Source organism: Pristiophorus japonicus, unplaced genomic scaffold (genome assembly GCF_044704955.1).
Source record: "Pristiophorus japonicus isolate sPriJap1 unplaced genomic scaffold, sPriJap1.hap1 HAP1_SCAFFOLD_472, whole genome shotgun sequence".
In the NCBI taxonomy this organism is placed as follows: Eukaryota; Metazoa; Chordata; class Chondrichthyes; family Pristiophoridae; genus Pristiophorus; species Pristiophorus japonicus.
The window spans coordinates 376,431-448,519 of record NW_027254377.1 but is presented as its reverse complement, the minus strand read 5'-3'; the positions used below and the strand labels follow the sequence as shown (position 1 = coordinate 448,519).

Below are 72,089 nucleotides of genomic sequence, written 5' to 3'. Positions count from 1 at the left end.
GCATCAGAAGCAGTGCCCACCTGTCACTCACCCTCTCACGCCCGCTTTCATCACCTGCTGCCTGCGGACTGCAGCAAATCCAGTTCATCATCATCATAGGCAGTCCCTCGAAGCGAGGATGACTTGCTTCCACGCCAAAAAAGGATGAGTTCACAGGTGTTTCAATGATGGACCTAATATTCCAGGTCCCGAACTGCATGTTGAAGGGTGGAAGATACCTGTGCGTGGATTTTTTTAACGTGTGGTGGCCGTTGCACCCCAGCCATCACACGGGCTTGACAGAGCGAGGTCTTGGTCCAGTGGCAAGGGTTATCCAAGACGACTGGAGACCAGCTCTGCTGCACGGACCCAGTGCCCCCACATATCGCAGTGTGGGCTGGCCCGTGCTGCCCCTGGGCCCCTGGCCCTGAACTCACGCCGCCCCTGGGCCCCGATCACATCCCTCCACAGTCTCTCGCTGCTCCTGCTGTACCTGCCCACGCTCCAATCACCGACCTGGACTTTGATGACATCACACTTCGCTGCCGTCGCCCTCCTGCACCAGCTCGCGCTGTACCTTGCCGTGGTACACCACCACGCTGCTCCCAGGCCACCGCTCACCGCTCCTTTTATGGCCCCGACCTGCCGCTGGTGTTCTCACGCAGGTCGGGGCCTCCACGCTGCTCCCAGCAAATCCAGTTACACCCCGTGTCACCACACAATTCTCAGCTGTGATTGTAAGCTGACTATATTTAAAGCTATCGCAGAGGCTGCAAGCAGTGTTCCCTGGTAGTCTAGTGGTTAGGATTTGGTGCTCTCACTGCCGTGGTCTGGGTTTGATTCCTGGTCAGGGAAAGCATTTTTACAGAGCAAATTGACAAAAATAATTCAAGTCTGTGAGATAATGAATAATTGTTTCAATCATCATTAATCCACCCACATGTGTTGCACACTGAAGGAAATACAAATATGTTTGCTGAGCGACGGCCGAATTTTAATAACTTTTTATACAACCATCGAATCAGCAGAAAAACAGGTTATTCGGCCCATAGTACCTAATATATAGCCCATAGTACAAGAGTAAGGAAATCTTGCTACAATTGTACAGGGCCCTGGTGAGACCACACCTGGAGTACTGCGCACAGTTTGGTCTCCTTATCTGAGGAAGGATATACTTGCCTTGGAGGTGGTACAACGGAGTTTCACCAGATTGATTCCTGGGATGAGAGGACTGTCCTATGGTGAGAGATTGTGTAGAATATGCCGATACTGTCTGGAGTTTAGAAGAATGAGAGGTGATCTCATTGAAACGGACAATATTCTGAAGGGGATTGATAGGGTAGATGTTCAGAAGCCTGGCTAGCTAAGTCGGTAGAGCATGAGATTCATGATCTCAGGGTCATGGGTTCCAGTTGGGCCAATTATTTTCCTTAAACTTTATGTTGCTTTCACGGGAAAACATCTTTAATGAACCCATGATCTTCTTTGCACAATAAAAGGAATGCGAACTGAGGGAGAGTTGATAATTTAATCATTTGTTCTGTGATCTGCATAACAACACAAGAACCAGGAGCAGGAGTCTGCCATTTGGCCCTTCGAGCCTGCCTTCTTTTGCAACAAAACAAATTATAACCGTGTTTTTAAATTAGCAGTGCGAGATATTTAGAGGGCACCTTTCAATGCTTCACAAAACTATTCCTTTCACCTGGGATCGATTCCTGGTTTGTGAAGTAAATTTGATATCACCGTTTGCAATTAAAATGGAGTAATTTTATTAAGTTAGATGGATGTCCCAAAGCACTTCAGAGTGGTGTCAAAACAAATGAGTGTAATTAAACACAATAAACGTTAGGAGTGGGATTCAAACCCATGCCGCCAGAGAAGACTGTGACCTGAACACAGCGCCTTAGATCGCTCGGCCATCCTGACTGTTGGATGTATTTGTTACAAGTTTTTACTCTGGATAGTTTCAGACCGGGCACTTGTTCAGTGTTGCTGGAAGTCCCAGTGACCGGGATATCCTCTTCCCTGCGGTTTTCCTCAGCCTGTGCTCAGTGTACAGGGAGCTTTGGCCCAGGCCTGAGGTAGTTTGCCTCATGAGTCAATGTACCCTGGAATGCTTTTGTTCAATTTTATTGCAGACATGTTTTTGTTTCAACAACAATGTTTCTGTCCGTGATCGAGCTGCGGACTTTTCACATGTGAGGCGAACGTGATCACCACTGAACTTCGCAAGCTGCTGCTTAGCTCAGTGCCCAGAGAGAAGTGTTCAGCAACAAGCTGAAATGCTCAATCCCTCTCTCTGCAAAAAGTTCCTTTCACAAACATTTCTCTGACCGGAGCTGCACCAAACAACAATGTTCTCCTTTCAAATTCATTGAACTCCCGAATTTCCACGTCTGCAATTTTCTGGACAAGGACAAGGACTGAAAGCGCTTTGTGATCAGAAAATTGCTGGAACCCCTGTGGTTAATGACAGGGCATTTGATGATTGATTTCCGTACACACCTTGGAATTCAGGAGAACCGAGTTCGTGGTTTGAAGTTCGAGGTAAACCCACGGGGCGGAGCCAACAGTCGCCTGGCAGCAATCAGCGACAGGAACATTCAACTTAAGCAGGCCCGGCTATCAACGGCATTATCATCACCGAATCCCCCACCATCAACATCCTGGGGGTCACCATTGACCAGAAACTTAACCGGACCAGCCACATAAATACTGTGGCAACAAGAGCAGGTCAGAGGCTGGGTATTCTGCGGTGAGTGTCTCATCTCCTGACTCCCCAAAGCCTTTCCACCATCTACAAGGCACAAGTCAGGAGTCTGATGGAATACTCTCCACTTGCCTGGATGAGTGCGGTTCCAACACTCGAGAAGCTCGACACCATCCAGGAAAAAGCAGCCCACTTATTGGGCGCCCCATCCACCACCTCCAACATTCACTCCCTCCACCACCGGCGCACCGTGGCTGCAGTGTGTACAATCTACAAGATGCACTGCAGCAACTCACCAAGGCTTCTTCGGCAGCTACTCCCAAATCCGCGACCTCTACCGCCTAGAAGGACAAGTGCAGCAGGCGCATGGGAACACCATCTCCTCCATTCTCGGGGCAGTGGGTGAACAGCCAGAGGTCGTGGTCCATATCAGGACCAATGACATGGGTAGCAAGAGAGATGAGGTCCTGCAGGCAGAGTTTAGGGAGCTAGGAGAGAGATTAAAAAGCAGGACCTCAAAGGTAGTAATCTCCGGATTACTCCCGGTGCCACGAGCGAGTGAGTACAGAAATAGGAGGATAGAGCAGGTGAATACGTGGCTGGAGAGATGGTGCAGGCAGGAGGGCTTTAGTTTCCTGAGGCATCGGGACCACTTCTGGGCGAGGTGGGACCTGTACAAGCCGGACAGTTTGCACCGAAACAGAGCCGGGACCAATATCCTCGCGGGGTGGTTTGCTCGTGCTGTTGGGGAGGGTTTAAACTAGCTTGGCAGCGGGATGGGAACCTGAGAATAGATTCAGTAGGGAAGGAAGTAATGCTGGAATTAGAAAGCAAAAATAAAGAAAGTGAGTTTGAAAGAGAGAGGAAACAAGCAGGTAAAAAGGGTAAATAAACAAATTGAAAGACACTGTTGTAGGAAGGCAAAGGCACCTGCTGAATATATAAATGTATGTATGTTTAAAATGTTAGCCAAATATAAAATGGCTGCCAGGGGGCTTCGGGGACTCGGTAAGCCAAGTTAGCTAAAACTGCTGACTGAGCGCTGACCCTGCAGAGCCTGGTACCAGGAATGTCTTGAATCAATAACTTGAGGCAAGATAGTATACAGAACACTGCGGTACCTAGTACGGAATGTCGTCAAGTCAGTGACCCCCCAGATGGGGTGCCTAGCAACCACGGAGATAAGGAGCTAGGCCCCGGTGGAACCCATGATTAACGAAGATAAGGGAGGTCTGGAAAACATCACACGGATGTGAATCAGCCCTCAACTGTCATGAACTGATCATGCAGCCCCCTGATGTACCGGGGTTAATTCTATTGGCCCATTTAAACCTATATGTAATCTATAATCATTATGATTGGATTGTGTCCAGCCGAAGTGGGCTGAGTAACTGTAATGAACTATTGTAAAACATATAAATATCAATGAATTTCTTTGTTCGGCGGAGTAGAGTGCCTGGAGTTGGACCAGAGGCTCTCTCCCCGCCGGCGTAATAAAGGCCGTTTTGACGTTGGAACCGACCCCGAGTGTCGAGTGATTCTTCCACGAAAACATTTGCGCTAACAGTGGCGTCACGAACAGGATTTCCCGGAGTCGCTGGACGTCCTTGGAAAAACCCGGGTGAGTATAAAATAATTTTAATTATAAAGGGTGCGGAAGGTGGAGGCCGGTTGATCGACATGACGAGACGGTCTAATATCTCAAGTGCCTAGCCTGAGCCTGAATTAAGAGGACTTTTGTCCCACGTGACGGCCAGGAACTAAGTAGGCGTAGGGAACACACTTAGACCGTGGGATCGTGATACCGAGCGGCATCTCCCGGACCCAGTCGTGTGATTTGAAAATATACCCCGGAGACCAGGCGGTGCACAGCGACCAAAGGAAACCAAACCTGTGAACAGGGTCGGACCGACAGACAAAACGGTGGTAGGTAGTCGTTAAGGAGGCGTGGGGCACTGCGGGAATTGCTTAAACGCATTTTAAGAATTGTATAAGTTTGTGTAATAGCAGAACTTGTGACCTGACAGTAGCCAGGAGACGGTCTGCTACAAGTTACACTAGGGAGAAAGTGGACCTCTGAGAGTCGATTCCTAACGGTTCTAGTCCTACCCAGGAATGGCCAATAAATCAAATAATCTCGAGTGGGGACTAGAAGGGTCCCTTACCCGCCACCTGGCGGAAAAACAAAAGAAACTAATTGAGAAGATGATTAAGTCAGGATGGAACGCCCAGGACCCGCCAGCAAATCAACGGGAATGGTGGGAGAAGGAAAGGAAAGATAAAGATGAGAAAGCCGTGGTCTTGATTCTTCAAACCCACATAAAATTAACAGAGGAAGTTAATCAATATGTAAGAAATAAAAAAAAACCTGATAGTGATTATCTTAAGTGAAGTATGGATCCAAGAATAGAGCCAGCCAACTAATAAACTTTGTTGAATGAAAAGAGACTTTTGTGAATGTCTGTCCAGGAATGAGATAAAGAATGGAGAAGGGAAGCTGTAATGCCTTTAAAAAAAAGCCTGTGTTTCTGGAGGCTGCAGGCTGGGGAAGTACGCTCCCATTTTTCCTTTGTGTAAAACCTTGACGCGAAAGCTTTTAGCTCAGGAAAGAGATTTTTAAATTACAGATTGGCAGTACAATATTTGAATTGGGATTTTGAGATATTTCAGGTGATTCTCATTGATAAACATTTTGGTTGTATAGGAAAATCTTGGGTTTGGAAGCCTTTTTCATAAAAGTGCACATAGTGCGTCAGGAACTGAAGCTTAAAAAAGATGTAATTTATGATATATAGTACCACAAACTTGAAGTTACAGAGCAAAAGATTAGAGTTTTTGATCAGCTTCTAAAATGAAAGTTAGGCAAAAAAATCCAGAAATACCATATTTGACATTTTGTAATTCAACAATAAATACAAATTCTACAAAAGGGGAGCAGAAATTAGGATGGGAGCAGTGAAGAGTTAATTTTGTTGTGAAGGTTTCAAGTACCACTGGTAAAGAAAAGGCACAACAAAATGCGATACATTTAAAACAAAAAGTTAAATCTGATCTCTTTTAAAAAATAAAACTAAAAGGTTTGGAAAAAATGACGTAAGGTACTAAATAAGTGCTGAAAAAAAAGTGTTTGCGATGGAAAAAGACATAACTTACTAAAAACTAGTTGATATTGGCTGTGAAAAAGATATTGGTTTAATTTGGGAAAAGGAAAAAAAAATTGGAGGAGGGAAAAGACACTCTCCATTGATAATGATTTTAAATTACGAGAAAGCTTGAAAAGATTTCCAGAATAGACGTTGTTAATCAAGAAAAGTCCCGAACAGTCAAAACAAGCAGGAGGGTTTTGAAAAAAACGAGGAGAAAAGATCTAAGAGAGAAATAAAACACAAGATTTGCCCATTGAACGGGACCGTTAAAAAAAAACGAAATGTTGGCATGTACACAGCTTGTGTGAAAATTGGATTTCAGTGAACAAAATAGCTATTAAAAATGTGTGCTCTCATTTAAAAAAAATCTTTGGCAAGTACTTGAATTAGATGTTAAGGAAAAAATTGGAGTTTAATCTAAAATGCTGTCTTTCCCGATGAGAAGATTTTTATTGTGACCACTTTACTAATGATTTCTGCTGTTTTAATGGATTCCTAATTTCTTAGCAAGTTTTGAAGGCACAAAGATTTGGATGATTACGCGAAGTCACGTAATGACATCAGGCCTTCTTACAAACCTGTAAAGGAGTTAACCCTTTCCATTGACAGCTGTTTTACACTGGACCTTACTAATTTGAATTTCTTACTAAAATAAAGAAGACTCACCTGGCAGACTGTGGAAATGGTGGGATAGTCAGAATAAAAATAAAACAGAACTAGCTGGTCAAGAGTTAAAAGCTAAGATAAATAAGCTGGAAGAGATTTTAAACAACAGGCCCAGACGGATAGTGCAGTGTGCAGCCAAAGCACCATCACCTGTGGCAATCGAGCCAATGTATCCCACGGTGGGTCGGTGTAGTCCACAAACCCAACCTAACAGTAAAGCACACTGCGATGTTTGGAGGAATAGTGGTGGCATTGGTGTTTATTAGAGTTTGGATAATATTTAGATGGGTCACCGTGCAGGCTCGAGCACAGCAGGCTCAAATACAAAACCGACGGCAGCCCAGACAGGGACATGAAGTGATCGAGGTGGTACGACTATAAAGAATATGGATAACCAAACCCTTACCTCCGATTCCACAGAGTGACCGCGACACAAGTAGACCAGAACCTAACACCTGGTGACGACCAGGCTATCTGTTTAAAATTTGCAGATAAAACCATCACCGAGATGGGACCACAGTGGTGACTTCGACTCTGGGGACTCATGATACTGGGAACCTTGAGGCCCACACAAGCACTGGATAATACAGACCGACGACGAGAGATACAGCACACGCAAGAAAGACACAACTGCATCAACTATAGGGTTTTGTTTACTTTGACTGACGGAATATGCATTCCAGCAGCCAAGGACTGGAGCAAGGACAGAAGTTATTTTAACGCGTGGCTGCAAATGAATCCGGATAAGAATAGAGTATGTGTGCAATGCTCCACGGGTACAAGAAGCAGTTGCATTAGACGAAGGGAGGCCGGGGGTGCCCGATGAATGTACCTTTGGAATAATTTGCGCGCCTCCTGCCCAGCCACAACCGTTAGTCACCCACAAAAAGGGGGTGGGGCTGTGTGGATACTATGAGGAGGTAGAGGGTGCCGCAATATCATTGTATGTATGCTTCTCACCCCCTCCGACACCACGCCCCATAAGAACCACCACACTGCCCATGGAATTGTCATGTCCAACAATTACAAGGGGACCAGAAAATGGGATTGTGCTGTCAAACGAGGGTGAACTATTGTATGATAATGTCAAGCATGAAATTGTGCCTGTCCTGATCAATATCTCAGGTATACAGATGCCGGAATATTGTACAGAACAGGCAAGAAATATGTATAATGTATTAAGTAAAGTTGTAATGCAGCAGGCTGCCGATGCCATGGGCGCCAATAGATTCCGAGGACAGGAGCCAGTTCATAGGACTAAGAGGGAAATAGTTAATGATGTTGCGACCGGTTTTAATGCCGGAACCTCCATAGTAAACTCACTGGACATACAAAGGTTAAATGAAAGGGTGGAGCAGCTTAAAGGGGTGATGAAGGGATTATTAGAACGGGCAGAGCAGACTCAGGAAGGTCAATCCGAACTTGGAAGAGAGGGTGCCGAAATCCAATTGGATGGCCTCTCGGTCCTGGAAGCTCAGGCAAAAACAATCAATCACCTTATCGACAGAGAGAGAGAGAAGATACCGCAAAACTGAGACAGGGACAACTCTGTCACGCTTATGGCCTATGGATGGTGGGACAGATACGGCACAACCTCGATCATATCCAAAGGGGGGAGTTGCCAGACTGGATAGACAGCCCACATCTGGCTCAGTTGGCCAAACTGAAGGGGACACTGGGTAATTGCACTCTGAAGGGACTAACCAGAGTATGCCCAGTGATCCCAAACTGCCGAATGAGCAAAGCTGTCGGAGTGGGAATAGCCCTGATGATACTTATAGTCACACAAGACTCAGGACCGTTTCCCCTTTATCAACTGTAGAATATCGGGATCATACGGGAAAACACCTCCCTCCATTACTATCTGACCGCAGCCCCTGCTGTCCGCAGAGACAACACACTCGATGGGATCTCCCTGACGGGATGCAAGCAGACGGGTGACATTACGGTGTGCCCTCACCCGGTGGGACAGGGAGAACTAGTCGAATGTGGATTTAATCCAACCGATGGATGTGTATTGGAAATAGTACCTGCCCCCACACATTTTGCCAGAACAGGTTACGGGGGCAAAGGGAAATACTGTGTCTCTACCACGGCACAATCATATCGGTACAATGGCTTACAATGCCAGATCTCGCAAACAAACTTTTGCTTCACAGCCCTACGACCTCACAATAGGACAAGCCCGCATTATCCAGGTTAGACACCGAGGCCCAAAATCATTAACGCCATCGATCAGCTCCACGATCACCTGCAGGATTATGACGAGCCAGAGCAGGCCCCTATCCCACATTTAGTTGCAGTATTAAGGGAACTAAGACTCAGAGTAGGCCAGTGTGTCAGACTCTACCACCAACTACAGACAAAGATTGAAATACTGGAGAAGGATACTGACCAAGAGTTCCAAAACCAGAGTTGGTGGAGGAGGGTCTGGGACTGGGGCATGAACGTAAACATCCACCCCTGGATTGGAATAATATCACACATACTGGTAGGGATACAGCTGGTCTTAGCACTAACATGGAGAGTCATGGCCTGTCGATCCTGCAGGCATTATGCACGACAAAGGAGTATCAGAACAAGGGCTCAAGTAAATAAAGTGACTTGTCCAGCAGAGGGACAGGGGAATCTGAACTATATCAATTTGATCTAAGCAACTAGGACTTCTGACACCACGTGACTGGCCAGCACGTTGAGGCAGGAAGTACCGGGTGGTACATAAAAATATAAGTCGAGTAACAAATAATGTTGTCGGTTAAAGGAGACTAGGATTAGTCCATTACCGAAAGGGGGGATTGTTGTAGGGCGAAGGCAAAGGCACCTGCTGAATATATGTCTGCATATATGTATGTGTAAAATGGTAGCCAGATACAAAATGGCTGCCAGGGATTCTGCAAAGCACTAGGGGAATTCAGCTAACAGTTAGCTTGAATACATTTTTGGGTAGCTGATGACACTGCAGTTCCATGTACAGGAACACTGGAAAGAGCGAGCTCAGCAGAACGTCCTTAATCAACAAACCACAGACAAGATGTCCCAGCAGAATACTGAACAAAGAAATTCCTGTGACTGTGTAAGGATAAGGAGGTTAGGTGCAGACAGAACCCAAGGACAGTAGAGATAAGGGGATCTGGAGAATCTCACGAGGCCATGAATAAGCCTCAGCTAAAACATGAGGTGATCACACAGTCCCCTGGTGCCTGGGGGCCAATTCCATTGGCCCAGTGGAATCGATTTGTAATTTATAGTCCTTATGATTGGATTGTGTCCAGCCAACATGGGCTAAGTAATTATAATGAACTGTTGTAAAACATATAAATATCGATGAATTTCTTTGTTCGGTGGAGTGGAATGCCTGGAGTTGGACCAGAGGCTCTCTCCCCGCCGGTGTAATATAGGCCATTTTGGGATTGGAACCGACCCCGAGTGTCGAGTGATTCTTCCAGAAAAAGATTTGTGCTAACATAACCAGTGCTGTACCAGCCCTGGGAGAGATTGATGGGAAAGTGTAGAGGGAGCTTTACTCTGTAGCTAACCCCGTGCTGTACCTGCCCTGGGAGAGATTGATGGGACAGCGTAGAGGGAGCTTTACTCTGTATCTAACCCCGTGCTGTACCTGCCCTGACGGGTTTGATGGGACAGTATAGTGGGAGCTTTGCTCTGTATCTATCTTGTGCTGTGCCTGCCCTGGGAGGGTTTGATGGGACAGACTAGAGGAAGCTTTACTGTATATCTTAGATGGGCTGTATCTGCTCTGTGAGTCTTTGATGGGACAATATAGGGGGAGCTTTAATCTGTATATAACACATACTGTACCTGCCCTGGGAGGGTTTGATGTGACAGTGTCGAGGAAGCTTTAGTCTGTACCTGCCCTCTGAGTCTTTGATGAGACAATGTAGAGGGGGCTTTAATCTGTATCTAATCCGTACTGTACCTGCCCTGACGGGTTTGATGGGACAGTATAGTGGGAGCTTTGCTCTGTATCTATCCTGTGCTGTGCCTGCCCTAGGAGGGTTTGATGGGACAGTGTAGAGGGAGATTTAAACACGTGCTGCACTGTAATGTATATATGCCCGGGTTTACCTGCCACCAGGGGGACCGACCGTCGAAGGTCATTGGGCCACAGGCACACACATGCAACTCTTGTATATAAAGGAAGGCTCCATGTTTAATCCTTTGTTCGAGAGCTAGAAAAGTAGGGTCAGGATGCACCTGATTGAGTTCACGGTAGTAAGCCTGCTGAGTTATTGCATATGCAACATGCACCTGCCCCTGGAAGAGTTTGATGGGACTGTGTCGCGGGAGATTTATGTTGTAACTAATTTGTGCTGTACATGCCCTGAGAGTTTGAAGGGACAATGTAGAGGGAGCTTTCCTCTGTATCTAACCGCGTGGTGCATCTGCCCTAGGAGCGTTTGATGGGACAGTTTAGAAGAATCTTTACTCTGTATTTAACGCATGCTGTACCTCCCCTTGGAGAGTTTCATGGGACAGTGTTGAGGGAGCTTTACTGTGTATCTAACCCGTTCTGTACCAGCCCTGGGAGTGTTGATGGGTCAGTGTAGAGGGAGCATTACTCTGTATCTAACACATACTGTACCTGCCCTGGGTGAGCTTGATGGGACAGTGTAGAGGGAGTTTTACTCTGTATCTAACACGGGCTGTATCTGTCCTGAGAGGGTTTGATGGGATAGTGTAGAGGGAGCATTACTCTGTATCTAACACGTGCTGTACCTGTCCTGGGAGAGTTTGATGGGACAATGTAGAGGAAGCTTTACGCTGTGTCTAACGCGTACTGTACCTGCCCTGGGAGGCTTTGATGTGACTGTGTAGTGGTAGCTTTACTCTTTATTTAACATTATTGTCCTTTTTAATCCACTTGTTTCACACCGAAACAAATCGTAACCGTGATGTGAATTTAACGCCACGTGATTCTTTGAAATCATCTTTAAATGATTGGGGAAAACCACTTCTTATGCCACCGAAAAACAGCTTTGATTCCAGGTCTTGGCGATAAATTTTGTAACACCATTTTTAAATTCAAAACCTAATAAAATTAACGACATGCAGCCAACGTGCAAAAGTAAGAATTCTTTTAATCACCGTTAATTAGCCGATAACCTTCTTCAGAATGAAATAAATAATAATATAATTACTGAGGAACAGTGGTATCTTCAATCATTCATTTTCTCTTTACATGTGATGAAGTTTTATCCCTATCTCATTTACATGCTGTATGAGAATGGTTTAAAATTGTAAGTGTTTATGACTCAGTTGTAAAACCATTGATTGTGTGTGTGCCGATTCTTGATAGGAGGAGCACTTGAGACCAGAGTTCCAGTTCTATATATGTATCAATCGAATCAATTTCCACCAGTTTCTTTAAACCCAATAACATAATTTATTTCGAGTGGGCTGGATGGAGGAACATGATCCATGTAAAAAATTGTTATCGTTTTACTTGAACTGAATGCTCAAAAAATATTGGAGTGGGAACTAATTGGACAATAGCACAGCTGGCAACATTTGCAGAATAGATTCGTGCAGCCAAAACGCACAATGACAACCTGGGACTGTGCGGCACCGAATACTCGGGGAAAAACAGTTAAAGGCTTCGTCCCTGGGTGGGCGCGAACCACCAACCTTTCGGTTAACAGCCGAACGCGCTAACCCATTGCGCCACAGAGACTGATGGAAGTATAAGGTTCAAGGCATCCCAAACCAGGGTGTCAGACAGTTAAAGCTTCAGATTGCTCCGACCGGGATGGAACTTGTCCACTCTCAGTGGTACTTTTCACAAATAAATGGAGGGACATTCATTGTGGATGTGTGGAAACAGTCTGGTCCCGCACACTGCAGACACTTCCATGTCACCGCCAACCAGCTCTCCCACAACCGGTGTGATCTACCTTCCAGCCTTCCAGTGCCTTGTCTGTGACAAAGTATTCTGATTGTCCCGAAGCCGGTATTAGGTTTGAATTCCTTTTCAGCTCCTGACTGCGGATATTCCTGTGATTAAACAGGAACTAAATGCTAACAGGGACAGTTGGATTCACCGTTTCTTTGCTTGGTGAAATTTCAAAGATTGAAAGCGACACACATCAACCCCAAACCTCCCGTGAGATGGAAGCCCAGTTGCTGTTTCAAGCTTGAATGCGGGAACAAGCAGAACTTATTCAAAGAAAGTCCAAGTCCCTGAGATGCCTGATTATTTGCACCAAACTCCTTTGCAAAGATTTGAGGTTCATGTTTGGTGATCTGGGCACATCTTTTGCCAAACGACAACACTTCAAACATAACTCAACGGCCTTAAAGCGCTTTGGGGTGACATGAGTTCCTGAAAGGCACTGCAGAAATGGAAGTCCTTCTTTGCAAAAGTTCGATACAATTTAAAAATTTGCGAGCAATATCAGGGCTCCTCTGGGACCCCTCGTAAATTTCAATGAACAACTCCAAAGGGAGAATCATAGGCCGAGACCAACGAGCCAACTGTTTGACAAACGTGAAGATAAGGTGTAACCATGATCAAAGCATTTTTGTGTGTGTCGCTATTCAGAACATAAGAACTTAAGAACTAGGAGCAGGAGTAGGCCATATGGCCCCTCGAGCCTGCTCCGCCATTTAATATGATCATGGCTGATCCGATCATGGACTCAAGTCCACATCCCTGCCCGTTCCCCATAAGCCTTATTCCCTTATCAGTTAAGAAGCTATCTCTGTCTTAAATTTATTCAATGTCATGGCTTTCTCAGCTCTCTGAGGCAGTGAGTTCGGCAGATTTACAACCCTCTGAGAGAAGAAATTTCTCCTCATCACAGATTTAAATGGGCGGCCCTTTATTCTGAGATTATGCCCCCTAGTTCTAGTCTCCCCTATCAGTGGAACCATCCTCTCTGCATCCACCTTATCAAGCTCCCTCATTACCTTATACGTTTCGATAAGATCACCTCTCATTCTTCTGAATTCCAATGAGTAGAGGCCCAACCTGCTCAACATTTTCTCATAAGTCAACCACTCATCTCCGGAGTCAACCCAGTGAACCTTCTCTGAACTGCCTCCAAAGCAAGTATATCCTTTCATAAATATTGTAAGTGTTTGTGATCCACGCTCAATTGCCAGACGGACGGTTTGAATCGCCTCCACCTTACGAAAGTTCTAGATCTGGGAATTATTATTCAGAGTGTAAATTAAATGAGTCATGGAAAGGGATGCTTCAGTGATAAATCGTAGTATATTTATTTGGTGTAACATACACTGGCTAAAACATGCACTGCTAAACGAAATGTCTCTGTGGAGAATAAAATCCCGGTTACAAACAACATACATACAGTACAGAAATGAACCTAGTAACACGCAGTAATTCCCTGGTGGATTCTAACCCCACCCCTACCAATGAATTACCCTCCCCAGAATAGCCCTGAAAAGCTTCACTTCTGAGAAAACCCTGAGCCCTTACCCAGCTGGCCTGGGATATCTGGTTACTGGCTTGGGACACTCGCGACCATGTTCACCACCACACGCAGCCCGTTTCCTTGCTCAGCTCAGCTGTGGGAAGTCACTGCCTGGTCTTCAGTCTTGGTGGCTTCTTCTGCAGTACTGCGGCCCCTTCCTCTGGTACATCGATCGGTGGAGTGAGAGCAAGAGGGAGAGGGGGCTCTCTCTAGACACAAGTTGCAAGCTGCAAGCTCCAAGCTTCACACCAAGCTCCAAGCTAAAAATAAAGTGGAAAGGACCCTGTCTTTCTGGGAGTCTTGCTACCCCTATCTTTCCCACCAATCTTTAAAACCCCTTTGTTTCTAAGCACGGGTACTTAGTCAGTGATGGGCCATCCCACCCATGCATTGGGCTGATGGCCCTTAGTCTGGGCATCTCTCTGAGCCTTTGTGTTGGGAAAGACCCAGCTCCTCCTTGGCTGGCCAGGCTGGTGGGTTCATTGTTCTGTGTCTCCTTCTGAGATGGAGGTGAGAAGTGCTTTTACAAATTAGAGTGGCTTTGTCAGTGGCCCCCCTTCCTGGCCGACAGCTCTTTTGTCAATGGATGACTGACAGGTCTTTTGTCCCAGCTCACTGCCATGCGGTCTCTGGAGTTTTAACAAAACCAGCTTTTTCACATATCTGCGCAGGGCGACCCCAGCACAGGGAAAATAGTCTCAGAAAAATAAAATCCACAAAATATTCTCGACTGAGTCCATTCTTCAAACAGAAACTTTGCGATCTCTTCATTCTGCTCTGCTAATTATCGATCTTGCCATGTAAAAAGTGCGTTGGCATTGCAATGCATTAATGTAAAATTAATGAAAAGAAAATGCAACGTTTTGTCGAGTGCAAAACATGCAGTGCCTGCATTTCAAAAAGCATTGCTTTTATTCATCCTGCGGAATGCATATTGCACAGATAATCTCAGCACACATTGTGCAGGCAAAGGCAGCATTAGACGACAAAGTATTTGTTCTCCGCTGATTTGTAGCAGATAACTGATGGTTGAGCACACAATTTGACAACTAGACTTGTCGATCAAGCATCAATGAAAAAGTCAACAAAACTGCCCACCAGCACCAGGTGTCTTTCACTTGTTTGTCCCAAATTTTCAGCAGCTGGGACAACAAGAATTTAGGTTTTACTGAGATTTGAACTCAGATCACGAGATTTAAAATCAAGAGGGCTCACCATTACACCATGGAACCAACTATGCCAAAACTTTTGAAACATACTTCGTCACAGACAAGGTACTGGAAGGCTGGAAAGTAGATCACACCGGTTGTGGGAGAGCTGGTTGGTGGTGACATGGAAGTGTTTGCAGTGTGCGGGACCAGACTGCTTCCACACATCCACAATGAATGTCCCACCCTTTACTTGGGAAAAGTACAACTGAGAGTGGATAAGTTCCATCCCGGTCGGAGCAATCTGAAGCTCTGACTGACACCCTGGTTTTGCATGTCTTGCAGTGTGTATCTGTGGTGCAATGGTTTAGCGCATTCGGCTGGTAACTGAAAGGTGGGTAATCCAAACCCATCTCCGGGCGAAGCCTTTTAATGTTTTTCCCCGAGGATTCGGTGCCGCACAGTTCCGGATTGTCATTGTGCATTTTGGCTGCACGAATATATTCCGCAAACATTGCAAGCTTTGCTGTTATCCAGTGAGTTCCCACTCCAATACTTTTATGAGCATTCAGCACAAGTAAAATGATAACAATTTTTTTACATGGATCATGTTCCTCCATCCAGTCCAATCAAAATAAATTATGTTATTGAGTTTAAAGGAACTGGTGAAAATTGATTCTATTGATACATATATCGAACTGGAACTTCGGTCTCAAGTGCTCCTCCTATCAAGAATAGACACACACACAATCAATGGTTTTACAACTGAGTCATAAACACTTACAATTTCTCATACAGCATGTAAATGAGATAGGGATAAAAATTCATCACATGTAAAGAGAAAATGAATGATTAAAGATACTACTGTCCCTCAGTAAGTATATTATTATTTATTTCATCCTGAAAAAGGTTATCGGTTATTTAACGGTGATTAAATGAATTCTTATTTTTTGAATTGAAAAAAGCTGTTACAAAAGTTACCGCCCTGACCTGGAATCGAAGCTGTTTTTCGGTGGTATAAGGGGTGGTTTTACCCAATCATTTAAAGGTGATTTCAAAGAATCACGTGGCGTTAAATTCAGATCAAGGTTACAATGTGTTTCGGTGTGAAACAAGTGGATTGAAAAGGACAATAATGACACCAGGCATTACGATGCAGCGATGCAGCAATGCAGCGTTCCCTGGTGGTCCAGTGATTAGGATTCGGCGCTCTCACCACCGCGGCCCTGGGTCGATTTCCGGCCAGGGAAATTGCACTTCCATCAAAATTAAAACCTTATAAGAAAGAGTTGCATGCATCTAATGCGGTAAAAAAGATTCATTGATTTAAACATCATTAATTAATCCATTGTAAAACTTCAATCATTTATTTTGCCCTGAGTACGTGAGGAACTTTTATCCCGACCTCATTGTATTTTAGGAGCATGGTCCAGCCCCGGTATCTCCACCTGTGAAAGTAGGAAACTGCTGGAAATACACAACAGGACGGGTAGCCTTTGACAAACAATTAAACCCAGGTTACAGACTCTCTTCCTTCCCCTGCCCTTTGCGGGACACTTGTTCCCCTTTAATTTTACAGACTGACTGAGTTCACTAACCGCGGGGAGAGAGTAGGTGTCTCCGCGGCCCCACTGTGCTAACATGGAAGATAACACGATGGGGATGTGGGGTGGTGGGTGGGGATCAGTGACATGTTTGTGTAAAGGGCAGCGGAGGAGAAGGATTGATAGCTGTCAGTGAGGGACAGAAGTTGTTTAAGGTGAGCCAACACATTCCCGATCAGCACAGAAGGCATTCACTGGTCAGCTGCCCTCTGCTGTACTTCTGGTCAGAGCGGTTTCCACAGTGGAGCCGTTATCACATTTGCTTTCCACGCAAAATGATCCCATGCAGGAAGATTATGTTTAAACTTGCTGTGGATGAACAGCCATAGGCGAGTTTATTCTCCTGTCAAAAGGGCGACAGTGGCTTCTCCCTTATTCTTTAATTGCTCTTTATTTCACTTCACTAAATAGATATATTTGAGTGAGAGAAATTGTTCCAGAGTGTCGCACACTTCATCTTTTCTTCCCCATTAAACACGTAAAATGAGGCCGGGGAATAAATACAGAAAACAAAGCAGAGGGAGACAGACAAGAGGAAGAGAGAAGGGGAAATACTGTCCCCACCCAGAACTAATGCAGAAACCCCTCTGCTGCGCTCGGGGTGGCCACCCACAGCCTGGATACACTAACGTCCCAACAGCTCATTGACTGTCGGAGTGGGACTGTGCGGCGCTTCAGAAGACAGGACGAAAAAGCAAAGTCACTGATTCAGTCCCATGTGCTTCTCTGACTGACACCGGGGAAACGGTGAGACAGATTTTGGAGCATCGGTCTGGTTATTGTGAAACAGCAAAGAAAATATTACGTCTGGAATTAAATTATTTAATGCGTATCCTGCTCGTTTAGTGGTTAGGCATTCACAGAGGGAGCCCGAGTTCGGAAAGTAACTTTTTAATTCAAACTTTTTTCAAATAATTACATGCAATTAATTAAACTCTGTGGGAGGCGGGGTGATTAAAACATCACCGATCGGAAAGGAATTGTCCGCGGGAAGCCAATATTCCCACCCGGATTGTTTTGCAGACTTACAGTCAATACTTCAATAACTGAACTGTAATAATTTCAGGAGCTTTCATCATAGATGATATTTTACACCCTATCTGACTTAACACACTCTGAATTTTTGAAATTGGTTTAAAATGTTCATTGCTCAGAAGACAAGGAACCTGGGGTACTTTTTTCAATTTATTTCACAGCAATTATATTCTAAAATAATGTTTTTATCCCGGCTCGAACCTGGGACCTTCCGTGTCTGAGACAAACGCAATGACCGCTACAGTACAGAAACCACTGCTAAACTTAGTGCCCAGAGAGAAGTGTTAAGCCAGAAGGTGTAATTCTGAGTCCCTTTCTGTGAAAAAATCTTTTCACAAACATTTCTCTGACCGAAGCTGCACAAGTCAAAAATGTTCTTTTCAAAGTCGTCAAACTCCCAAATTAACGCACCCCCCAAATCTTCTGGATCAGAAAGCTCCAGTTGTGCCGACTCAATCCATAAATCTGACTTTACTCACCCTGTATTTTAGGAGATTGGTTTAAAATGTTCATTGCTCGTAAGACACGGAACCTGGGGCTACTTTTGTTCAATGTATTTCACAGCAAACATATTCTAAAATAAAGCACGCGCCCAGGCTCAAACCAGGGACATTTCATGTGGGAGGTGAACATGATAACGGCTACACTACGTAAACCTTTCCTTAACCCAGCCCCCGGTTCGTCATTTGTACCACAATTAAACCCAATGAGATCGGAATAAAAGTTCCTCACATGCTCATGGCAAAATAAATGGTAAAAGATTTACAAAATAATTTATGTATTAATTAATGATGTTCAAGTCAATGATTCTTATTTTTTATACATGATTTGCATATAGATCTGTAAAATAAATGAACTCTTTTTTTTTTATAAGGTTTTGAACTAAAAGTACAACTTCCGAGGGTGGGAATTGAACCCAGGACACAACGTTGAGAGCATGGACTCCTGACCACTCGACAACCAGGGACCGAAATACTGTTTTATTGCTGCATCGTTATAGTTCATGACATTATTGTCATTTTCAGTTCACTTGATTCACACCGAAACAGATTGTAACTGTTGTGTATGCATGCCTGTTTACTGTGTGATGTCTGTAACACTGCTATGCAACACTGAATGTACTCTTACACTGTACACACCTTACCTTCACCAGAGGATGCTGCTGCTTGAGAACGAAAGGTTACCTGCAACCCAGTATATAAAGGAGCTCACAGCTTGGTGTCCTCACTCGAGGAGCTTCAAATAAAGGACTACAGGTCTACACAGTTTAAGTATCATACCCTGCCTGGTGGAGCCATTATTAAAGGTGCCGACAGTAAACGTGATCTGAAATTCACGCCACTTGAGATCACATTCAAATGATTCACTGAATCCACCCCTTGTACCACCGCAACACAGGTTCGATTCTTGGTCAGGGAGATAATATTTACAACACAGTTTTCAAACTAATAGCCCTATATAAATGTCAACATGCAGCAAATGTGAAAAAATGAATTCATTTAATCATGTTCAATTAACCGATAACTTTCTTTTGCAGAATTAAAGAAATGATAATATGGTTACTGAGGGATAGTGGTACATAAGAACATAAGAACATAAGAATTAGGAACAGGAGTCGGCCATCTAGCCCCTCGAACCTGCTCCGCCATTCAACAAGATCATGGCTGGTCTGGCCGTGGACTCAGCTCCACTTATCCGCCCGCTCCCCATAACCCTTAATTCCCTTATTGGTTAAAAATCTATCTATCTGTGACTTGAATACATTCAATGCGCTAGCCTCAACTGCTTCCTTGGGCAGAGAATTCCACAGATTCACAACCCTCTGGGAGAACGAATTCTTTCTCAACTCGGTTTTAAATTGGCTCCCCCGTATTTTGAGTCTGTGCCCCCTAGTTCTAGTCTCCCCGGCCAGTGGAAACAATCTCTCTGCATCTATCTTGTTATCCCTTTCAATATTTTAAATGTTTCTACAAGATCCTTCTGAACTCCAACGAGTAAAGACCCAGTCTACTCAATCTATCATCATAAGGTAACCCCCTCATCTCCGGAATCAGTCTAGTGAATCGTCTCTGTAACCCCTCCAAAGGCAGTATATCCTTCCTTAAGTAAGGTGACCAAAACTGCATGCAGTACACCAGGTGCGGCCTCATCAATACCCTATACAGTTGCAGCAGGACCTCCCTGCTTTTGTACTCCATGCCTCTTGCAATGAAGGCCAACATTCCATTCGCCTTCCTGATTACCTGTTGCACCTCCAAACAAACTTTTTGGGATTCATGCACAAGGACCGCCAGGTCCCTCTGTACCGCAGCATGTTGCGATTTCTCCCCATTCAAATAATATTCCCTTTTACTGTTTTTTTTCCCAAGGTGGATGACCTCACACTTTCCGACATTGTATTCCATCTGCCAAATCTTAGCCCATTCATTTAACCTATCTAAATCTCTTTGCAGCCTCTCTGTGTCCTCTACACAACCTGCTTTCCCACTAATCTTTGTGTCATCTGCAAATTTTGTTGCACTGCACTCTGTCCCCTCTTCCAGGTCATCTATGTATATTGTAAACAGTTGTGGTCCCAGCACCGATCCCTGTGGCACACCACTAACCACTGATTTCCAACCTGAAAAGGGCCCATTTATCCCATCTCTCTGCTTTCTGTTAGCCAGCCAATTCTCTATCTATGCTAATATATTTCCACTGACTCCGCGTACCTTTATCTTCTGCAGTAACCTTTTGTGTGGTACCTTATCGAATGCCTTTTGAAAATCTAAATACACCACATCCATCGGTACACCTCTATCCACCATGCTCGTTATATCCTCAAAGAATTCCAGTAAATTAGTTAAACATGATTTCCCCTTCATGAATCCATGCTGCGTCTGCATGATTGCACTATTCCTATCTTGATGTCCCGCTATTTCTTCCTTCATGATAGTTTCAAGCATTTTCCCTACTACAGATGTTAAACTAACCAGCCTATCGTTACCTGCCTTTTGTCTGCCGCCTTTTTTAAACAGAGGCGTTACATTAGCTGCTTTCCAATCCGCTGGTACCTCCCCAGAGTCCAGAGAATTTTGGTGGATTATAACGAATGCATCTGCTATAACTTCTGCCATCTCTTTTACTACCCTGGCATTTCATCAGGACCAGGGGACTTGTCTACCTTGAGTCCCATTAGCCTGTCCAGCACTACCCCCCTCGTGATAGTGATTGTTTCAAGGTCCTTTCTTCCCACATTCCTGTGACCAGCAATTTCTGGCATGGTTTCTGTGTCTTCCATTGTGAGGACCGAAGCAAAATAATTGTTTAAGGTCTCAGCCATTTCCACATTTCCCATTATTAAATCCCCCTTCTCATCTTCTAAGGGACCAACATTTACTTTAGTCACTCTTTTCCGTTTTATATATCAGTAAAAGCTTTAACTATTGCTTTTTATGCTTTGCACAAGTTTACCTTCGTAATCTATCTTTCCTTTCTTTATTGCTTGCTTTGTCATTCTTTGCTGTCGTTTAAAATTTTCCCATTCTTCTATTTTCCCACTAACCTTGGCCACCTTATACGCATTGGTTTTTAATTTGATACTCTCCTTTATTTCCTTGGTTATCCACGGCTGGTTATCCCTTCTCTTACCGCCCTTCTTTTTCACTTGAATATATTTTTGTTGAGCACTGTGAAAGAGCTCCTTAAAAGTCCTCCACTGTTCCTCAATTGTGCCACCGTTTAGTCTGTGTTTCCAGTCTACTTCAGCCAACTCTGCCCTCATCCCACTGTAGTCCCCTTTGTTTAAGCATAGTATGCTCGTTTGAGACACTACTTCCTCACCCTCAATCTGTATTACAAATTCAAGCATATTGTGATCACTCATTCCGAGAGGATCTTTTACGAGCTTCAATCATTCATTTTCTCTTTTATCCCTATCTCGTTTACACACTGTATTTTAGGAGAATGCTTCAAAATTTTAAGTGCTTATTGTCATGTATTCAACCAACATTGTAACCCATATATAATCTGACCTCAGTTGTACACTGTGAGAAAAATGACCACTAGGAGGTGAACTTGTGGGAGATACTCCTAACCTGGACCTTCAGGTATAAAAGGGGAAGCTCCACCCACTTTCATCACTTGAGTGCAAAGGAACAAAGGACAGGCCACAGACTGACCTTCTATCAAGCATGGGCCTCGTGTGCATTTATACTGTAGAGTACGGATGTATCAATGACGACAAGAAACTGGGATTTAAACCACGTGAGCATGGCCGCTAGCAGAATAGACGAGAGATACTGTGTTAAGGAATGGTTGGGACAGAGAATCAACATTGTTGAAGCAGAACACAGTTCTCCAGGCAGACAAGGGCAATCGGGCATGCCCCAACATGTAGTCGAACCCAGAGGGGGAGTTCGACAGAGATAATGGCAAGCTGAATGGCGATTCACGCCATTGCAAGGGACAATGTGGCCAGTAATGGGGCCATCAACACTTGTTAATGGCACACTCAAGGACAGTCACAGGGGTTGTTAGGGACGATTGACTAGCAAGGGATCTTTTGTTTCCAACAACAGCTCATGTTGGAGGCATGGAGGCACAAACTCAGCCGGAGTTTGCAGAGATGAGCAAAATGCCTACAGAAATTGCAGAAATGAACGCTGGGGGAAATCGCTGGAAGCTGAAGTTCAGTGAGTTCACGTGGAGCACGTATACAGTTCATACACCAGGACGCCACCGATAATGATGAAAGTGCTCCTCAGTGGCATCCCAGTATCAATGGAGCAAGACACGGGGGCTAGCCAGTCCCTGATGGGTATCAAATAGTTTGAAAAGTTGTGGGCGTCCAAGGCCAGTAGGGCCAAAATTATCACCGATTGACGCACAACTATGGACATACACCAAGGAGATCATTCCGGTGCTTGGCAGCACCACGGTAATCGTGACCCACAAAGATTCGGAGAACAGGTTGCCACTCTGGGTTGTCCCGGGGGATGGTCCCGCACTACTGGGGAGGAGTTGGCTTGCTGTCATGAACTGGAAATGGGGCAATGCCAATGCTATTTCCTCTGTGGAGCGAGTATCATGCTCACAGATCCTGCACAAATTTGACTCATTATTTCAACCCGGCATTGGCACTTTCATGGGGGCCAAGGTAGTGATTCACATAAACCCGGAAGCCAGGCCAGGACACCACAAGGCCAGAGCGGTGCCATACGTGATGTGGGAAAAGATAGAAGGTGAATTGAACCGCCTGCTGAGGGAAGGTATCATTTTGCCAGTCGAATTCAGTGACTGGGCGAGCCCGATTGTACAGGTGTTCAAGGCGGATGGGTCGGTCAGGATATATGGTGATTACAAGGCCACCATCAATCGGGTGTCACTCCAAGACCAGTACCCGCTACCGAGAGTGGAGGACCTCTTTGCGATGCTATCCGGTGGCAAATTTTTTTCAAAATTGGACGTGACCTCAGCTTACATGACCCAGGAGCTGGCGAGAGAGTTGAAGAAGCTGACCACCATCACGACACACAAGGGGTTGTTTGAGTACAACAGATGTCCGTTCGGGATTCGCTCGGCCGCCGCGATCTTCCAACGAAATATGGAAAGCCTCCTCAAGTCGATTCCAGGGACGGTGGTTTTTCAGGACGACATCCTCATCCCGGGTTACGATACTGAAGAACACCTCCACAACCTGGAGGAGGTGCTACGCAGACTGGACCGGGTAGGGCTGCGACTGAAAAAGGCGAAGTGCATCTTCCTTGCTCCAGAGGTAGAATTCCTGGGGATGAGGGTAGGAGTAGACGGGATGAGCCCTACTGCGTCCAAGACGGAAGCGATCCAGAGAGCACCCAGACCCCGTAACACGACGGAGCTGCGTTTGTTCCTGGGGCTCCCGAACTATTTGGTAACTTTCTTCCCAAATTGAGCACGCTGCTAGAGCCGCTACACGTGCTCCTACACAAAGGTCGCGAATGGGTCTGCGGGGACAGCCAGGAAAGGGCTTTTAATAGAGCACACAATTTGTTATGTTCCAACAATCTGTTAACGCGATATGACCCATGTAAGAAACTTGTGTTAACGTGCGATGCGTCGTCCTATGGTGTCGGGTGTGTGTTGCAGCATGTCAATGCAAAGGGTCAGTTACAGCCGGTAGCTTTTGCCTCCAGAAGTCTGTCCCAGGCAGAAAGGGGCTACGGGATGATAGAAAAGGAGGCGCTCGCATATGTATATTCGGTAAAGAAAATGCACCAATACCTGTTTGGCAGGAAATTTGAGCTGGAGACAGATCACAAACCCCTAATGTCACTTTTGGCCGACAACAAGGCCATAAATGCAAACGCATCGGTCCGCATACAGAGGTGGGCACTCACGTTAGCCACCTATGACTATACAATTCGGCACAGACCGGGCACTGAAAACTGCGTCGATGCACTCAGCAGGCTCCCACTAGCCACCACTGAGGGGGCTACCGAGCATGCTGCTGAGATGGTCATGGCTGTTGAAGCTTTCGGAAGCGAAGGCTCACCTGTGACAGCCCGTCAGATTAAAGTCTGGACAAATAGAGACCCGCTATTGTCTCTAGTCAAGAAATGTGTCCTGAATGGGGACTGGGCAGCCACGTACAGGGCATGCCCCGAGGAATTTAAACCATTTCACAGGGGCAGGGATGACTCTCAATTCAGGCTGATTGCCTACTGTGGGGAAACCACGTAGTCATGCCCCTGATGGGCAGAGGGATGTTCATCAGAGAACTCCACAATGAGCATCCGGGCATTGTCATGATGAAGGCAATTGCCAGGTCACATGTTTGGTGGCCAGGGATAGACACAGATCTGGAACTTGGTTTTCGCAACACGTGTGCCCAGCTGGAAGCCCCCATTAGCCCCTGGCCATGGCCCGCCAAGCCTTGGTCACGCATCCATGATGACTACGCAGGTCCTTTCATCGGAAAAATGTTTTTGGTTGTAGTAGACGCCCACTCCAGATGGATTGAGTGTGATATTTTAAATTCAAGCACATCCTCTGCCACGGTAGAAAGTCTACGGGCAATGTTCGCCGCCCACGGTCTACCAGACATCTTGGTCAGCGACAATGGTCCAGGACTTCATGGCAGGCAATGGAATTAACCATGTCAGAAAGGCACCGTTCAAGCCAGCCTCAAACGGCCAGGCAGAACGAAAAGTGCAGATAATCAAACAGGGGATGCTCAGAATCCAAGGGGGTTCCCTACAAAGCCAATTATCACGCCTCCTGTTGGCCAATAGATCCCGACCACACTCGCTCACAGGGGTTCCACCCGTAGGGCTGCTAATGATAAGGACGCTCAAAACCCGTTATCCCTTATACACCCCACCATGAAAGAAATTGTTGAGAGCAGGCGCCAATCACAATATAACTACCATGACAGGAATGTGAGGGCACGATATATTGGTGTAAACGACCCTGTTGTTGTCCACAACTACACTGCAGGGCCTAAATGGCTCGCAGGCACTGTGATTGCCAAAGAGGGCAATAGGATTCTGGTAGTTAAACTTACCAATGGACAAATCTGCCGCAAACACGTGGATCAAAAAAAAAGGAGGTTCAGCAACCCCATAGAAGAAGCAGAGGAAGAACACGATATAGAGTTCACTCCAGCACAGGTGACCGAACACCGGAACCGAAGGGAGGAGAGCCCAGTCACTGTGGGCAGTCCGGATAGGCCTGAGGCACTGCAAACAGCAGACACACAGGCCAGCGCCCAACAACCGGAGCCCCAACTTAGGCGCTCTACAAGAGAGCGTAAACCACCAGAAAGACTCAACTTGTGATCCCAAAAAGACTTTGGGGTAGGAGGTGATGTCATGTATTCAACCAGCATTGTAACCCATGTATAAACTGACAAGTTGTACATTGTGAGAACAATGACCACTAGGTGGTGAACTTGTTGGAGGCACTGCTAACCTGGACCTTCAGGTATAAAAGGGGAAGCTCCACCCACTTTCATCACTTGAATGCAAAGGAATAAAGGACAGGTCACAGACTGACCTTCTCTCAAGCATGGGCCTCGTGTGCATTTATACTGTACAGTAAGGGCGTATCACTTATGACTTCAGGAACCCGGTGCAACTTTTGTTAAAATTAACAGGACCGGCTATTTCACAGAAAAAATCTTCTCTGAAATCATGTTTTTAGATCATGCACTGGTCGATCATTCTTCGGTGCAAAGTGGATGAACTGACCCTTCCCCACATTGAACCCCAGTAATCACAGTTAAGGGGAAATTTAATAGAGGTTTTTAGAATTATGGGGAAACTGTTTCCATGGGCAGGAGTGTTGGTAACCGGAGGACACAGACATAAGATAATTGGTAAAAGGAAAAATCCGGGGCAGGGGATGTGGGGTGAGGAGATGTATTTTTACCTGCTCCTTATCCTGACATGTTTATGATCTTATGACCTTCCACAGGAGAACAAACTCGTCCCTGAGCATGTATGAGGAGAAAGCTCCAGAAAATATTCAATATACCCACCACTTTCGCGTGTTAACCGCGACACTGCGGAAACATCTCCACTTTCAGCACCAGGTCAGACGGAAATGTTAAGCGAGCAGGTGAACTGCTGAATCCCACTTTTAAGGAGTTGGTCGTGGTGCCAAGCAAATGGGTTTTGCTTAATGACGATAATGAAGAAGTGGGATTTGAACCCACACTTCCAGAAAAAACTGCAAACTGAACACAGCACCTGAGACCGCTCGGCCATCCTGACTATTTAATGCTGTATGTGGCCATCTGCAGGTTGATTTTGAACTTGTGTGTCCTGTCACATGAAATAAATGAGGGCAGCAGGCGTATCTCTGCCTGACACCGGGGAAACAGTGAGACAGACCTTGGAGCAAGAGTCTGGTTATTGTAAAACAGCAAAGAAAATATTAATTCTGGAATTATCCAAAAGCAATGTGACCCCGACGTGAAATAATCAGGGGCTCAGTTTTGCCGGTATTTTCACAACTTAATGTTGCAATGTGAAACAATGCAGGAAATCAGTGGTGAAGATAAAATCCCACGTTGCTCATTTTCAAATTCAACACAGTACGATTTGAAATAAAGTGAAAGAATTTTACAGTGAAAAGATTTAGAAGTGTTACTTGTATTTGTGTCTTTAATTAAACTTTGTGGCGTCTGATTCCCGTTCATGCCTCTGCTGAATAAGAAAGGAGGGTTTGACATTGACCAGACTGCACTGCCCCTGATATTTGTGAGCTCATCCTTTATATTCAGTGGTCTCTCGCCCTTTGATGGGCTGCAGTGTAGCGGATATCACGTTGGCCTCACACGCGAAAGGTCCCCGGTGGATCCGTTTTCTCTCACTGAAAGTTATCTATTTATTGAAGTGAAATACAGAGCAATTAAGGAATAAGGGAGCCCTTTTGCCAGGAGAATAAATAGCAAATAAAAACAGCAAATGCTGGAAATCTCAGCAGGTCAGGCAGCATTTGCCAGGAGACTAAACTTGCCTCCGATTCTTCATCCACAGTAAGTTTAGGGAAATTCCAACGTCCTGGGCCCATACAAAGTTTCTACGGATTGCGGGATTTACGCATATCTTGCCCAGCAAATATCCTCAAAATCCTTGCAGCTGAAAAAGCAAGCGCATAGCGTAATTTTACAGGCGCAAGTGTTTAAAAACACTCATAACCACAATAAAATAAAATAAAATAAACACAATGTATTGTGAAAAACTCTGCCAACTAAGGTAAGTTTATTTTTAACCCAAATTACAAAGCTTAAAAAAAATTGGAACTGCCTTGTTTTTTTCTAATGCGTTTATTAACTTTAATTTCAATTAATTTTAATTATGTGAGGTCTGTTTTTTATTATTTCTCAGTGTGTGTGTGTTTTTTGTTCTCATGAATAGCACTGAGAACTCGTAGGTACGCGAGTCTCATTGCTATTAATGGGAAAGCTGTGGAATACGTACCTGATTGGCTGAGCAGTCACACGTGGGATCCCTCCGGACGGGAGTGTGCTTCGCAGCGCGGGAAGAGAAGGCCACCCCAGTGGAATCCACGGTGCCTCCTAGACCACCAGGTAGGTTCGTAAAACATCTCCGGTCGGAAGGGAATTGCCCGTGGGAAGCCTCCAACCGGAATTTTTGGGCCAATATTCCCACCCGGATTGTTTTGTAGACTTACAGTCGATATTTCAAAAACTGAACTGTAATAATTTCAGGAGCTTTAATCATCGATGACATTTTACACCCTATCTGACTTAACACACTCTGTATTTTATCAGATTGGTTTAAAATGTTCATTGCTCATAAGACAAGGAACCTGGGGTATTTATGTTCAACTTATTTCACAGCAAATATATTCTAAAATGATATTTCTGCCTGGGCTTGAACTGGGGACCTTTTGTGTGTGAAAGACTAACATGATAACTGCTACACTATGGAAACCATTGCTTAACTTCCTGCCCAGAGAGAAGTGTTAAACCAGAAGGTGTAATTCTGAATCCCTTTCTGTGAAAAAATCATTACACAAACATTTCTCTGACCGAAGCTGCACAAGTCAAAAATGTTCCTTTCAAAGTCGTTAAACTCCCAAATTTCCGTGCCCCCCGAATCTTCTGAATCAGAAAGCTCTAGATGTACCGACTCAATCCATAAATAAAAAATAAAAACAGAATTGCTGGAAACCTCAGCTGGTCAGACAGCATCAGCGTTTTTACCAGGAGACTAAGCTCGCCTCCGATTGTTCATCCACAGCAAGTTTAAACATAATATGGAATCATGGAACGGTTACAGCACGGAAGTAGTCCGTTCGGCCTGTCGAGCCCGTGCCGACTCTCAGCTAGTCCCACTCCTCCGGCCTTTACCCGTACCCCTGAGATATTGTTCCTTCAGATACTTATCCAAATCCATTTTGAAAGATAAGATTAATTCGGCCTCTGCCACCCTTTCAGGCAGCGCATTCCGGATCCGAACCACTCGCTGCCAAATGGCCTCCTCCTGTTCCAATGTTGCTGTGTATAAAGTCTGGGAAACACGAGATCAATTCCTGCCACTCTCACAGCCTTCCTAAATATAGCACCGTCATTCTATTCTCGTAAAACCAGCTCCTGAAGTATCGGCCAGCTGTGTTGTTCAGAGCTCTGGTTATGTTCCTTAGACAACATCTACCACCGTGTGTCTGTAGTGTCGTGGTTATCATGTTCCCCAAACACACCAAAGGTCCCCGCGTGGAATCATTTTGAAAACTTTAAAATGGACCGAATGGCCGACTCCTGTTCCTAATTCTTACGTTCTTATGATCTTATGTCCTTTCACTGGAGAACAATCTCTCCCCTGAACATGCATGAGGAGAAAGTTCCAACAAAATATTTCCACCCGGTGAGCTTTCCCGCGTGTGAGGCGAACGTGTTAAACGCTACACTGCGGACACATCTCCACTTGCAGCACCAGGTCAGACGGAAATGTAAAGCGAGCAGCTGAACTGCTGAATCCCACTTTTAAGGACTTTGTCGTGGTGTCAGAACAAATTCTGGGTGAGCCTCCATTTGCCGGCGAAGTTTGAACTTGCGGTTAGAACTTTTGCAAAGAATGACTGCATTTTGCATTTTTACGTGGCCTTTCAACAACTCAGAGTGTCCCCAAGTGATTTAAAGTCAATGAAGTACCGATGGAGCCTTGTAATGTGGGGAAAGATGTGCCCCAATCATCCCACATGCATCTCAACTCTTTCAGAAGCAGGAGAGTGTGTAACCTGGGTCTATAACATAAAGTAATGGGCTCATTAACGATTAAAGCCCATTATTAATCCTCTCACACGCCTCAGTTATGTTTATGCAATGCATCGATGGAAACTTCAACAACTGAACTTTACTGCGTTAAGGAACTTTAATCATTGATGAAGTTTTATCCCCTATCTGATTTTACACACACTGTATTTTAAGAGAGTGAGTTAAAATGCCCATCGCTCATGATACAAGGAACCTGGGGCGACTTTTTAAAATATATCCCACAGAAAAATATTCGCTTAAATAATGTTTCTGTCCGTGCTCAAACCGAGGATATTTCACATGTGCGGCGAAGGTGATAACCGTTACACGACGGAAACCTCTGCTTACACCTCGAAAAAAAGCATCCTGCAGCGCTGCCTCACTTCCCAGCAACAGATCAAAGCCGCAAACAAACCCATCGATTATTCCCACTTCCCCACCTCCACAGATACTGCCCGACCTGCTGAGTGTTTCCAGCATTTTCTGTTTTTACTGAATACACAAACACGGGTATTTATTCAAAATCAAACTGGAGGTGGCCACACACAGATTGAACAGAGCCAGAGAGACAGACAGGATCGGGAAACACCCGGAAATGGGGCGAAACCAACAGACGCCTCACCGACAGGGAACGTGATTTACATAATCCTTGCTAGCTCAGTAGATACAGCATGAGGCTCTTATTCCCAGGGTTGTGGGTTTGAGCCCCAGGTTGGGTGAATCATTATTGTTAAATTTTATGTCGCTTTCTCGGGCAAACTTCATTAATTAACCGATCAGCTTCTTTTGCACAGTGAAAGTAATGCTAACTGAGGGAAAGTCGATAATTGAATAATTGGTTCTGTGTTTTGCATGTTAACTGTTGAACCATATCCCATTTTACACACTGTACTTCAGGCATCTGATTCAGAATGTTTATTGTAACATGAACGTGCCCCTGGGGAAACAGTGAGACAGGTTTTAGAGCAAGGGTCTGGTTATTGTGAAACAGCAAACACAATATCAATTCCGGAAGAACAACAGCTAAATTAACTGATTTGAACACGCAGCCTCCTGATCGGGAGTTAGACCCGTAACTGTTGCACTACGATGTCCAGATTCTGCAACAGTCCCAGCGGATCGGAAGGTAGAAAATGTAACATCGCTATTCAAGAAAGGAGGGAGAGAGAAAACCGGGAACTACAGGACAGTTAGTCTGACATCAATCATCGGGAAAATGCTGTCATCCATTGTTAAGGAAGTGGTGTCAGGGCACTTTGAAAATTAAAACATGATTTGACAGAGTCAACATGGTTTTATGAAAATGTCATGGGCAGGTACAGAAAATAAGACTAATGTTAAGCTGGCCTTCATATCTCACGAACTCGATCACCAGCAAGTGATCAGGAAGGCCAATGGAATCTTGGCCTTTATTGCAAAGGGGATTGAGTATAAAAGCAGGGAAATCTTGCTACAGTTATACAGGGTATTGGTGAGGCAACACCTGGAATACTGCGTGCAGTTTTGTTTTCCATATTTACGAAAGGATATACTTGCTCTGGAGGCAGTTCAGAGAAGGTTCACTGGTCGATTCCAGAGTTGAGGGGGTTGACTTCTGAGGAAAGGTTGTTTAGATTGGGCCTCTACTCATTGGAATTCAGAAGAATGGGTCGTAATCTTATCCAAATGTATAAGATTATGAGGGGGCTCGACAAGGTGGATGCAGAGAGGATGTTTCCACTGGTGGGGGAGACTAGAACCAGATCTTAGAATAAGGGGCCGCCCATTTAAAACTGAGATGGGGAGAAATTTCTTCCCTCAGAGGGTTGTAAATCTACGGAATTCGCTGCCACAGAGAGCTGTGGAAGCTGGGACATTGAATATATTCAAGACAGAAATCGATAATTTCTTAAATGATAAGGGGATAAGGGGTTATGGGGAGCGGGCGGGGAAGTGGAGCTGAGTCAATGATCAGATCAGCCATGATCTTATTAAATGGTGGAGCAGGCTCGAGGGGCGGTGTGGCCTACTCCTGCTCCTATTTCTTATGTTCGTATAACTGGAACACAAGGGGACAGATGTTGTGTGCAGCTATACAAAGCCCTGGTTAGACCTCACTTGGGGGACTGTGTTCAGTTCTGGTACCGCACAGGCAGCATCTGCTTTTTTGCCAAGAGACTAAACTCACCTCCGATTGTTCATCCACAGAAAGTTTAAACATAATGTTCCCGCCCTGGATAGAACCAGGAACTTTTCACATGTAAAGCAAACGTGATAACCGCTACACTACAGAAAGCTCTGTTACAAGAAGCACAACAGAGGGGAGCTGAACAGTGAGCTCCCTCGGTGCTGATCGGGACCGATGCTGATGTGGAAGCAAGTCATCCTCGACTCCGGGGGATTGCCTCAGAAGAAGAGAGGAGGATCAGGAATGTGTTGGCTCACCTTAAACAACTTCTGTCCCTCACTGAAAGCTCTCAATCCTTCTCCTCCGCTGCCCTTTACAGAAATGTCACGTAATTACCACCCACCATGTTCACTTCCACATCCTCACAGTGGGCCACAGAGACTCCTGCCGTCTCCCCGCAATCAGCGAACTCACCCAGTTTGTAAAGTTACACCCGGAACAAGTGTCCTGGAAAGGGCAGGAGAAGCCAGAGAGTCTGTAAACTCAGTGTGTAACAGGAAGTAACGGGGTTATTAACGGTGATTACAGCAATTCATCATCATCATAGGCAGTCCCTCGAAATCGAGGAAGACTTGCTTCCACTCTAAAAGTGAGTTCTCAGGTGACTGAACCATCCAATACAGGAATTACTGTCTCTGTCACAGGTGGGACAGACCGTGGTTGAAGGAAAGGGTGGGTGGGACTGGTTTGCCACACGCTCCTTCCGCTGCCTGTGCATGTGTTCTGCATGCTCTCGACGATGAGACTCGAGGTGCTCAGCGCCTTCCAGATGCTCTTCCTCCACTGAGGGCGGTCTTTATCCAGGGACTCCCAGATGTTGTTGGGGATGTTGCATTTTATGAAGTGGCTTTAAGGGTCCTTAAAACGTTTCCTCTGCTCACCTGGGGCTCGCTTGCCGTGCAGGATTTCAGAGTAGAGCGCTTGCTTTTGGAGTCTTGTGTCAGGCATGCGAACAATGTGGCCCGTCCAATGGAGCTGGTCGAGTGTGGTCAGTGCTTCGATGCTGGGGATGTTGTCCTGATTGAGGACGCTAACGTTGGTGCATCTGTCCTCCGAGTGGATTTGCAAGATTTTGCAGAAACATCATTGGTGGTATTTCTCCAGTGACTTGAGGTGTCCACTGTATTAGGTCCATGTCTCTGAGCCATACAGGAGGACGGGTATCACTACAGCCCTGTAGACCATGAGCTTAGTGGCAGATTTGAGGGCCTGGTCTTCGAACACTCTCTTCCTCAGGCGGCCGAAGGCTGCACTGGCGCACTGGAGGCAGTGTTGAACCTCGTCGTCGATGCCTGCCCTCGCTGATAATAGGCTCCCGAGGTATGCAATTATTCATCCTCTCACAGACCTCAATTATTTTCATGTGATAAACTGATTGAGAATAGAAAGAGGGTTAGTGCTCGGGATCTTAACCACTCGACCACCAAGGAAAAATTACGATAATGGTATATATGTTATATATATATATATCTAGATTAATAGAATCATAGAATCAGAAAGTTTCAGCACAGAGTGAGGCCATTTCAGCCCATCGTGTCCGCACCGGCCGACCAAGAGCTATCCAGCCTAATCCCACTTTCCAGCTCTCGGTCCAGAGCTCTGTAGGTTGCGGCACTTTAAGTGCACATCCACGTATCTTTTAAATGTGGTGAGGGTCCCTCCCTCTATCACCCTTTCAGGCATTGAGTTCCAGACCCCCACCACCCTCTGGGTGATGAAATGTCCCCTCATATCCCCTCTAACCCTCCCCCAATTATTTTAAATCTATGCCCCCTGGTTGTTGACCCCTCTGTCAAGGGAAACAGGACCCTCCTATTCATTCTATCTGGGCCCCTCAATTTTATACACCTCAATCAGGTCTCCGCTCAGACGTCTCTGTTGCAAAGAAAACAGATTCAGCATCTCCAAACTATCCTCATAGCCAAAATTCTCCAGACCAGGCAACATTCCAGTAAATCTCCTCTGCACCCTTTCCAGTGAAATCACATCTTCCCTGTAATGTGGTGACCAGAACTGCACGCAGTACTCCAGCTGTGGTGTAGCCAGTGTTTTGTACAGTTCAAGCATAACCTCCTTGCTCTTGTATTCCATGCCTTGACTAATATAGGCAAGTATTCCATATGCCTTCTTAACCACATTAACTACCTGGCCTGCTACCTTCAGGGATCTGCGGACCTGCACTCCAAGGTCCCTTTATTCCTCGACACTTTTCAGTGTCGTACCATTTAATGTGTATTCCCTTGCCTTGTTAAACCTCCCCAAATGCATTACCTCACACTTATCCGGATTGAATTCCATTTGCCACAGTTCTGCCCAACTGACCAGTACATTGATCATCATCATCATAGGCGGTCCCTCGATGAGTTCACAGGTGTTTCGATGAAGGACCCGATGTTCCAGTCCTGAATCCAATTGAGGGGGTGGAAGATGCCTTTGTGTGGATTTTTTTAACGTGGGGTGACCGTTGCACATCAGCCACCACACGGGCTTGACAGAGCGAGGTCTTGGTCCAGTGGCAAGGGTTAACCAAGACGACAGGAGACCAGCTCTGCTGCATGGACCCAGTGCACACATATCGCAGTGTGGGCTGGGCCCGTGCTGCCCCTGGGCCCTCGGCTCTTCTGGGCCCCGTCCCCTCATCTGTCGCACCTCCTCCACAATCTGTCACCGCTCTTCCACCATAAACATTCACCGCATCTCGCCACAAACACTCGCCGCTCATCTGCCCCGACCTTCCCACTCCTCTGTACCTGGGCCCTGCCGATGTTCTTGCTCACGCTCCAAAATGACGACCAGGGTTAACATAAAACTGTTAACATATATGGAATAAAACTTGAAGCACCTCCCGGAATTCCTTCTAAGATGGGATTATGGTTTGTTGATCCAGATTCCAGAATCCATGGAGAGATGTTACCCGTGGTATAAGGTGGTGTGGCTGGATTCCGATGGACTGCATGGATAGCTTACCAACTTCGCTTGTTGTTTTAGTATCATCGCGCTGGTCCCTCGGAGAACAGTGTGAAGTGGTGGGAGGATCAATGTGGCCAGGATTCGTGTCCTGGTCAATATTTACTCCTCAATCAACATCACAGAGACAGATGATCTGGTTATCATCACACTGCTGCCTATAGGAGCCTGCCGTGTGCAAATTGGCGGCTGTGTCTCCCACACTACAAGAGTGACCGCACTTCAAAAAGTACTTCATTGGCTGCAAAGCACCTTGAGACGTCCATTGATATCTTCCTGCAGTCCGCCACTTTCTTCTTCATTATCAACCACTCAGCCTGTTTTAGTGTCATCTGCAAACTTCTTACTCATACCCTCAACATTTCAGTCCAAGTCATTGATGTATACCACAAAAAGCAAGGGACCCAGCACTGAGCCCTGCGGAACCCCACTGGATCACAAAATCACCCATCAACCATTACGCTTTGATTCCTGCCTCTGAACAAATTTTGGACCCAACTTGCCACTTTGCCCTTGAATCCCATGGGCTTTTACATTCGTAAGCAGTCTGCCAAGTGCGACCTTATCAAAAGCTTTGCTAAAGTGCATATACATTACATCATACCACTGCCCTCATCAACCCTCCTGGTTACCTCCTCGAAAAATGCAATCAACTTAGTCAGACCTTCCCTTGACAAATTCATGTTGACTATCCTTGATTAATCCGTGTCTTTCCAAATGAAGATTTATCCTGTCCCTCAGGATTTTTACAAATAATTGTAAAAGGTCTTCGGCTGGCCAGCCTGTATTTACTCAATCCCTTTCTCCATTTTTAAACAAAGGTACAACATTAGCAGTGCTCCAATCCTCTGGCCCCGCACCTGTAGCCAGTGAGGATTGGACAATGGTGGTCAGAGCCTCTGCTATTTCCTCTTTTGCTGCTCTTATCAGCCTGGGATACATTTCATTCTGGCCTGGGGATTTATCCACTTTCAAAGCTGCTAGACCACCAATACTTCCTCTCTCACCATGTTTATTTCATCTAATATTTCACATTTCTCCACCCTCATTGCAAAGTCCACATCGCCTCTCACTTTTGTGAAAACAGATGCAAAGTATTCATAAAGAATCCTACCCAAGTCTTCCGCCTCCGCGTACAGATTCCCTTTATGGACTCGAATAGGCCCCACTCTTTATCTTGTTATCAACGTGCTTTTAATGTATTTATAAAACATCTTTGGGTTTTCCCAGATTTAATTGCCAACATTCTCTCATGCTCTCTCTTTGCTTTCCTGATATATTTTTTAATTGCACCTCTGCACCTCGAGAGTTTCTGCAGTATTGAGTTATCGGTATCTGTCATAAGCTTCCCTTTTTTTCGTTAACTTTCCCTGTATGTCCCCTGACATCCTGGGAGCTCTCGATTTGTTAGTCCCACCTTTGTTTTAAGGGAACATACTTGCTCTGTACCCTCAGGATCTCCTCCTTGAATGCCTCCCACTGCTCTGACACTGATTTACCAGCAAGTAGCCATTCTCAGTCCACTTTGGCGAAATTCCATCTCAGCTCAGCAACATTGGCTTTACCCCAATTGAGAACTTTTATTCCTGGTCCCCTTTGTCCTTTTCCATAACTACCCTAAACCTTACTGAGTATGATCACTCGCACCAAAATGCTCTCCCACTGATACCCCTTCTACCTGCCCCTCTTCGATCACAAGACCCAGTCCAGAACCGCCCCTCCCTTGATGGGCTTGTGACATACTGGATAAAGAAGTTCTCCTGAATGCATTTTAGGAATTCTCCACCATCTGTACCATTCACACTCTCATTTTCCCAGTTAATATTCGGGTAGTTAAAATCCTCCACTTTTACAGCTCTATAGGTTTTGCACTTCTCAACATTCTGCCCATATATTTGTTCTTCTATTTCCCTCTAACTGCCTGGGAGTCTAGTGCACTCCCAGTAGTGTGATCGCCCCTTTTTTGTTCTTTAATTCAACCCACATGGCCTCGTTTGATGACCCCTCGAACACATCTTTCCTTTTCTCAGCTGCAGGATGCGTCAATAATCTCTCACAACTCAATTAAAAGCAGCTGGAATGTACAGCTTTGAGAGGGGCTTTCTGCACCGTCAGGGCTGGAAACTGTAGAGTTTGAATGTGTTCCGAATTGTACAGAGTATTCAACAAATATAGCAGGGCTGGGAGACATTGTGCTTTGTTAATACTGAACCAGAAATGCACATTATTCAATGCTTCTCATATTTAATTGAGCACGTTATCAGCTGGTTTTAAACGGGAACCTTTTGCGTGTTAAGCGAATGTGATGACCACTACACTACGGAACCCACGCTTTCAAAGCAGACTGCAACCTGAATGCAGCAACTTAGACCGCTCAGCCATCCTGACTGCTCAATATTATGTGTGGCCACCTGCAGTTTGATTTTGAACTTTTGTGTCCTGTCACAAGAAGTAAATGAGGACAGCAGGCGTATCTCTGCCTGACACCGGGGAAACAGTGAGACAGACCTTGGAGCAAGGGTCTGGTTATTGCCAAACAGCAAAGAAAATATTAATTTTGAAAGAACAGTGACCCAGACGTGATTGGGCGAACACATTATTCTGCTGCGAATTTTGAAATTACATAGAACTTTTGCAAAGAAGGACTTGCATTTCTGCAACACCTTTCAGGAACTCATGATGCCCCAAAGCGCTTTACAGTTCTTGAGTTATGTTTGAAGTGTTGTAGTGTGGGGAAAGATGTGCCCAAATCACCCCACACGAACCTCAACTCTTTGCGAAGGAGTTCGGTGCAAATAATCAGGTGCCTCAGGGACTTGGACTTTCTTTGAATGAGTTCTGCTTGTTCCTGCATTCAAGCTTGAAACAGCAACTGGGCTTCCATCTCACGGGAGCAGCGTGTCGCGGTTAACGAGTAGGTGACGAGGTTTGGGGTTGATGTGCGTCACTTTCAATCTTTGAAATTTCACCAAGCAAAGAAATGATGAATCCAACTGTCCCTGTAATCCTTTTGTTCAGGTTTAATCACAGGAATATCTGCAGTCAGGAGCTGAAAAGTAATTAAAACCAACGACTGGCTTCGGGACAATCAGAATACTTTGTCACAGACAAGGCACCGGAAGGCTGGAAGGTAGATCACACCGGTTGTGGGAGAGCTGGTTGGCGGTGACATGGAAGTGTCTGCAGTGTGCGGGACCAGACTGCTTCCACACATCCACAATGAATGTCCCACCCTTTATTTGGGAAAATTACAACTGAGAGTGGACAAGTTCCATCCCGGTAGGAGCAATCTGAAGCTTTAACTGACTGACACCCTGGTTTGGGATGTCTTACAATTTACATTTAAGTTAGTCTCTGTGGCGCAATGGGTTAGCGCATTCGGCTGTTAACTGAAAAGTTGGTGGTTCGAGCCCACCCAGGGACGAAGCCTTTCACTGTTTTTTTCCCGAGGATTCGGTGCCGCACAGTTCCAGGTTGTCATTGTGCGTTTTGGCTGCACCAATATATTCCGTTAACATTACCAGCTGTGCTGTTATCCAGTGAGTTCCCACTCCAATACTTTTATGAACATTTAGTTCATGGAAAACGATAACAATTTTTTACATGGACCATGGTCCTCCATCCAGTCCACGAGAAATAAATTACGTTATTGTGTTTAAAGGAACTGGTGGAAATTGTCTGACCGATCGTTATGTGTTTTCTCAGATTCTGAGAGTCAACAGTTTGCGAAGAATTATCTTATGGCCAATGCCAAGCACGAAAATGTCTCTCAGCATTTGTTCTAGGAATCCCTCAAATTCGCAATGTCCTGCGAGGCGCCTTAATTCGACGACATAGCTCGCCACTTCCTGGCCCTCCGACCGTTGGTACGTGTAGAACCGATACCTCGCCATCAGATCGCTTTCTTTAGGATTTAGATGCTCGCAGACCAGCGTACACATTCTTCATAGGATTTAGTTGTTGGTGTCACCAGAGCTAGAAGATTCTTCATGAGGCCATAGATTGTTGCCCCACAGACGGTAAGGAGGATCGCCCTTCATTTGGCAGCGTTCTCGTCCCCTTCCAGCTCGTTGGCCACGAAGTATTGGTCGAGTCTCTCCACAAAGGCTTCACAATCGTCCACTTCTGAGAACTTCTCCAGGATACCAACTGTTCCTTGCATTTTTGCGTGGTTGTTCATTGTCTCGTCGCCAATTGATACGCTCATAATAAAGGATGAAACTTAGTATTGTGAATAATGAGTAAGTGTGACCTTAGCTCCTTTAATAAGACTCCAGAGTTCAGGTACCTCATGGGTGGCCTGCTTACATACCGTGCTCCCAAGGGATACTGGGATCCCTTGGGACTCCGACAGGTAGGCCCTCTGGTGGTGGTGTGTACAGGTTGTCATGGGTTAAATACATAACACAAGATGTGTACAGAAATCAACCATCAAAAGCCCTGTCATTAGCCACAGGGGTTTCCTGCAATTTTCTGATCGCAAAGCGCTTTCAGTCCTTGTCCTTAAAATTGCAGACGCAGAAATTGGGGAGTTTAATGACTTTAAAAGGAGGACATTGTTGTTTGGTGCCGTTCTGGTCAGAGAAATGTTTGTGAAAGGAACTTTTTGCAGAGAGAGGGATTGAGCATTTCAGCTTGTTCCTGAACACTTCTCTCTGGGCACTGAGCTGAGCAGCAATTTCTGTCGTGTGGAGGCGATCACATTTCCCTCACACGTGAAAAGTTCCCGGTTCAAGCCTGCGCAGAAACATTATTTCTCAAACAAAAACTTGTCTGCAATAAAATTAAATAAAAGCTGTTTTGGATACATTGTTGCATGAGCAATGCACATTTAAAACCAGTCTTCTCAAATACAGATTGTGTAAAATCAGATCGGGGATAAAACTTCATCAAGGATTAAAGTTTCATGAATTATTAAAGTTCACTTATTGAAGTTTTGACTGTCCCTGTCAGCATTTCTTTCATTCTGTGAAACAACACGATCGGTTTACACCAGCAGATCTAAGCTGCATTTGAAACCACAAACAACTCATTAATTATTCGCTTTTCCCCAGTTCCAGAGCTCAGAGGGTTATTGTCCATCCCTGGGATGCAAGCTACCTCAGACCTGGGCCAAAGCTCCCCGTGCACCGAGCACAGGCTCAGGAAAACACCGGGGGAGAGGTTATCCCGGTCACTGGGCCTTCCAGCAGCCCTGAACAAGCGCCCGGTCTGAAACTTTCCAGAGTAATAACTTGTAACTGGAGCATCTAACAGTAAGGACGGCCGAGCGGTCTGAGGCGCTGCTTTCAATATTTGATTAAATTATCAACTCTCCCTCAGTTCGCATTTTTATCATTGTGCAAAAGAAGATCATGGGTTCATTAATGATATTGACCCGCGAAAGCAACATAAAAGTTTAATGAAAAGTAATCGCCCAACGTGGGGCTCGAACCCACGACCCTGAGATTAAGAGTCTCATGCTCTACCGACTGAGCTAGCCGGGCTTCTCATCAGCTACCCTGTCAATCCCCGTCAGAATATTGTCCGTTTCAATGAGATCACCTCTCATTCTTCGAAACTCCAGCAAGGATCAGCATATTCTACACAATCTCTCACCACAGGACAGTCCTCTCATCCCAGGAATCAATCTGGTGAACCTCTGTTGTACCACCTCCCAGGCAAGTATATCCTTCCTCAGATAAGGAGACCAAAACTGTGCGCAGTACTCTAGGTGTGGTCTCACCAGGGCCCTGCACAATTGGAGCAAGACTTCCTTACTCTTGCACTATGGGCCGAATATCCTGTTTTTCTGCTGATTCTACGGTTGTATAAAAAGTTATAAAAATTCAACAGTCACTCAGCAAACATATTTGTATTTCCTTCAGTGTGCAACACATGTGGGTGGATTAATGATGATTGAAACAATTATTCAGTATCTCACAGACTTGAATTATTTTTGTCAACTTGCTCTGTAAAAATGCTTTCCCTGACCAGGAAACAAACCCAGGTCACGGCAGTGAGAGCACCAGACCCTAACCACTAGACTACCAGGGAACACTGCTTGCAGCCTCTGCGATAGCTTTAAATATAGTCAGCTTACAATCACAGCTGAGAATTGTGCGGTGACACGGGGTGTAACTGGATTTGCTGGGAGCAGCGTGGAGGCCCCGACCTGCGTGAGAACACCAGCGGCAGGTCGGGGCCATAAAAGGAGCGGTGAGCGGCGGCCTGGGAGCAGCGTGGTGGTGTACCACGGCAAGGTACAGCGCGAGCTGGTGCAGGAGGGCGACGGCAGCGAAGAGTGATGTCATCAAAGTCCAGGTCGGTGATTGGAGCGTGGGCAGGTACAGCAGGAGCAGCGAGAGACTGTGGAGGGATGTGATCGGGGCCCAGGGGCGGCGTGAGTTCAGGACCAGGGGCCCAGGGACAGCACGGGCCAGCCCACACTGCGATATGTGGGGGCACTGGGTCCGTGCAGCAGAGCTGGTCTCCAGTCGTCTTGGATAACCCTTGCCACTGGACCAAGACCTCGCTCTGTCAAGCCCGTGTGATGGCTGGGGTGCAACGGCCATCGCACGTTAAAAAAATCCACGCACAGGTATCTTCCACCCTTCAACATGCAGTTCGGGACCTGGAATATTAGGTCCATCATTGAAACATCTGTGAACTCATCCTTTTTTGGCGTGGAAGCAAGTCATCCTCGCTTCGAGGGACTGCCTATGATGATGATGAACTGGATTTGCTGCAGTCCGCAGGCAGCAGGTGATGAAAGCGGGCGTGAGAGGGTGAGTGACAGGTGGGCACTGCTTCTGATGCTGTCTGACCCACGGTGGGAGTGGCCGGGGATTTTAAAGCCCTTTCATTGCACCAATGCAGGGTAAATGAAACTGTGTTTCAGGAACCTTCATGTATACAAACATGGGCACTCTGCGCTGTAGACCTCATGGTGCAACGGTAGTGTGTCTGACTCCAGATCAGAAGGCTGCGTGTTTATATCACGTCGGGGTCACTGTACTTTTCCATATTGTTCTTCCGGAATTGAGATTTTCTTTGTTGTAACACAATTTACTTTCCCACCCATCTTTGTATCATCAGCAAACTTGGCTCCATTACACTGGGTCCCTATATCCCTGGGATAGGGGAGGGAAGACACACCGGAGAAGTGTGAGCTTGTGGACCGGAGAAGTTGCAGCTGCTGGAGCTGTGCGTTTTATCGGGGAGGGACGGGGGGAGAGCCCGCCGAGCGACCGGAGAAGCTGAGAAGCTGCTGTGCTTTTCATCGGGTTTGACACTGTTTAAAAATGGCAGAGTGCCAAGTCTTCTCTCCCTACTGCCCATGTGCGAAGGTGCCGGCAGTGTTTTCGGCGCAGGCATTTGGCTCCGCCCCCCACTTCACCATCGACACCACGCCAGGACTCCGGGGACTGTACACAGCGGCCAGGATGGGGCGAGTTTTTCCCCGCGCCGTTTCCAGTGCGCAAAGTCAGTGCGCTTGAGGTCAGTGCGCCGACAAAACTGCTTGGGGAAAATCTAGCCCTTGAAGAGTAAGGAGTACACTGAAGGAAATACAAATATGTTTGCCGAGAAACTGTCAAATTTTAATAACTTTTTATACAACCATCGAATCAGCAAAAAAACAGGGCACTCGGCCCATAGTACCTAATATATAGCCCATAGTACAAGAGTAAGGAAGTCTTGCTACAATTGTACAGGGCCCTGGTGAGGCTACACCTGGAGTACTGCGCACGGTTTTGGTCTCCTTATTTAAGGAAGGAAATATTTGCCTGGGAGGTGGTACAACAGAGGTTCACTAGATTGATTCCTAGGGTGAGAGGACTGTCTTAAGTTGAGAGATTGTGCAGAATGGGCCGATACTCTCCGGTAGTTTAGAAGAATGAGAGGTGATCTCATTGAAACACACAATATTCTGAAGGGGATTGACAGGGTAGATGCTGGGAGGTTGTTTCCCCCGGGCTGGAGTGTCTAGAACCAGGGACACAGTCTCAGGTTAAGGGGTCGGCCATTTAAGACAGAGATGAGGAGGAATTTCTTCACTCAGAGAGTTATGAATCTGTGGAATTCTCTGCCCCACAGGCCTGTGGATGCTGAGTCTCTGAATATATTCAAGGCTGCGTAAGATAGATTTTTGGAGTCTCGGGGAATCAAGGGATCGGGAGATCGAGCGGGGAACGTGGAGTTGAGATCAACGATCAGTCATGATCTTATTGAATGGTGGAGCAGGCTTGAGGGGCCGTATGGCCTACTACTACTCTGATTTCTTATGTTGTTATCTGTGCTGTCTCTGTGAAAGAAATTTCCAATTAGTCCCATTCCTCAGCACCCTGCAAATGTTTCTTTTTCAACGATATTTCCCTTTGGAAAGTTAATGTTAAATCTGCTTCCAAAACCCTGTCAGGCAGAAAAATATTCACATTTATTTTATACAGTTCCATTTTAAACAGGCTTTGCATGTCATGAATTATTATCCCTTCCCATTTTACATACAGCATTTTAAGACCTTGCTTTAAAATATTTGGTGCATGTGACACCAGCCATTGTTAGATTTAGTCACACACCATCCTGACTTGGAAATATATCGGTCGTTCCTTCATCGTCACTGGGTTAAAAGCCTCGAACTCCCTCCCTAACAGCTCTCTGGGAGCATCTTCACCACACGGACTGCAGCGGTTCAAGATGGTGCTCACCACTATTGTGTTCCTCACACAGATGAGGCTGCACACAGAGAGATTAAAGTAACAGTGACCTCAGTCTTTAATAAGACATTCCAGTGTGAGGAACAGGCCTCAGGGGCCAGCTTATATATAGTGCTCCCAAGGGATCCCTTGGGACTTCAGGAGATGAGCTCCCTGGTGGCGGAACATGGGAGTGCATGCTTTACAGATACACAACATCACTCCCTGCAAAGTCAAAGTGAAAAGTATTTACAAGGTGAGGCGGTCGGGAGCCTTTCTTTCCCTGGTGGACTGCCTCGGTACAAATGTCTGTTCTGGTGTGCTGGCTGTGCCCTCGCTGGGCTGGCGTGTTGTTAGCCCTGCAGGGCTGCTGGGTGAGCCTGGCCTTCCTGCGTCATGTAAACCGAAGTCAGGTCGAGCTTGGTGAACGTCTTGCCTACTGCCAGCGTCGCAATTAGGTCGTCTGCCTTAGGTAGCGGGTATTGGTTCTGTAGCGAGAAACGATTAATAGTTACTTTATAATCGCCGCAAATCCTGACTGTGCCATCACTTTTGAGTACTGGAACAATCGGGCTGGCCCACTCGCTGAATTCCACTGGGGAGATGATGCCCTCGAGTTGCAGCCTGTCCAGCTCCATTTCCACTCTCTTCCTCATCATGTGAGGTACTGCTCGCGCCTTGTGGTGAATGGGTCGTGCCTCTGGGACCAAGTGGATCCGCAACTTCGCCCCGGAAAAGTTTCGAAATCCTGGCTCAAAAAGGGAAGGAAATGTTTTAAGAACCTGGATACATGAGGCCTCATCGACATGTGATAGCGCTCGGATGTCATCCCAGTTCCAGCGGATTTTGCCCAGCCAGCTCCTTCCAAGCACTGTGGGGTCATCGCCCGGGACAATCCAGAGTGCCAGTTCATGCACCATGCCCTCGTAGGTGACCTTGACCATGGCGCTGCCCAGGACAGTGATAAGCTCTTTGGTGTATGTTCTCAGTTTCGTGTGGATGTGGCTCAGGGCTGAGCTGAATGGCTTGTTGCATCACAGTCTCTCAAACATCTTTTTACTCATGATGGATTGGCTGACGCCAGTGTCCAGTTCCATGGCTACGGCTAAGCCATTCAATTTTACGTGCAGCATAATAGGTGGACATTTCGTCGAAAATGTGTGCACCCCGTGTACTTCAGCATCTGCCTCCTCTCTTGAAGGCTCTAAATTGCTTTGATCCACCATGGACCAATCTTCCTCCGCCACGTGGTGGTTAGCAGGTTTTGCAGAGCTTGTAGCTCGTTTGCAAGCTCATTGGAGGTGCTCCATTGTTCTACAGCACTTGCAAACATACCTTTTGAAGCGTCATGAAAAGGCTGAATGGATGCCTCCACAACGCCAATAAGCTGTGAATTGCCTTGCATTTATTCTTTGTTGGGGACTCTGAGTCATCTGGATCACCTGAGCCCTGCTGGAAGTTACAAACTCGTGGCTTCTGCCCTGTACATTTCTGCTCGCAAACACAGTTCCAGTTAATTTATGAACATTGCTAGCACTTGTGTGCTGAGAGATTTGTTGGGTGTTATCACTGGTGGACATAAACGCCTGTACTGTTGCAATGGCCTTATTGAGGGTCGGTGTCTCTACAGTCAAAATTTTTCGCAGGATGGTCTCTTGGCCAATGCCCAGTACAAAAAAGTCTCTGAGCATTTGCTCCGGGCAGCCATCAAACTCACATTGTCCTGCAAGTTGCATTAGCTCGGCGACGTAGCTCGCCACTTCCTGACCGTCAGATCACTGGCACGTGTAGAACCGATACCTCTCCATCAGCACGCTCTCCCTCGGGTTAAGATGCTCCCGAACCACTGTACACAGCTCCTCATATGACTTATCTGTGGGTTCCACCGGAGCCAGAAGATTCTTCATGAGGCTGTAGGTCGGTGCCCCACAGACTGTGAGGAGGACCGCTCTCCTTTTTGCAGCGCTTCCTTCTCCATCCAGCTCGTTGGCTACAAAGTACTGGTCTAGCCGTTCGACATAAGCTTCCTCCGAGCTTGCTACCTCCGAGAACTTCTCCAGGATGCCCACAGTTTGCTGCATCTTTGCGTTGGATTCGTATTCTCGTCGTCAGTTATTGTGTTCCTAACACAGATGAGGCTGCACACAGGGAGGTTAAAATAACAGTGACCTCAGTCTTTAATAAGACACTCCAGAGTGAGGAATAGGCCTTGGGGGCCGGCTTATATACAGTACTCCAAAGGGATGCTGAGATCCCTTGGGACTTCAAGGGATGAGCTCCCTAGTGGTGGAACATGGGAGTGCATGCTTTACAGATACACAACAACCACCAGCTTCTCAAGGGCAATTAAGGTTGGGCAATAAATTCTGGCCTTGCCAGTGACACCCAGATCCTGTGAACTCATATAAAAAAAACACTATTTTAGGAGTCTGGTTCAAAATATTCATTGCTGACGACACCAGGAATCTGGGGCAACTTTTGTCAAATTGGGCTCAAAACTGGAGCGGTAATTCCTACCGTGCACAGATAATAGAATCAGTATTGAAGGTAAAATCACATGGTGCTCATTTTCAGAATCAACGCAGTAAGATTTGAAATAAAGTGAAGGAATTTTATGGTGAAAGGATTTGGAAATTAAATGTGACTTGTACTTCGGTCTTTAATTAAACTTTGTGGCGTCTGTCTGCCATTCATGTCTCTGTTGAATAAGGAAGAAGGGGTTTAACATTGACCAGACTGCACTGCTCCTGATATTTGTGAGCTCATCGGTTATAATGAGATGTCTTTACCCATTGGTCAGTGCCAACTTTAGCTCAGCTGTTACTCCGTGACACCAACTTTGTGAAAAGTTTGAATTGGTCTTAATGCAGTCACTGCCTGGTGTTTTTGTTGTCATTGCAATCCCCTTCTTTCACACTGGAACAAATCGTAACCGTGTTTTTAAATTAGCAGTGTGAGATTTTTAGAGAGCATCTTCAAATGCTTCACAAAACCATTCCAATCCCTTCAGCTTCCCTGGTTCGATTCCCAGTTAGGGAAATCATTTTGCGACCACCGTTTTTAATTAAAGTGAAGTAATTTAACTAAATTACAGAGATGACCCAAAGCACTTCAGAGTGGTGTCAAAATAAATGAGTTAGTAATTAGAAATAAGGAATGTCAGAAGTTGGACTTGAGTTTCTGGGATGGAGTATAAATAATCCTCTGTGCACTGGAACTGGGAAGGGTGAATAATGAATGAGTTGTTTCCGGGTTTGAAATGCAGCTTAGATCTGCTGGTATTAACCGATAGCATTGTTGAGCAGAATGAAAGAAATGCGAACATGATCACTGAGGGACAGTCGAAACTTCAACAACTTCATTTTAATAATTTGTGAAACTTTAATCATTGAGGAAGTTTTATTCCCTCTCTGATTTTACACACTCTGTATTTTAGGAGACTGGTTTTAAATGTTCTTCATGGAATCAGAGAAGTTTACAGCACAGAAGGAGGCCATTGTCACATGAGCAATGAACATTTAAAACCAGTTTTTGTTTCAAAAATAATGTTACCGCCCGGGCTTGAACCAGGGACCTTTCGCGTGTGAGGCAAACGTGATAACCGCTACACTACGGAAACTGCTGCCTAGTGCAGTGCCCAGAGAGAAGTGTTCAGCGACAAGCTGAAATGCTGAATCCCTTTTTCTGAAAAAATTCCTTTCACAAACATTTCTCTGACCGAAACGGCACAAAACAAAAATGTTCCTTTCAAATGTGCCAATTATTTTCGTTAAACTTTTATTTTGCTTTCATAGGATAACATAATTAATGATTCGATAATTTTCTTTTGCACAATGAAAGAAATACTAACTGAGGGAAAGTCACTACATCAATAATTTGTTCTGTGCTCTGCATGTTTGTAATGTCGCCAAGTTTGCTGATGATACAAAGATAGGTGGGAAAGCAAGTTGTGAGGAGGACGCAAACAATCTGCAAAGCGATATTGATAGGGTCAGTGGGTGGGCAGAAATTTGTCAGATGGAGTATAATGTGGGAAATATGAGGTTATCCACTGTGGTAGCAATAATAAAAAAGCAAATAATTATTTAAATGGGGAGAGATTACGAAATGCTGCGGTGCAGAGGGGCCTGGGGGTCCTTGTACATGAAACACAAAAGGTTAGTATGCAGAAACATCCTCTCTGCATCCACCTTGTCAAGCCCCCTCATAATCTTACACGTTTCCATAAGATCACCTCTCAATCTTCTGAATTCCAATGAGTAGAGGCACAACCTACTCAACCTTTTCTCATAAGTTAGCCCCCTCATCTCTGGAATCAACCTAGTGAACCTTCTCTGAACTGCCTCCAAAGCATCTATATCCTTTCTTAAATATGGAAACCAAAACTGCACGCAGTGTTCCAGGTCTGGCCTCACCAATACCCTGTATAACTGCAGCAAGACTTCTTTGTTTTATACTCCATCCCCTTTGCAATAAAGGCCAAGATTCCATTGGCCTTCCTGATCACTTGCTGTACCTGCATACTAACCTTTTGTGTTTCATGCACAAGTACGCGCAGCTCCCGCTGTACTGCAGCACTGTGCAATTTTTCTCCTTTTAACTAATAACTTGTTCTTTGATTGTTTTCTGCCAAAATGCATAATCTTGCACTTTCCAACATTATACACCATCTGCCAAATTTTTCCCCACTCACTTAACCTGGCAATGTCTTTTTGCAGATTTTTTGTGTCCTCCTCACACATTGCTTTTCCTTCCATCTTTGTATCATCAGCAAACTTGGCTACATTTCACTCAGTCCCTTCATCCAAGTCGTTAATATAGATTGTAAACAGTTGGGGTCCCAGCACTGATCCCTGCAGCACCCCATTAGTTACTGATTGCCAACCAGAGAATGAACCATTTATTCCGACTCTCTGTTTTCTGTTCGTTAGCCAATCTTCTCTCCATGCTAATATATTACCCCCAACCCCGGGAACTTTTATCTTGTGCAGTAATCTTTTATGTGGTACCTTGTCAAAATGCCTTCTGGAAGTCCAAGTACACCACATCCACTGGTTCCCCTTTATCCACCCTGTTCATTACACCCTCAAAGAATTCCAGCAAATTTGTCAAACATGACTTCCCTTTCATAAATCTATGCAGACTCTGCCTGACTGAATTATTTTTTTCCAAAAGTGGGAGGAGCAGTGACCGGAGGAGGTGTGAGCAGCGGCCTATAAAGGCCCAGCGGGAGTCCGGGGATCGGCGGCAGTCGGAGGAGCAGCGGCTGGAGGAGCAGCGAGCAGAGAGCTGCAGCTGGTGCAGGGTCAAAAGTAAGAAAGAAGTCACAAGTAATCAAAGGGTGACGTCACAGCCAAGAGGGTAAGTGATTGGCTGGTTGAGTGGTGAGTAGTTTTCTGTTTCTTTGATTTCTTCTTGTTCTTAGCAGCAAAGAAACTTTGGAATTGTTGCCAAATTAAGTAAATCTAATGGTTAAGTCATAGCAGGAGAGCTCAGACACATGTCATGCTCCTCCTGTGCTGTGTGGGAAGTCAGGGACGCTTCCAGTGTCCCTGATGACTACATGTGCAGCAAGTGTATCCATCTGCAGCTCCTGACAGGCCACATTGCGGCACTGGAGCTGCGCACGGATTCATCCGCAATGCTGAGGATGTCGTGAATTGAACACACCGTAGGTAAAGGTTACTCAGGCAGAGAGGGAATGGGTAAACATCAGGAAGAGCAGTGGAAGGAAGACAGTGCAGGAGTCCCCTGCCGTCATCCCCCTGCAAAACAGATACACCACCTTGGGTACTGTTGAGGAGATGACTTATCAGGGGAAGGCAGCAGCAGCCAAGTCCATGGCACCAGGGGTGGCTCTGCTGCACAGGAGGGCAGGAAAAAGAGTGGGAGAGCTATAGTGATAGGGGATTCTATTGTAAAGGGAATAGATAGATGTTTCTGCGGCTGCAATCGAGACTCCAGAATGGTATGTTGCCTCCCTGGTGCAAAGGTCAAGAATGTCTCGGAGTGACTGCAGCGCATTCTGGAGGGGGAGGGTGAATAGCCAGCTGTCGTGGTGTATATAGGCACCAATGATATAGGGAAAAATGGGATGAGGTCCTACAAGCTGAGTTTAGTGAGCTAGGAATTAAATTAAAAGGTAGTAATCTCAGAATTGCTACCAGTGCCACGAGCTAGTCAGAATAGGAAATGCAGGATAGCTCAGATGAATATATGGTTTGATGAGTAGTGCAGGAGGGTGGGATTCAAATTCCTGGGACATTGGAACCGGTTCTGGGGGAGATAGGACAAGTACAAATCGGGCGGTCTGCACCTGGTCAGGACCGGAACCAATGTCTAGGGGAATGTTTGTTCGTGCTGTTGGGGAGGGGTTAAACTAATATGGCAGGGGGATGGGAACCTATGCAGGGAGATAGAAAGAAGTAAAATGGGGGCAGAAGCAAAAGATAGAAAGAACAAAAGTAAAAGTGGAGGGCAGAGAAACACAAGGCAAAAATCAAAAAGGGCCACATTACAGCAAAATTCTAAAGGGACAAAGTGTATTAAAAAGACAAGCCTGAAGTCTCTGTGCCTCAATGCGAGGATTATTCGTAATAAGGTGGATGAATTCACTCAGATGCAGCAATTCACGAATATGTTATAATTGGGATTCCAGAGACATGGCTCCAGGGTGACCAAGGCTGGGAACTCAATATCCTGAGGTATTCAACATTCAAGAAGGATAGACTGAAAGGAAAAGGAGGTCGGGGACCGATGCTGGTTAAAGAGGAAATTAACGCAATATTAAGGAAGGACATTAGCTTGGATGGTGTGGACTCTGGATGGATAGAGCTGCAGAATACCAAAGGGCAGAAAACACGAGTGGGAGTTGTGCACAGACCACCAAACAGTAGTAGTGAGTTTGGGGACAGTATCAAACAAGAAATTATAGATGCGTGCAATAAAGATACAGCAGTTATCATGGGCGACTTTAATCTACATATAGATTGGGCTCACCAAACTGGTAGAAATACGGTGGAGGAGGATTTCCTGGAGTGTATTAGGGATGGTTTTCTAGACCAATATGTCGAGGAACCAACTTGAGGGCTGGCTATCCTAGACTCGGTGATGTGTAATGAAAAAGGACTAATTAGCAATCTTGTTGTGCGAGGCCCCTTGGAGAAGAGTGACCATAATATGGTAGAATTCTTTATTAAGATGGAGATTGAAACATTTAATTCAGAGACCAGGGACCTGAATTTAAGGAAAGGTAACTTCGATTGCATGAGATGTGAATTGGCTAGAATAGACTGGCAAATGAGACTTAAAAGGTTGACGCTGGATAGGCAATGGCAAACATTTAAAGATCACATGGATGAACTTCAACAATTGTACATCCCTGTCTAGAGAAAAAATAAAATGGGGAAGGTGGCTCAACCGTGGCTAATAAGGGAAATTAGGGATCGTGTTAAATGCAAGGAAGAGGCCTATAAATTTGCCAGAAAAAGCAGCAAACCTGAGGACTGGAAGAAATTTAGAATTCAGTAGAGGAGGACAAAGGGTTTAATAAGGAGTGGGAAAATAGAGTATGAGAGGAAGTATGCTGATAACATAAAAACTGACTGCGAAAGCTTCTATAGATATGTGAAGAGAAAAAGATTAGTGAAGACAAACGTAGGTCACTTACAGTCAGAATCAGGTGAATTTATAATGGAGAACAAAGAAATGGCGGACCAGTTAAACAGATACTTTGGTTCTGATTTCACGAAGGAAGACACAAATAACCTTCCTAATGTACTCAGGGACCGAGGGTCCAGCGAGAAGGAGGAACTGAAGGAAATCTTTATTAGTCAGGAAATTGTGTTCAGGAAATTGTTGGGATTGAAGGCTGATAAATCCCAGGGCCAGATAGTCTGCATCCCAGAGTAGTTCAGGAAGTAACCCTCGAAATAGTGGATGCATTGGTGATCATTTTCTAACAGTCGATCAACTCTGGATCAGTTCCTATGGACTGGAGGGTAGCTAATATAACACCACTTTTTTAAAAAGAAGGAAGAGAGAAAATGGGTAATTATCGACCGGTTAGCCTGACATCAGTAGTGGGGAAAATGCTGGAATCAATTATTATGGATGAAACAGCATAGCATTTGGAAAGCAGTGACAAAATCGGTCCAAGTGAGCATGGATTTAGGAAAGGGAAATCATGCTTGGAAAATCATCTAGAATTTTTTGAGGATGGAACAAGGAGAGTGGACAAGGGAAAACCAGTGGATGTAATGTATTTGGACTTTCAAAAGGCCTTTGACAAGGTCCCACACAAGAGATTAGTGTGCAAAATTAAAGCACATGGTATTGGGGGTAATGTATTGACATGGATAGAGAACTGGTTGGCAGACAGGTAGCAGAGAGTCGGGATAAATGGGTCCTTCTCAGAATGACAGGAAGTGACTAGTGGGGTGCTGCAGGGCTCAGTGCTGGGACCTCAGCTATTTACAATATACATCAATGATTTCGATGAAGAAATTGAGTGTTATATCTCCAAGTTTGCAGGTGACTCTAAGCTGCGTGACGGTGTGAGCTGTGAGGAGGATGCTAAGAGGCTGAAGAGTGACTTGGAAAGGTTAGGTGAGTGGGCAAATACATGGCAGATGCACTATAATGTGGATAAATGTGATGTTATCCACTTTGGTGGCAAAAACGTGAAGGCAGATTATTATCTGAATGGCGGCAGATTAGGAAAAGGGGAGGTGCAACGAGACCTGGGTGTCATGGTACATCAGTCATTGAAAGTTGGCATGCAGGTACAGCAGGCGGTGAAGAAGGCAAATGGCATGTTGGCCTTCATAGCTGGGAGATTTGAGTATTGGAGCAGGAAGGTCTTACTGCAGTTGTACAGGGCCTTGGTGAGGCCTCACCTGGAATATTGTGTTCAGTTTTGGTCTCCTAATCTGAGGAAGGATGTTCTTGCTACTGAGAGAGTGCAGCGAAGGTTCACTAGACTGATTCACTGGATGGCAGGACTGACATATGAGGAGAGACTGGATTGACTGGGCCTGTATTCACCGGAGTTTAGAAGAATGAGAGGGGATCTCAAAGAAACATATAAAATTCTGACGGGACTGGACAGGTTAGAGGCAGGAAGAATGTGCCCGATGTTGGGGAAGTCCAGAACCAGGGGTCAGAGTCTCAGGGATAATGGGTAAGCCATTTAGGACCGAGATGAGGAGAAACTTCTTCACTCAGAGAGTTGTTAACCTGTGGAATTCTCTGCCGCAGAGAATTGTTGATGCCAGTTCATTTGATATATTCCAGAGGGAATTAGCTGTGACCTTTATGGCAAAAGGGCTCAAGGGGTATGAAGAGAAAGTAGGAAAGGGGTACTGGGGTGAATGATCAGCCATGATCTTATTGGAATGTAGAAACATAGAAAATAGGTGCAGGAGTAGGCCATTCGGCCCTTCTAGCCTGCACCACCATTCAATGAGTTTATGGTTGAACATGCAACTTCAGTACCCCATTCCTGCTTTCTCGCCATACCCCTTGATCCCCCGAGTAGTAAGGGCTACGTCTAACTCCTTTTTGAATATATTTAGTGAATTGGCCTCAACAACTTCCTGTGGTAAAGAATTCCACAGGTTCACCACTCTCTGGGTGAAGAAGTTTCTCCTCATCACGGTCCTAAATGGCTTACCCCTTATCCTAAGACTGTGAGCCCTGGTTCTGGACTGCCCCAACATTGGGAACATTCTTTCTGCATCTAACCTGTCTAAACCCGCCAGAATTTTAAACGTTTCTATGAGATCCCCTCTCATTTGTCTGAACTCCAGTGAATCCAGTCTTTCTTGATATGTCAGTCCCGCCATCCTGGGAATCAGTCTGGTGAACCTTCGCTGCACTCCCTCAATAGCAAGAACGTCCTTCCTCAAGTTAGGAGACCAAAACTGTACACAATACTCCAGGTGTGGCCTCACCAAGGCCCTGTACAACTGTAGTAACACCTCCCTGCCCCTATACTCAAATCCCCTCGCTATGATGGCCAACATGCCATTTGCTTTCTTAACCGCCTGCTGTACCTGCATGCCAACCTTCAATGACTGATGTACCATGGCACCCAGGTCTCGTTGCACCTCCCCTTTTCCTAATCTGTCACCATTCAGATAATAGTCTGTCTCTCTGTTTTTCAACCGAAGTGGATAACCTCACCTTTATCCACATTATACTTCATCTGCCATGCATTTGCCCACTCACCTAACCTATCCAAGTCACTCTGCAGCCTCATAACATACTCTTCGCAGCTCACACTGCCACCCAACTTAGTGTCATCTGCAAATTTGGAGACACTACATTTAGTCCCCTCGTCTAAATCATTAATGTACAATGTAAACAGCTAGGGCCCTTGCGGTACCCCACTAGTCACTGCCTGCCATTCTGAAAAGTACCCATTTACTCCTACTCTTTGCTCCCTGTCTGCCAACTAATTTTCAATCCACGTCAGCACACTACCCCCAATCCCATGTGCATTAACTTTGCACACTAATCTCTTGTGCGGGACCTTGTCGAAAGCCTTCTGAAAGTCCAAATGCACCACATCAACTGGTTCTCCCTTGTCCACTCTACTGGAAACATCCTCAACAAATTCCAGAAGATTTGTCAAGCATGATTTCCCTTTCACAAATCCATGCTGACTTGGACCGATCATGTCACCTCTTTCCAAATGCGCTGCTATGACATCCTTAATAATTGATTCCATCAATTTCACCACTACTGATGTCAGGCTGACCGGTCTATAATTCCCTGCTTTCTCTCTCCCTCCTTTTTTAAAAAGTGGGGTTACATTGGCTATCCTCCACTCCATAGGAACTGATCCAGAATCTATGGGGTGTTGGAAAATGACTGTCAATGCATCTGCTATTTCCAAGGCCACCTCCTTAAGTGCTCTGGGATGCAGACCATCAGGCCTGGGGATATATCGGCCTTCAATCCCATCAGTTTCCCCAACACAATTTCCCGACTAATAAGGATTTCCCTCAGTTCCTCCTTCTTACTAGAACCTCTGACCCCTTTTATATCCGGAAGATTGTTTGTGTCTTCCTTCGTGAATACCGAACCAAAGTACTTGTTCAATTGGTCTGCCATTTCTTTGTTCCCAGTTATGACTTCCCCTGATTCTGACTGCAGGGGACCTACGTTTGTCTTTACTAACCTTTTTATCTTTACATATCTATAGAAGCTTTTGCAGTCCATTTTAATGTTCCCTGCAAGCTTCCTCTCGTACTCTATTTTCCCTGCCCTAATCAAACCCTTTGTCCTCCTTTGCTAAGTTCCAAATGTCTCCCAGTCCCCGGGTTCGCTGCTATTTCTGGCCAATTTGTATGCCACTTCCTTGGCTTTAATACTATCCCTGATTTCCGTTGATAGCCACGGTTGAGCAACCTTCCCTTTTTTATTTTTACACCAGACAGGGATGTACAATTGTTGCAGTTCATCCATGCGGTCTGTAAATGTCTGCCATTGCCCATCCACTGTCAACCCCTCAAGTATCATTCGCCAATCTATCCTAGCCAATTCACGCCTCATACCTTCAAAGTTACCCTTCTTTACGTTCTGGACCATGGTCTCTGAATTAACTGTTTCATTCTCCGTGATGGTGCGGCTCGAAGGGCCGAATGGCCTTCGCCTGCACCTATTTATTTCTGCACGCAGAGGGTTGTGGGGGTCTGGAACTCACTGCCTGAAAGGGTGGTAGAGGCAGAAACACTCACCACATTTAACAAGTGCTTGGATGTGACCTGAAGTGTTGTAACCTGAAGGGTTATGGACCTTGAGCTGGAAAGTGGGATTAGGCTGGATAGCCTCTTGTTGGCCGGCGTGGACACGATGGGCCGAATTGGCCTCCTTCCGTGCTGTAAACTTCTATGATTCTATGAACTCCTTCACAAAGAGTTGAGATGCGTGTGGGGTGATTTGGGCACATCTTTACTCAAGTGACAACATTTCAAAGGTAACTCAACGGCTGTAAAGCGCTTTGGGGCGTTATGAGCTCCTGACAGACGCTGCAGAAATGCAAGTGCTTCTTTGCAAAAGTTCGATGCAAATTCAAAATTCACAGCAAAAAAAGGGCTCGCCCGGGATCTCTCGCAAATTTCAAGTAACAACCCCAAAGTGAGAATCATACAACTAGACCAACGAGCCAACTGCTTAGCAAATATGGAGATAAAGGCCTTACGAAGTGCTATCTGTTAATAAACCTCCAGTCAAATCTTCTCAGATTCTTAAAAGCATTGCCAAAGGAAAAGAATGAGTTTTACCCTCTATCTCAAGGGATATCTTGGTGACTGCAATCAAGAGTTGCCACAACAAAGTAGCACAAATAGAACTTTGATGGGAAGAATGTATTCACACTACCGTTGTCGTGTCTTTAGACTGTAGAGGCTGCACGGAGATAAAGTGTAACCATCATTGAAGCATTTTTAGTGTGTGTTGTTATTCTTGATCGGAGGAGCAAATGAGACGGAATCAGTGACTTTGCCTTTTCGACATGTTTTCTGAAGTGCCGCATGGTCCCACTCCTGCAGTCAATGAGCTGTTGGAACGTTAATGTATCCATCATCATCATCATCATAGGCGGTCCCTCGAAACGAGGATGACTTGCTTCCACGCCGAAAAAGGATGAGTTCACAGGTGTTTCAATGAAAGACCCGAACTACATCCCGAAGGGTGGAAGATACCTGTGCGTGGATTTTTTTCAGTTGTGATGGCCGTTGCACCCCAGCCATCACACGGGCTTGACAGAGCGAGGTCTTGGTCCAGTGGCAAGGGTTAAGCAGGTCGACTGGAGACCAGTTCTGCTGCACGGACCTAGTGCACACATGTATCGCAGTGTGGGCTGGCCCGTGCTAACCCTGGGCCTCTGGCCCTGAACTCATGCCTCCCCTGGGCCCTGATCACGTCCCTCTACAGTCTCTCGCCGCTCCTTCGCCCCGATCTCGCCGCTCCTGCTGTACCTGCCCACGCTCCAATCACCGACCTGGACCTTGATGACGTCACACTTCGCTGCCGCCGCCCTCCTGCACCAGCTCGCGCTGCTCCCTGGAGTAGTCTCCCGGGACCTCCAAGCTGCTCCCAGGGCCGCTCGCCGTTCCTTTTATGGCCCCGACCTGCCGCTGGTGTTCTCCCGTTAGTGTATCCAGGCTGTGGGTGGCCACCCCGAGCGCAGCAGAGGGGTTTCTGCATTAGTTCTGGGTGGGAACAGTATCTTTCCCCTTCTCTCTTCCTCTTGTATATATCCCTGGGCTTTTATTTCTCTATTTATTCCCCCTGTCTCAGTTTCTAGCGTTTAAAAGGGAACAAAAGATGAAATGGGTGTCACTGTGGAACAATTTCTCTCAATCAAAGTTAGACGCACTACCGTTGCACCATGAGGTCTAGGCAGCTAGCCACTGATATTCCGGTTCATATATAAATATATATAAATATATCGACATGTATCATAACCGTTCCCTGGTGGTCGAGGGGTTAAGATCCGGCGCACTAACCTGGTTTCAATTGTCGATCAATTCATTGCGTAAAAATAATTGAGTTCTGTGAGACGATTAATAATTGCTGTAATCACCATGAATACCAATACTTTCTGTGATAGACCGATCTTACAGACGATCTGGCTTCTCCTGCCCTTTGCCGGGCACGTGTTCCGGGTTTAATTTTGTAAACTGGGCGAGTTCGCTGATCGCGGGGAGACGGTAGGAGCCTCTGTGGCCCCACTGTGAGGATGTGGAAGTGAACACGGTGGCTGGGTGATCCGTGACATTTCTGTAAAGGGCAGTGGAGGAGAAGGATTGAGAACTTTCAGTGTGGGACAGAAGTTGTTTCAGGTAAGCCAACACATTCCTGATCAGCACAGAGGGAGCTCACTAGTCAGCTCCCCTCTGTTGTGCCAGCTGTGCCAGAGGTTTCTGTAGTGTAGTGGTTATCACGTGTGCTTATCACGTTTGCATTACACATGAAAGGTATGAGGTTCGATCCCGGGAAGGAGCATTATATTTAAACTTGCTATAGAGGAACAATCAGAGGCGAGTTTCGTCTCCTGGCAAATGCTGCCTGACCTGCTGAGATTTCCAGCATTTGCTGTTTTTATTTGCTATTTATTCTCCTGGCAAAAGTGATCCCTTATTCCTTAAGTGCTCTTTATTTCACTTCAATAAATAGATAACTTTCAGTGAGAGAAAACGGATCCACCGGGGACCTTTCGCGTGTGAGGCCAACGTGATATCCGCTACACTGCAGCCCATCAAAGGGCGAGACACCACTGAATATAAAGGATGAGCTCACAAATATCAGGGGCAGTGCAGTCTGGTCAACGTCAAACCCTCCTTCCTTATTCAGCAGAAGCATGAACGGGAGTCAGACGCCACAAAGTTTAATTAAAGACACAAATACAAGTAACACTTCTAAATCTTTTCACTGTAAAATTCTTAAAATTTATTTGAATCTGAAAATGAGCACCATGGGCTTTTATCTTCACTACTGATTCTATTTTCTGTGCATGGTCGGAATAACCGGTGCTGTTAAATTTGACAAAAGTTGCCCCAGATTCCTGATGTCATCGGCAATGAAGATTTTGAACCAGATCCTAAAATACAGTGTGTAAAATGGGTCAACATGCAGAAGAACATAAGAACATAAGAAATAGGTGCAGGAGTCGGTCATATGCCCCTCGAGCCTGCTCCGCCATTTAATACGATCATGGTCGATGCGATCATGGACTCAGGTCCACTTCCCTGCCCGCTCCCCAAAGCACAGGACAAATGATTGAAGTATCGACTGTTCCTCAGTTAGCATTTCTTTCATTGTGCAAAAGAAGGTGAGGGGTTAATTAATGATGCTTTCCCGTGAAAGCAACACAAAAGTTTTAGAAAAAAATATACAGTGACTGGGAGGTGAGTGTTGCTTCTGACACCAGGTGGGAATGGGCGGAGATTTTAAAGCTCCTTGTATTGTGACACCTTCATATAGACGAACATCTGAGTCTTATGATGTAGACCTCGTGGCGCAATGGTAGCGTGACTGATTTCAGTTCCGAAGGTAGCGTGTTTAAATCACATCAGGGTTACTGTACTTTTAGATATTGTTCTTCCAGAATTAATATATTCTTTGCTGTTTGGCAATAACCAGACCCTTGCTCCAAGGTTTGTCTCACTGTTTCCCCGGTGTCAGGCAGAGATACGCCTGCTGTCCTCATTTACTTCATGTGACAGGATACAAAAGTTCAAAATCAACCTGCAGATGGCCACATACAGCATTAAATAGTCAGGATGGCCGAGCAGTCTCAGGTGCTGTGTTCAGGTTGCAGTCTTCTCTCGAGGTCTGTGTTTAAATCTGACATTTCTTATTTTTAATCATTAAGTGAAACTCATTGTTTGACACCACGATCAACTCCTTCAAAGTGGGATTCAGCAGTTCACCTGCTCGCTTAACATTTCCGTCTGACCGGGTGCTGAAAGTGGCGATGTTTCCGCAGTGTAGCGGTTAACACGTTCGCCTCACACGCGAAAGCTCACCGGGTGGGAATATTTTCTGGAGCTATCTCCTCATGCATGCTCAGGGGCGAGTTTGTTCTCCTGTGAAAGGTCATAAGGTCAAAAACATGTAAGGATTAGGGGCCGGAGTTGGCCATTCGGCCCCTCGAGCCTGGTCCACCATTCAAGAAGATCCTGGCAGTTCCTTGACAGCAAGTTTAAACATCTGGGGCGGAGCCAACAGGCACCTGGCTGCAATCAACGACAAAAACGTCTATTTGGTAGAAGCCCCGTGAGATCAATCGGTCGAGCATGAGAATCTTAATCTCGAATTTGGGGGCTCGAGCCCCACGTTAACTGTTAAAGCATGTCCCAATTTGCACAGTGTGTTTTCGGTGTCTGGTTCAAAATGTTCATTGCTGGTAACATCAACAGGAGACTGGGGAAACAGTGAGAAAGACTTTAGAGCAAAGGTCTGGTTATTGTGAAACACCAAAGGAAATATAAATTCAAGAAACATAGAAAACATAGAAAATAGGTGCAGGAGTAGGCCATTCGGCCCTTTGAGCCTGCACCACCATTCAATGAGTTCATGGCTGAACATGCAACTTCAATACCCCATTCCTGCTTTCTCGCCATAGCCCTTGATCCCCCTAGTCTGAAGGACTACATCTAACTCATTTTTGAGAAGAATAACCTCGAAAGGAAATGTGACCCCGACACCCAGGAAGAAGTGTTAAGGCAGAAGATTAAATGCTGCATTCCTCTGTTCAAAAAATTCCTTTCACAAACATTTTTCTGACCGTAACTGCACAAAACAAAAATGTTCCTTTCAAAGTCATTAAACTTCCGAATTTCCGTGCCCCCCGAATCTCCTGAATCAGATGCCTCTAGTTTTGCCGACTCAATCCATGTCCCTTTGAAATGTTCTGCTTCCACCCACACTATGAAATGTGCCACTAACTTATAGAATCATGGAATGGTTACAGCACGGAAGGCCATTCGGCCCGTCGAGCCCGTGCCGACTCTCAGCGAGTCCCACTCCCCCGCCCTTTCCCTGTAGCCCTGCAATTGTTTTTCCTTCAGACACTGATCCAGCTCCTGTTTGAAAGATAAGATTGAGTCTGCCTCCACCACCCTTTCAAGCCGTGCATTCCAGATCCTAACCACTCTCTGCTAAATGGCCACCTCCTGTTCCTATGCGTAAAGTCTGGGAAACACTGGATCAATTCCTGCCACACTCACAGCCTTCCTAAATATAGCACCGTCTTTCTATTCTCATAAAACCAGCTCCTGAAGTATAGGCCAGCTGTGCAGGCTAAAGCTCTGGTTATGTTCCGAACATTGCTGTAGTGTTTCCGTAATGTAGTGGTTATTAGATTCACCTCACACGCGAAATGTCCCTGGTTCAAAACTGCGCGGAAACATTTTGAAAACATGTTCAATTAAATATTTGAAGAAATGGATTTATTCATATTAGTGGTTCAATATTAACAAAAAACAATGTCCCACAACCTTGTTAAATTTTCTGATATCTCTGTTCAGTTCTGTATACACTCAAACTGAATGCTCATAAAAGTATTGGAGTGGGAACTCACTGGATAACAGCACAGCTGGCAATGTTTGTGGAATATATTCGCGCACCAAAACGCACAATGACAACCTGGAATCGTGCAGCACCGAATCCACGGGGAAAAACAGTTAAATGCTTCGTCCCTGGGTGGGCTCGAACCACCAACCTTTCGGTTAACAGCCGAACGCGCTAACCCATTGCGCCACAGAGACTGACGCAATTGCACACTGCAAGACATCCCAAACCAGGGTGTCAGTCAGTTAAAGCTTCAGATTGCTCTGACCGGGATGGAACTTGTCCACTCTCAGTTGTACTTTTCCCAAGTAAAGGGTGGGACATTCATTGTGGATGTGTGGAAGCCAAACACTTTAATCTTTTTTAACTGGACACTCTCCACTAAGGACTGCCGTGTCTCTCTCCATCTCCTGTCATTGTTTCCTGTCTTATCCCATAAGTTCCCCCTTTCAACTCAATCCACTCATTAAGAAATGACTGGACTTCAACTGGAATATCCCCTGAGCCTCCCATTACTAACTGAAGATCCCTTTAATCACGACAACTAAGAGAATGCTCACCCCTCGAACTGATGTGTGGGAAACACTTCTTCCAACAACTCAGCCAACTTTCTGCTTCATGTCGGGGGCTTCGAATGAGCTAACGAACTTTTGAAAATCACGTCGGGGTCACCAAAATGTTGTAAACGGCTGTCTTGCTCTTTTCACTTCGTTGCTTTTAACGTCGAATTACCCGCACACACTCCGTTGTAGGAAAGGCAGGATCGGATCTTTTAGTTAAACATTCATACTCAGCAAACCAAATATGAAAGTTACTGAGAACACTTCACAAAGGCAGCTTGCTTCGATTTCCGTGGCTGCTTGAGACACACACCTTCCAAATGTCTAGTGTCTCTGATGTCTGTGTCTCTGCAGTCCATATTGCAGTCATCTTTATACTGAAAAAGCCTTTGAACTCTTATTCTTTGCATTTAGACAATCCAGACGAACTGCTTTCTGAATCGTTTAACAGACAGACTTAATATTGCTTGTTTAACCTACAGATCTCATTATATAGTAACAAGTTTAAACTCAAATACAGAACATACAGACATCGTCAAATCGTTTAGTCCTGAATTTCCATTATTCCCACCGTAACAAGGTACTCAAATATATAACATCCAGACAATGACCAGTTACTCATCTCACTGGCTGAAGGCACCACATTGTCGAACAGTCTCTTTTCCATCCAAACTTCAATCTTCCTGTTTTTTAATCCAAACTTCAGACTGCGTGCTGAAGCAAAGAGTTCAGCAATGCGGGACTGTGCTCCCACAGAGCACAGGATTTGACAACGAGACTTGTCGATCAAGCATCAATGATAAAGGCAATAAAATTGCCCACCAGCACCAGGTATCTTTTACTTGTTTGTCCCAAATTTTCAGCAGCTGGGACAACAAGAATTGAGGTTCCACTGAGATTTGAACTCAGATTGCTGGATTCAAAGTCCAGAGTGCTCACCATTACACCATGGAACCAACCACACAAAAATCTTTGAAAAAATTCTCAAAAACAACAAAATCATCGCCACCATTACACTTTGGCTCGGCCTTTTCTCATGTCTCGCATCAGTTTCCCCTCTTTACGCTCTGCTAATTATCGATGCAGAGCAATTCACACAGATGCTGTCGAGGCTATGGTTTCTCAAGTAGCTGTTTCTGTTTCACACTGTTCATCACAGCTTGTACTTCAGTCTTGCCAGGTTAAAAGTGCGTTGGCATTGCAATGCATTAATGTAAAATGCTTGGCATGAAAAGAAAACGTTTTGTCGAGTGCGAAGATTCACCAGACTGATTCCCGGGATGGCAGGACCGACATATGAGGAGAGACTGGATCGACTGTGCCTTTATTCACTGGCGTTTAGAAAGATGAGATGGGATCTCATAGAAACATATAAAATTCTGATGGGACTGGACAGGTTAGATGCAGGAAGAATGTTCCCAATGTTGGGGAAGTCCAGAACCATGGAACACAGTTAAAGCCATTTAGGACCAAGATGAGGAGAATCTTCTTCACTCAGAGAGTTGTTAACCTGTGCAATTCACTACTGCAGAGAGTTTTTGATGACAGTTCGTTGGATATATTCAAGAGGGAGTTAGATGTGGCCCTTACGGCTAAAGGGATCAAGGGGTATGGAGACAAAGCAGGAAATGGGTACCGAGGTGAATGATCAGCCATGATCTTATTGAGTGATGGTGCAGGCTCGAAGGGTCGAATGGCCTACCCCTGCAAGTATTTTCTGTGTTTCTTTGTTTCTAAGCAGTGCCTGCATTTCAAACAGCATTGCTTTTATTGATCCTGCGGAATGCATATTGCACAGATAATCTCAGCACACATTGTGCAGACAAAGGCAGCATTAGACAACAAAGTGATTTGTCCTCCGCTGATTTGTAGCAGATAACTGACGGTTGAACACACGATTTGACAACTCGACTTGTAGATCAAGCATCAATGACAAAGGCAACAAAACTGCCCACCAGCACCAGGTGTCTTTCACTTGTTTGTCCCAAATTTTCAGCAGCTGGGACAACAAGCATTCAGGTTCAACTGAGATTTGAACTCAGATCATTAAATTTAGAGTCCAGAGTGCTCACCATTACACCATGGCAACAACCATGACAAAATCTTTGAAACATTTCTCAAAAACAACAAAACCATCTGCAACATTACAATTTGGCTCGGCCTTTTCTCATCCACACCGTCAGTTTTCCCTCTTTACGCTCTGCTAATTATCGATGCAGAGCAATTCACACAGGTGCCGTCGAGGCTATGGGTTCTCAAGTAGCTGTTTCTGTTTCACACTGTTCATCACAGCTTGTACTTCAGTCTTGCCAGGTAAAAAGTGCGTTGGCATTGCAATGCATTAATGTAAAATGCTTGGCATGAAAAGAAAATGCAAATTTTTTCGAGTACAAAACATGCAGTGCCTGCATTTCAAAAGCGTTGCTTTTATTCATCCTGCTGAATGCATATTGCACAGATAATCTCAGCACACATCGTGCAGGTAAAGGCAGCATTAGATAAAAAACTGGTTTCTCCTCCGCTGATTTGTAACAGGTAACTGATGGTTGAACACATGATTTCACAACTAGACCAAGCAACACTGACAAAGGCAACAAAACTGCCCACCAGCACCAGGTGTCTTTCACTTGTTTGTCCCAAATTTTCAGCAGCTGGGACAGCAAGAATTGAGGTTCCACCACAATTTGAACTCAGATCACTGGTTTACTGAGTCCAGAATGCTCACCATTACACCATGGAACCAATCATGCCAAAGTTTTTGAAACATAGAAACATCGAAACATAGAAACATAGAAAATAGGTGCAGGAGTAGGATGGCAAAAAATCGTGGGACAACCTCCCCTGTGTTTGGACTCATTGGAAAGGAAATTTAATTTAGAACTATCAACCAGAAAGTTTGGGATCCTAACTGGAAGAAACTACGAGTTTTAATCGAATTTGGGATTTTACAAGGCAGATTGGGTCCGTGTGGAAAGGGCTGAGAACTAAAGGATCGTTCAAAGAAACCAGTTTGGGTATTGAAACTGTCTGGGATATTGAAGCTGAACAAATTGTCTGGGGAATTGTGTAAACTCGAAAACCCATCTCCCCGGGAGACATTAACATAGCAACAATCAACCCAGAGATAGCCAGCCATCACTCAGAGCAGGAAACCCATCCAGCGTATACATAATGACAATGGCCCATCCAGCCCGCATGGAAAATCCAGGCCGAGGCTGACATTGAAAATACCAAAAATCTAATTTTCCCGATCAAGAAACAAATTCAAAAGATCGACACATCCGAGACAGGTTACCATTAATGGGCCCGCCAAAATATAACAAAGAGATATCAAGCCCGCCAAAATTAAAATCAAAGAATCGGGGCTCATTTGGCGCGCAGATTAGAACGGCTCCCAAAGTATAACTGGGGCCCTGTTTTTTAACGAAAGAAGGAGAAGGGGAACGAGGGAAAAAGAAGAGAGACCACTGCAGCAGTTTGTAATAAGCCTTCCAGAGAGCTTGCTACACAGCCTCCTATGCAGGTCTTCTGAGCTCCAACATCTTCAGCCTCGACGACACTCCTGGACCACACTGCCCTGCTACCGAAGGAGAAGAAAGAACATCATCACAGCAGAGAAAGCAGTTCCCAGTAACTTCCGACATCATCATCGCAGCAGCAACTGACCACAGCCAACGTGGTAACATCGAAAACACCGCGACCGACAAATTCTAAGATAAACAGTCCTCAAGAAGAAACCAAAGATTCGAAAGTTTCCCCTCTACAATCTGTTCCTCGATACCAACAGGTGAAACATTACCCAAAAGAACTTTAAAACCAATTTCTGACGGAAGAAAGTGGGTACTTACCCATAAATCCAATACGCGCCCTGCCGCATCAGCGGACACCACCCAACTGAAGACTACGCAGCAAGAAGTCTTTCACAACATTCAGGGTATGGCAAGCAGAACTTACAGACTCCAGTGAACCCCAAAATTGCGAACCACCGCCAACTGACAATAAGAGGATTGGTGAGCATAATCCCTGTTTGCCCGAGAGTTTGACCTAGTCAGAGTTAGGCATTGGGATGTGGGAGGTGTATTATTATTCTGTAACCCCATGAATGTTTGGTAAAGTGTTTTTTTATTCTAGTAATTACAAGCTTGACATTGTACATTCTTACCCTTGTTAAAATTGAGGTTCTTTGCACAAAACTAGTTGTCTCTTGTTCTTTGTCACATCGCCAAATAAATCTAAAGTCTAGAACGCAGGAAGTGCGAGCGATTCAATCCGCTCAGAAGGTCAGAGGTGAACCTGATCCCACACACCACCCCCAAGAGAATGGCGACCACGGCAGGACTTTGGTGTAAAGGATGTGATGCAGAGATTGCTGTTTTGGAGGAAAGAACCAAGATGACAGAAAGGATTTCCTCCGATGTGTATAAGAAAGTGAATGTCACTCATCAATGCTTGAAACTATCATTAAGGAAGAAATAGCGGGACATCTAGATAGGAAGAGTGCAATCAAGCAGACGCAGCATGGATTCATGAAGGGGAAATCTTGTTTAACTAATTTACTGGAATTCTTTGAGGATATAATGAGCATGGTGGATAGAGGTGTACCGATGGATGTGGTGTATTTAGATTTCCAAAAGGCATTCGATAAGGTGCCACACAAAGGTTACTGCAGAAGATAAAGGTACGTGGAGTCAGAGGAAATGTATTAGCATGGATAGAGAATTGGCTGGCTAACAGAAAGGAGAGAGTCGGGATAAATGGGTCCTTTTCGGGTTGGAAATCGGTGGTTAGTGATGTGCCACAGGGATCGGTGCTGGGACCACAACTGTGCACAATATACATAGATGACCTGGAGGAGGGGACAGAGTGTAGTGGAACAAAATTTGCAGATGACACAAAGATTACTGGGAAGAAAGCGGGTTGTGTAGAGGACACAGAGAGGCTGCAAAGAGATTTAGATAGGTTAAGCGAATGGGCTAAGGTTTGGCAGATGGAATACAATGTCGGAAAATGTGAGGTCATCCACCTTGGGGAAAGAAACAGTAAAAGGGAATATTATTTGAATGGGGAGAAATTACAACATGCTGTGGTGCAGAGGGACCTGGGGGTCCTTGTTCATGAATCCCAAAAAGTTCGTTTGCAGGTGCAGCAGGTAATCAGGAAGGCGAATGGAATGTTGGCCTTCATTGGGAGAGGGATGGAGTACAAAAGCAGGGAGGTCCTGCTGCAACTGTAAAGGGTATTGGTGAGGCTGCACTTGGAGTACTGCGTGCAGTTTTGGTCACCTGACTACAGGAAGGATATACTAGCTTTGGAGGGGGTACAGAGACGATTCACTAGGCTGATTCCGGAGATGAGGGGGTTACCTTATGATGATAGATTGAGTAGACTGGGTCTTTTCTCGTTGGAGTTCAGAAGGATGAGGGGTGATCTGAAAGAAACATTTAAAATAATGAAAGGGATAGACAAGATAGAGGCAGAGAGATTGTTTCCACTGGTCTGGGAGACTAGAACTAGGGGGCACAGCCTCAAAAGATGGGGGAGCCAATTTAAAAGCAAGTTGAGAAGGAATTTCTTCTCCCAGAGGCTTGTGAGTCTATGGAATTCTCTGCGCAAGGAAGCAGTTGAGGCTAGCTCATTGAATGTATTCAAGTCACAGATAGATAGATTTTTAACCAATAAGGGAATTAAGGGTTATGGGGAGCGGGCGGATAAGTGGAGCTGAGTCCACGGCCAGATCAGCCATGATCTTGTTGAATGGCAGAGCAGGCTTGAGGGGCTAGATGGCCTACTCCTGTTCCTAATTTTTATGTTCTTATTTAATGGGTGCTTGGTCTGTTGCGCGCTGAGCATCCAGGATACGCTGCGGCCCTGGACACCCAGCAAGGACCATAAGGAATCAGTAGAAAAGGCAATTTGGTTGGTCTGCCTGCAGCGACAGGTCCAACTCCTAGATAAGAACATCGAGTCACTGCAGGCAGAATGATGTGAATGTGCAGAAACATCACATGACAGGGCTATGGCAGAAGAAAGGTGTGGGGGGAACTCCGTAAACTAAAACATGGAAAGACACAGCGAATGGAAAGGTTCAAAAACAGCCAGAACTATTTACAGTGTCAGGTTACCGAGGCTAAGAATAATGAAAAGATACTGTGGGAGGAAAACACTCGCCTCACCCTTCAAGTAAAAGAGTTGGAGGAGAAGTTAAGAGACGTACAGCAGCTTATAAAGTAGCCAGCACGATTGAGTCAGGAGACCACGGTCCCTGCCAGCAACAAATCAAAAGTTTAACCCTTGCTCTGTCCAAGGCAAAAGGCATGGTATTCCTAATAAACCCGGGTACGGCCCGGGTAAACCTGGAAGAGAAGAGGAAACTGTTCAACCACCACCTGTGGTGCCGGTGACTATACCGGTTCGGCAGCAGGAGGGTGAACGAGTTGTGGGGCGGACAGGGACAGCGGACCACCACCACCTGTGGCACCGAGTTTCAGCTTGGCTTGGCAGCAGGGAGGAGGGGCAGGCGAGCCAGAACAGGAAGGGCCAGAACCAGGGCCAATGTGCCCGGTCCGGCAACAAATGTTTGGCCCGCCCACCGGTGCTGGGGGTCTGGGGCCCCTGGAAAGTCAGTTTGTGGTTCCCCACACGACCCAACAGCTTAGGGCTATGAAAAGTCACCTGGGAAAGCTCACCCCAAAGAGGGACACCTCGGTCCACTTTATGGAAGTGGAACAGGCAGGGGATATTAACGCGTGTGATGATGCCGAGATAGCAAAGATGCACCTCCTCTCACTGGACAGCAAGCTGTACAGGTTCCTCTCTGCCGAGAGTAAAAGGGGGCAGAGGACATGTGCTGCTGTCCAGGAAGATATTCAAGAAGCCATGGGCTGTAATGACGGGAGTCCCTTCTCCAGACCCATGGAAGTGTAGCGCAGGGAAGAGTTCTCCTGCCCCTGCCCAAAAGACCGAGACTGAGAAGCCAGCCCCTCCCCACACGTTTGATACCTTTCTGACTGCGCTGCGAACAATGCTGGATGGCTCTGGGAGGATAACCACCGCCACCGGTACCGAAATCCCATCTGCCCCATCCCAGCCAAAACAGTGACTAGAACAGACACAGCCTGTTCCCCTGTGTTCCCTCGAGTACGATGCGTGGGGGAGACCGACCGTTCAGATGGAAGTGGAGAAGGTGAAAGGGACTGACCTGCTGGATACCGGTGCATCAAGCACCCTTGTCTATGTAAATAACCCCACCGCCTCACCTCTGTCTAGCGGGGTCCCCTAGAGCTTGGTGGGTTTCACAGGCACCGAGAAGGTTGGCTCATTCTCCGTTCCGTTCTCTATTCGTTTCGGAACACTCCACACCAAATGGACTTGTGTCCTGATGAAGTGGGAACAGGAAGGGAGAGGGATCCTGGAGGCTGACTTCATTCGAGGCCATGGGATCCTCGTGGATACAAGAAACCATTGTCTTTCGGGGTCAGTATGTATGGGACAGGAGAGTGATGTGATGGTTATCCCAGAAAAATGGGGAAAAGGGAAGGTGTGTACCATGAAGCCAAGGAGTGTTACGACCTTGAATCACAGGTCAGTAACACTCCGATGGACTACCAAGAGTATGTGAGGTCAAACCTTGCAGCTTTTGCCACTCACAAACATGACTGTGGGAGGATAAACGGGGTCGAGGTTAGCATAGATGGTGACCCTATGACCCGACCGTAGAAACAGTATAACTTCCCCAGGGAGGCGGAGGCAGACATGGAAACAGCCTTGGGTTCTTTAGTGAAACAGGGGTATTGAGACCAATAGCTACCCATGTGAACTCTCCGTTGTGGCCGGTTAAGAAACGGGACAACACCTGGAGAGCCACGGTGGACTATCGAGTACTCAACCGTAACATCCCCGCCTGTGCACCCACGGTTGCTGCCGTTGGATGACCTCATTGGACGTATCCCAGCCTCCGCGACCACCTTCACGGTGCTGGATATTTCCAACGGGTTCTGGTCCATACCTTTAAGAAGAGAAGGTCTGTACAAGTTTGCTTTTACCTTTAAAGGACAGCAATACACTTGGAACTGTCTCCCTCAGGGCTTCCACAACAGCCCCAGTATTTTCCATCAATGTATGGCCAACTGTTTAAAGAGCCTCAGCAGACCCCAGCAGCTGGTACAGTATGTGGATGACCTGCTCCTGTTCACCGATGAGGGGGAGGAACATGGTCCACTGCTGGCTGAACTGCTGGAGCTGCTGAAAGAAGAAGGGTTTAAAGTGAATCCCACAAAGGCACAGATCGGCCTGAAGGAAGTAAAATTCCTGGGACTGGCTGTGCGCGCTGGGGAAAGGGACATTGACAAAGCTAGAAGGGAAGCAGTGCAGAAGTTACCAGCCCCCAACACAGTGACAGGAGTAAGATCTTTCCTCGGGCTAACCGGGTACAGCAGAGACTTCATTGAGGATTACGCAGCCACAGCAGCCCCTCTGCTCCGACTCCGACACAAGGGAGTGGAGTGGGAATGGGACGAAGGTTGCGAGGCAGCATTTATCCAACTCAATAAAGACCTGCAGACCGTGCCAGCTCTCGGGGCTATTGATGGGGGTAAAGAGTTTTCCTGGAGGTAGCAGCCAGTGGGGACAGCCTGAGTGCAGTACTGCTCCAAGAGCGGCACGGCCGGCTGAGACCAGTGGTCTACTCCTCCAGGATACTCACGGATGTGGAGAAGGGATACTCCAACTTTGAGAGGTACCTCCTAGCCACTCACTGGGCTGTGAAAAGATCACTGATCTTCACAGGGGGGTCCCCTATCACACTCCTTACCCACCATACGCCCATCCAAATGCTCCTGGACGGGAGAATCAAGGACAGGACAGAGAGCAGTGCCCGCATTGCTCGCTGGACCCTACTCCTCTCCCAGATGGACTTAAGGGGTAAGAGTCTCTGCGAGCCAAGACTCGCAGCCAACATGATCTATCGAGGGACCGCCCACCGGTGTTCCATAGAAGGGGTATGGGAAATTAGCATAGGTTTTCGGGCTGGGTTACATCCCACAAGCCGAGAGATCTTTGTGGACGGTTCAAGAACGGATTTGCAGGTGAACGACTCACAGGCTGTGGAGTTTATGACCCAGAGGCAGGCATTGCCCTGGTGATTAAACTCCCCAGTACGATGAGTGCCCAACACGCTGAACTGTCTGTGGTGGTGTATGTAGTCACACACCCCGAAGAATTCCCCACCCGACACACGATTTTCTCGGACAGTATGTTCACATGCAATTCGTGCCTGGAGTACTTGGCTATCTGGTCCCGTCGCGGATACACATCTGCAGACGGGAGACCCCTGGCAATTAAGCCCCGACTGGAAAAGATCATGACAGCCGTGGGGGAGGAAGGGAAGATCTATATACATAAAGTGAAGGCACATTCCACCACTGAACCCCGTAGCGAGGGAAACCAGCAGGCTGACATGTTGGCCAAGCAAGGTGCGCGCACGGGCAAGCTCTAGGATCCGTACAACCCAGGCCCCATCGCAGCAGTCAGGGGCAGGATTGGGATGACAGGGAGGGTAGGGGTAGCATTGTCCCCGGACCTAAAAACGGTTCAGATCCAAGACCCCGTCCCTAAAACTGTCCTGAACACGCTAGAAAAAGGGGAAAGGGTAGACGGCCCGTACAGAAGGCATGCTGTTCAGGGGGGAGCAATGGGTAGTACCCCAACAACAGCGGAGAGAATTCCTCCAGCTGGCCCACGAGGGTCCAGGAGCAGGACACCCTGGACCTGAGACCACTTGGCAACGGGTGGAACAGGCAGGGTGGTGGCCAGGACTCAGGGAAGACGTCCGCGAGTTCTGTGCCAGCTGTCTGGTGTGCGCTGCCAACAACCCCGACCCCCAGAAAAGGAAGGTGTCTATGGGACATATCAGGAGGGTAGAGGGATCCTGGCAGTCGATCCAGGTCGATTACATTGGGCCCCTACCCACCGCCCAGGGAGGTTACCAGTACTGTCTAGTGTTGGTGGATGTATTCACCAAATGGGTGGAAGCCTTCCCATGCCGAACAGCCACTGCCCTGGGAACAGCCAGGATCCTGGTCAGGGAGGTGTTCTCCCGATGGGGACTACCCCAGTACGTGGATTCCGACCAGGGGAGCCACTTCACCAGGCAGGTGATGCAGGAGATCCTTAAGGTGCTCAGCATCAAAGAGAAATGGCATGTCGCCCACAACCCGCAGTCATCCGGGCCTGTGGAGCGTTTAAACCGCAACATCAAAGAAAGGCTGCGAAAGTAGACAGGGGACTCACCCAAGAGGTGGGTAGAGGTCCGACAACTGGTCCTCATAGGGATTCGGGCCAGCCAGTCAAAGATCACGGGGTACTCCCCGTATGAGCTCATGACCGGCAGAGCCAGGTGAACCCCCACCCACGTATTAGCCCCGGTACTCACGGAAGGTCAGCTTAGGGAAGCGAGCCGGGACAGCTTTGTCAGGAACCTGTATGAACACATTAAACAGATTCACTGGCAGGCTGCTGACAATATGGGAAAACAGCATCGGAGCAACTGACTGCTGCTAGATCCCCGCGAACACCACGAATGGGAGATAGGGGACCAGGTTATGGTAAGGAACTACGCTCGAGTAGGGGTTTATGGAGCACTGTACATGGGGCCGTACCACATTGTCGACAAGGCAAGCCCCATGATCTGTGCCGTGAAAATGCCTTGCCGTACAAAGTGGTTCCACATAAACCAGTGCAAACTTTTCAACCCCGGGACAGCAGCGAAACGTAAGGGACAGCCAGGAACAGGGAACTGTGTTAAAGGCAGGGACCCTCAGCCAGCAGCCCCCGACTGTGGAAATCCCACAGGGGACATGGCAGACCCACAGACTGTACCCAGAGGGGCGGTGGACTGAATTACTGGAGGAGCTATCCCCCCAATCATTTGGGACTTGGACGCACCCCCAGGGGTCAAAACCCTGGGAGGGACTCTCCGCACGCCACGGCCTAAGGCACCGTGGTCACCAGCGCCCCAATTTAAGTGGTTCAGCCCCGGGAGAGGGACCTGCCGTGAAAGGGTACCTAAGATCAGGGACCAGCCTGCGAGCAGGGACACCCAGCCGGTAGCCTCGGGCGACGAGGGAGCCCCAGAAGAGATAGTGGTGGACCAG

At 46.2% G+C, this 72,089-nt stretch overlaps 6 non-coding genes across 6 annotated transcripts; 1 reads left to right on the top strand and 5 right to left on the bottom strand.

Annotated features, from left to right (window-relative positions):
* Window positions 1-12,119: 12,119 nt before the first annotated feature.
* trnan-guu (transfer RNA asparagine (anticodon GUU)) lies at window positions 12,120-12,193 on the bottom strand. The gene has a single exon. It is a non-coding gene; the product is annotated as a tRNA-Asn (tRNA).
* A 25,776-nt stretch (window positions 12,194-37,969) lies between these two features.
* trnan-guu (transfer RNA asparagine (anticodon GUU)) lies at window positions 37,970-38,043 on the top strand. Its single transcript has one exon. It is a non-coding gene; the product is annotated as a tRNA-Asn (tRNA).
* Window positions 38,044-40,032: 1,989 nt separating this feature from the next.
* Window positions 40,033-40,105, bottom strand: trnak-cuu (transfer RNA lysine (anticodon CUU)). Its single transcript has one exon. It is a non-coding gene; the product is annotated as a tRNA-Lys (tRNA).
* Window positions 40,106-46,840: 6,735 nt separating this feature from the next.
* trnav-cac (transfer RNA valine (anticodon CAC)) lies at window positions 46,841-46,913 on the bottom strand. Its single transcript has one exon. It is a non-coding gene; the product is annotated as a tRNA-Val (tRNA).
* A 13,589-nt stretch (window positions 46,914-60,502) lies between these two features.
* trnan-guu (transfer RNA asparagine (anticodon GUU)) lies at window positions 60,503-60,576 on the bottom strand. The gene has a single exon. It is a non-coding gene; the product is annotated as a tRNA-Asn (tRNA).
* A 1,247-nt stretch (window positions 60,577-61,823) lies between these two features.
* Window positions 61,824-61,895, bottom strand: trnaq-uug (transfer RNA glutamine (anticodon UUG)). The gene has a single exon. It is a non-coding gene; the product is annotated as a tRNA-Gln (tRNA).
* Window positions 61,896-72,089: the final 10,194 nt, after the last annotated feature.